The sequence below is a fragment of the Hemibagrus wyckioides genome, linkage group LG13, assembly GCF_019097595.1.
Source record: "Hemibagrus wyckioides isolate EC202008001 linkage group LG13, SWU_Hwy_1.0, whole genome shotgun sequence".
NCBI classification, from domain to species: domain Eukaryota; kingdom Metazoa; phylum Chordata; class Actinopteri; order Siluriformes; family Bagridae; genus Hemibagrus; species Hemibagrus wyckioides.
This window is the reverse complement of record NC_080722.1, coordinates 4,987,128-5,058,772: the sequence shown is the minus strand read 5'-3', so window position 1 is coordinate 5,058,772 and position 71,645 is coordinate 4,987,128. Positions and strand designations below refer to the sequence as shown.

Below are 71,645 nucleotides of genomic sequence, written 5' to 3'. Positions count from 1 at the left end.
CCTGGGCCTCCTGAAGTCCACCACCATCTCCCTTGTCTTTGTGGTGTTTAGGTGCAGATGGTTAACATCACACCATACAACGAAGTCCTGTATCAGTTTTCTGTACTCCTCCTCCTGTCCCTTCCTGATACAGCCAATGATAGCAGTATTGTCTGCAAACTTTTGCATGTAGCAGAGCTCTTGGTTATACTGAAAGTCCGAGGTGTACATGGTGAAGAGGACCGGAGAGAGAACAGTCCCTTGTGGTGCCCCCATACTGTTGACCACAGTGTCAGACCTGCAATCCCCCAGTCTCACATACAAAGGTCTGCCAGTCAGGTAGTCTGTGATCCACGCGATCAGGTGTGAGCTTACTCCCATCTCTGTTAGTTTGTCTCTGAGGAGCAGTGGCTGGATGGTGCTGAATACACTGGAGAAGTCCAGAAATGTTATTCTCACAGCCCCGCTGCTGCTGTCCAGGTGAGAGAGGGATCTGTGTAGCATGTAGGTAATGGCATCTTCCACTCCCACCTTCTCCTGGTATACAAACTGCAGAGGGTCGAGGGCGTGGCGGACCTGTGGCCTAATCTGGTGTAGCAGCAACCACTCCATGGTCTTCATTATGTGAGACGTCAGGGTGACTGACCTGAAGTCATTCAGCTCTCCAGGGCATGGTTTCTTTGGGACTGGGATGATGCAGAATGTTTTCCACTGCCGAGGTACTCTTTCCTGCTCCAGGCTCAGGTTAAAGATACGCTTTAGAGGGTCTCCCAGCTCCATTGCGCAGGCCTTCAGTAGTCGTGGAGATACTCCATCTGGACCTGCAGCTTTGCTGGGACGGAGCCTCCTCAGCTGTCCGCACATCTGGGCTGCTGTGATCATGGGAGGAGGGATATTCCAGAAGTGGGGGTGGGGGGTGCAGTGTACTCAGTGCTTAATTTGTAAATGAGTAATTTCCAGAACAAAACCAGCAGTTTCTCGCCGCTGTGACCGACACCAACCACACAACTTCAGTTTTCCCGGAACATGACATCACTAAACGGTGGTAGTGCAATTATAAACGTGCCAAGTCAAAGCCATTTAACTCTTGCCAAGCTACTGTATTTCGTGCTTGAATCCATGGGCAGGTCTATTGCATTTTGCCTCTTTGTAAGCTGTTCGAAATACTGTAGAAGTCATTTTACAGAAGTCATCTGTTCAGCCTGTACATTAACAACAATATAATTGTGCACTGACTGGCTCTTCTGGCTTTCTGCTACCCAAGGGCGATTCTAGGATTTTCATTTAAGGGGGGCTCAGCCCCTAATGAGGGTATAATAGTAAAAATAAATAAATAAATAAAATAAAATAAAGGTTTGACTAACAGGGTAGGATGGTAAACTTATTGCAACATTCCACTGTATTGCACAGATATGTATAACATTTGAGTACTGCAAGCCAAATATGAGTCTTCCTGATCTCACACACACACACACACACACACACACTTGTCATCTGATCCTCGCTCTGTGGCACCGCGGTCTGCTGATTGAAGAACATGCGTTTTCATATGAAATTTAAAGGGGACTGAGGAGATCACCAATTTGTGTACAGTTTATGGAGAATGTGTAGAAATGTTTGGGGTGCTAGCCCCACTAAAAATGGCCTAGCGATGCCCATGCTGCTACCATATGCGATTTAGTACAACTGTGCTCAATATCATTTAACTGATCAATGAAAGTTTCAGTCACCGTGGTTGCATCCTCCATTATTTCTGACTGGTGTAACTGGTGTTTCACTCACTCATTCACACACATACACACACACATATGCTGTCAGGTCACCAGGCACAAGATAATGCCGGTTCGATTAAAATAAATACCGGAACGCAAAACACGATCCAGGATCCGGCAGGATCCGGCTCAAATTAGGCACTGAGTGTACTGAGGTGTATATGTGTATATGTGTATATGGTTCACTGCCTCTGACTACTCCAATTATCCAATCAAAGGACAGGAAATTGTTGATGTAATCATATTTCTGCTAGATGGCCACAGTGATGCCAACTCGAAATCTGGCTGGTTAATGTAACAATTTCATTGCCACTTATTTTAAGCTATGGGTGGCTGCACTATTGATTCTAAAGGCCTTAAGGCAGATTTCTTTCACCCTGGCAACACATGATGTCAGCCACTGGCTGAAATATGATTGGATAAATACTCTTATCATAAACATAGATAATACACATTCATGGAAAAATATATTAAATATATTAAAATGCAAGTCAGTGATTCAGATCACTGCTGTTTAGACCAGCAGAGAAGGCCTTGCCTGCCCTGACAGTCTGCCACTGAGTAAAGCACAACTTTAGAAATCCATATTAAGTCAAATGTTTGTTTTTTCTATACCATAAAAAGTCATTGTACATTTGAGGATGTGATGTTTAAACATATGATAGTGAGTAAAATATGTCATTACTTTATGTATTATGTGGTCTTTGCTTTTTCTTATTAATCAATCCATCCAGCATTTCAGAGTTTTTATGAATCAGGTTCTCTGAGCTAATAAATAGAAACATTTGAGAAATTTAGATTTACAAACTTATGCTTTACTTTTGCTTTTTGTCTTGTAAGATCTAATATTGAAGCTTTACATTAAAATTAATACCTTGTATAGGGTAAAGAGTGCTGGAGTGAGTGAGTGAGTGAACAATTGAGTAGATCTACTTTATTTAAAAATTCAGTGTAAATTGTAATGTTTCAAAAACATTGTTTGTACAGACACAGACACAGACCAACACACTCACACCCACACACTTTCACACATACAAGTGCTTTCTCAGCTTTCACAACTTCTAAACAGTGAGTCAAAATTTGAAGGACAGCTCATCTGCACAAAAGCTTTAATAGTAGATTTCACAAGACAAAATGCAAAAGTAAAGCATAACTTTCAGAAATCCAAATTTTTTAAATGTTTCTTTTTTATCAGCTCAAAGATCATATTATGTGGTCTAGGCTTTTTCTTACTAATCAATCCCTCCAGGATTTCAGAGTTTTTATGACTCATGATCTCTTCTCTAATAAATAGAAACATTTTACAAATTTTGATTTCCAAAGTTATGCTTTACTTTTTCTTGTAAGATTTAATACTGAAGCTTTACATTAAGATTGAGATCTAGTATGGGGCAAAGAATGCTGGAGTAAATGAGTGAGTGAGAGAAAGTGTGAGTGAGTGAGTGAGTGAGTGAGCGAGTGAGCGAACGAGTGAGTGAGCAAGCGAGTGAGTGAGTGAGCGAGTGAGCGAGCGAGTGAGCTACTGAGTGAGTGAGTGAGTGAGCGAGCTACTGAGTGAGTGAGTGAGTGAGCAAGCGAGTGAGTGAGTGAGTGAGCGAGTGAGCGAGCGAGCGAGCTACTGAGTGAGTGAGTGAGTGAGTGAGCGAGCGAGTGAGCTACTGAGTGAGTGAGTGAGCAAGCGAGTGAGTGAGTGAGCGAGTGAGCGAGCGAGTGAGTGAGTGAGCAAGCGAGTGAGTGAGTGAGCGAGTGAGTGAGCGAGTGAGTGAGTGAGCAAGCGAGTGAGTGAGTGAGTGAGTGAGCAAGCGAGTGAGTGAGTGAGTGAGTGAGCGAGCGAGCTACTGAGTGAGTGAGTGAGTGAGTGAGTGAGCAAGCGTGTGAGTGAGTGAGTGAGCTACTGAGTGAGTGAATGAGTGAGTGAGTGAGTAATGGAGTGAGTGAGTGAGTAATGGAGTGAGTGAGCTAGTGAGTGAGTGAGTGAGCTAGTGAGTGAGTGAGCTAGTGAGTAATTGAGTGAGTGAGCGAGCTAGTGAGAGAGTAATGGAGTGAGTGAGTGAGTGAGTAATGGAGTGAGTGAGTGAGTGAGCTAGTGAGTGAGTGCATGAGATAGTGAGTGAGAGTGAGTGGGTGAGTGAGCTAGTGAGTAATTGAGTGAGTGAGCGAGCTAGTGAGTGAGTAATGGAGTGAGTGAGTGAGTGAGTGAGTAATGGAGTGAGTGAGTGAGCTAGTGAGTGAGTGAGGTAGTGAGTGTGTGCATGAGATAGTGAGTGAGAGTGAGTGGGTGAGTGAGCTAGTGAGTAATTGAGTGAGTGAGCGAGCTAGTGAGTGAGTGAGTGAGTGAGTAATGGAGTGAGTGAGTGAGCTAGTGAGTGAGTGAGTGAGTGAGCTAGTGAGTGTGTGCATGAGATAGTGAGTGAGAGTGAGTGGGTGAGTGAGCTAGTGAGTAATTGAGTGAGTGAGCGAGCTAGTGAGTGAGTGAGTGAGTGAGTAATGGAGTGAGTGAGTGAGTGAGTGAGTGAGCTAGTGAGTGTGTGCATGAGATAGTGAGTGAGAGTGAGTGGGTGAGTGAGCTAGTGAGTGAGTGAGTTAGAGAGAGTGAGTGAGTAAGTAATAGAGTGAGTCAGTGAGTGAGTAAGAGAGAGAGAGTGAATGAGTGAGTGAGTGAGTGAGTGAGTGAGTGAGTGAGTGAGTTAGAGAGAGTGAGTGAGTGAGTTAGAGAGTGAGTGAGTGAGTTAGAGAGTGAGTGAGTTAGAGAGAGTGAGTGAGTAAAAGAGTGAGTGAGTTAGAGAGAGTGAGTGAGTGAGTGAGTGAGTTAGAGAGAGTGAGTGAGTGAGTGAGTGAGTGAGTGAGCTAGTGAGTGAGTGAGTGAGTGAGTGAGTGAGTGAGCTAGTGAGTGTGTGCATGAGATAGTGAGTGAGAGTGAGTGGGTGAGTGAGCTAGTGAGTGAGTGAGTTAGAGAGAGTGAGTGAGTGAGCTAGTGAGTGAGTGAGTTAGAGAGTGAGTGAGTAAGTAATAGAGTGAGTCAGTGAGTGAGTAAGAGAGAGAGTGAATGAGTGAGTGAGTGAGTGAGTGAGTGAGTTAGAGAGAGTGAGTGAGTGAGTTAGAGAGTGAGTGAGTTAGAGAGAGAGAGTGAGTGAGTGAGTAAAAGAGTGAGTGAGTTAGAGAGAGTGAGTGAGTGAGTGAGTGAGTGAGTTAGAGAGTGAGTGAGTGAGTAAGAGAGTGAATGAGTGAGTTAGAGAGAGAGTAAGTGAGTGAGTTAGAGAGTGAATGAGTGAGTGAGTAAGTGAGTGAGTGAGTGAGTTAGAGAGTGAGTGAGTGAGTGAGAGAGAGAGAGAGAGAGAGTGAATGAGTGAGTGAGTGAGTTAGAGAGAGTGAGTGAGTGAGTTAGAGAGTGAGTTAGAGAGTGAGTGAGTGAGTAAGAGAGTGAGTGAGTGAGTGAGTGAGTGAGTTAGAGAGAGAGTGAGTGAGTGAGTTAGAGAGTGAGTGAGTGAGTTAGAGAGAGAGTGAGTGAGTGAATGAGTGAGTGAGTGAGTTAGAGAGAGTGAGTGAGTGAGTTAGAGAGAGAGTAAGTGAGTGAGTTAGAGAGTGAGTGAGTGAGTGAATGAGTGAGTGAGTGAGTTAGAGAGAGTGAGTGAGTGAGTTAGAGAGTGAGTTAGAGAGTGAGTGAGTGAGTAAGAGAGTGAGTGAGTGAGTGAGTGAGTTAGAGAGTGAGTGAGTGAGTGAGTGAGTGAGTAAGTAATAGAGTGAGTCAGTGAGTGAGTGAGTGAGTTAGAGAGTGAGTGAGTGAGTTAGAGAGTGAGTGAGTGAGTGAGTTAGAGAGTGAGTGAGTGAGTGAGTGAGTTAGAGAGTGAGTGAGTGAGTGAGTTAGAGAGTGAGTGAGTGAGTGAGTTAGAGAGTGAGTGAGTGAGTTAGAGAGTGAGTGAGTGAGTTAGAGAGTGAGTGAGTGAGTGAGTTAGAGAGTGAGTGAGTGAGTGAGTTAGAGAGTGAGTGAGTGAGTGAGTGAGTTAGAGAGTGAGTGAGTGAGTGAGTTAGAGAGTGAGTAAGTAATAGAGTGAGTGAGTGAGTGAGTTAGAGAGTGAGTGAGTTAGAGAGTGAGTGAGTTAGAGAGTGAGTGAGTGAGTTAGAGAGTGAGTGAGTGAGTGAGTGAGTTAGAGAGTGAGTGAGTGAGTGAGTGAGTTAGAGAGTGAGTGAGTGAGTGAGTAAGTAATAGAGTGAGTGAGTGAGTGAGTTAGAGAGTGAGTGAGTGAGTGAGTGAGTGAGTTAGAGAGTGAGTGAGTTAGAGAGTGAGTGAGTGAGTAAGAGAGAGAGTGAGTGAGTGAGTTAGAGAGTGAGTGAGTGAGTGAGTGAGTGAGTTAGAGAGTGAGTAAGTAATAGAGTGAGTGAGTGAGTTAGAGAGTGAGTGAGTGAGTGAGATAGAGAGTGAATGAGTAAGTAATAGAGTGAGTGAGTGAGTTAGAGAGTGAGTGAGTAAGTGAGTTAGAGAGTGAGTGAGTGAGTTAGAGAGTGAGTGAGTGAGTGAGTGAGTGAGTGAGTGAGTTAGAGAGTGAGTGAGTGAGTGAGTTAGAGAGTGAGTGAGTGAGTGAGTTAGAGAGTGAGTGAGTGAGTTAGAGAGTGAGTGAGTGAGTGAGTTAGAGAGTGAGTGAGTGAGTGAGTTAGAGAGTGAGTGAGTGAGTGAGTGAGTGAGTGAGTGAGTGAGTGAGTGAGTGAGTTAGAGAGTGAGTGAGTGAGTGAGTTAGAGAGTGAGTGAGTGAGTAAGTAATAGAGTGAGTGAGTGAGTGAGTTAGAGAGTGAGTGAGTGAGTGAGTGAGTGAGTGAGTTAGAGAGTGAGTGAGTGAGTGAGTAAGTAATAGAGTGAGTGAGTGAGTTAGAGAGTGAGTGAGTGAGTGAGTGAGTTAGAGAGTGAGTGAGTGAGTTAGAGAGTGAGTGAGTGAGTTAGAGAGTGAGTGAGTGAGTGAGTGAGTTAGAGAGTGAGTGAGTGAGTGAGTGAGTTAGAGAGTGAGTAAGTAATAGAGTGAGTGAGTGAGTGAGTTAGAGAGTGAGTGAGTGAGTTAGAGAGTGAGTGAGTGAGTTAGAGAGTGAGTGAGTGAGTGAGTGAGTGAGTTAGAGAGTGAGTGAGTGAGTGAGTGAGTTAGAGAGTGAGTAAGTAATAGAGTGAGTGAGTGAGTTAGAGAGTGAGTGAGTGAGTGAGTGAGTGAGTTAGAGAGTGAGTGAGTGAGTGAGTGAGTTAGAGAGTGAGTGAGTGAGTGAGTTAGAGAGTGAGTGAGTGAGTTAGAGAGTGAGTGAGTGAGTTAGAGAGTGAGTGAGTGAGTGAGTGAGTGAGTGAGTGAGTGAGTGAGTGAGTTAGAGAGTGAGTGAGTGAGTGAGTTAGAGAGTGAGTGAGTAAGAGAGAGAGTAAATGAGTGAGTAAGAGAGAGAGTGAGTGAGTGAGTGAGTTAGAGAGTGAGTGAGTGAGTTAGAGAGTGAGTGAGTGAGTGAGTGAGTTAGAGAGTGAGTGAGTGAGTGAGTTAGAGAGTGAGTTAGAGAGTGAGTGAGTGAGTTAGTGAGTGAGTGAGTGAGTGAGTGAGTTAGAGAGTGAGTGAGTGAGTGAGTGAGTGAGTTAGAGAGTGAGTGAGTGAGTGAGTGAGTGAGTGAGTTAGAGAGTGAGTGAGTGAGTGAGTTAGAGAGTGAGTGAGTGAGTGAGTGAGTTAGAGAGTGAGTGAGTGAGTTAGAGAGTGAGTGAGTGAGTTAGTGAGTGAGTGAGTGAGTGAGTGAGTGAGTGAGTTAGAGAGTGAGTGAGTTAGAGAGTGAGTGAGTGAGTTAGAGAGTGAGTGAGTTAGAGAGTGAGTGAGTGAGTTAGAGAGTGAGTGAGTGAGTGAGTGAGTGAGTGAGTGAGTGAGTGAGTGAGTTAGTGAGTGAGTGAGTGAGTTAGAGAGTGAGTGAGTTAGAGAGTGAGTGAGTGAGTTAGAGAGTGAGTGAGTGAGTGAGTGAGTGAGAGAGTGAGTGAGTGAGTTAGAGAGTGAGTGAGTTAGAGAGAGAGTGAGTGAGTGAGTGAGTGAGTGAGAGAGTGAGTGAGTGAGTGAGTGAGTTAGAGAGTGAGTGAGTGAGTGAGTGAGAGAGTGAGTGAGTGAGTTAGAGAGTGAGTGAGTTAGAGAGTGAGTGAGTGAGTTAGAGAGTGAGTGAGTGAGTGAGTGAGTTAGAGAGTGAGTGAGTGAGTGAGTTAGAGAGTGAGTGAGTGAGTGAGTTAGAGAGTGAGTGAGTGAGTTAGTGAGTGAGTGAGTGAGTGAGTTAGAGAGTGAGTGAGTTAGAGAGTGATTGAGTGAGTTAGAGAGTGAGTGAGTGAGTGAGTGAGTGAGTGAGAGAGTGAGTGAGTGAGTTAGAGTGAGTGAGTTAGAGAGAGAGTGAGTGAGTGAGTGAGTGAGTGAGCGAGTGAGAGAGTGAGTGAGTTAGAGAGAGAGTGAGTGAGTGAGTGAGTGAGAGAGTGAGTGAGTTAGAGAGTGAGTGAGTGAGTTAGAGAGTGAGTGAGTGAGTAAGAGAGAGAGTGAGTGAGTGAGTGAGTGAGTGAGTGAGAGAGTGAGTGAGTGAGTTAGAGAGTGAGTGAGTGAGTTAGAGAGTGAGTGAGTGAGTTAGAGAGTGAGTGAGTGAGTGAGTGAGTGAGTTAGAGAGTGAGTGAGTGAGTGAGTTAGAGAGTAAGTGAGTGAGTGAGTGAGTGAGTGAGTTAGAGAGTGAGTGAGTGAGTGAGTTAGAGAGTGAGTGAGTGAGTGAGTTAGAGAGTGAGTGAGTGAGTGAGTTAGAGAGTGAGTGAGTGAGTGAGTTAGAGAGTGAGTGAGTGAGTTAGAGAGTGAGTGAGTGAGTGAGTGAGTGAGTTAGAGAGTGAGTGAGTGAGTTAGAGAGTGAGTGAGTGAGTGAGTTAGAGAGTGAGTGAGTGAGTGAGTGAGTTAGAGAGTGAGTGAGTGAGTGAGTGAGTTAGAGAGTGAGTGAGTGAGTGAGTGAGTTAGAGAGTGAGTGAGTGAGTGAGTGAGTGAGTTAGAGAGTGAGTGAGTGAGTGAGTGAGTGAGTGAGTGAGTGAGTTAGAGAGTGAGTGAGTGAGTGAGTTAGAGAGTGAGTGAGTGAGTGAGTGAGTGAGTTAGAGAGTGAGTGAGTGAGTGAGTGAGTTAGAGAGTGAGTGAGTGAGTGAGTGAGTGAGTGAGTGAGTGAGTGAGTGAGTGAGTGAGTGAGTGAGTGAGTGAGTGAGTGAGTTAGAGAGTGAGTGAGTGAGTGAGTTAGAGAGTGAGTGAGTGAGTGAGTGAGTGAGTTAGAGAGTGAGTGAGTGAGTGAGTGAGTGAGTTAGAGAGTGAGTGAGTGAGTGAGTGAGTGAGTAATAGAGTGAGTGAGTGAGTGAGTTAGAGAGTGAGTGAGTGAGTGAGTGAGTTAGAGAGTGAGTGAGTGAGTGAGTTAGAGAGTGAGTGAGTGAGTGAGTTAGAGAGTGAGTGAGTGAGTGAGTTAGAGAGTGAGTGAGTGAGTGAGTGAGTGAGTGAGTTAGAGAGTGAGTGAGTGAGTGAGTTAGAGAGTGAGTAAGTAATAGAGTGAGTGAGTGAGTGAGTGAGTTAGAGAGTGAGTGAGTGAGTTAGAGAGTGAGTGAGTGAGTGAGTGAGTGAGTTAGAGAGTGAGTGAGTGAGTGTTAGAGAGTGAGTGAGTGAGTGAGTGAGTTAGAGAGTGAGTTAGAGAGTGAGTGAGTGAGTGAGTTAGAGAGTGAGTGAGTGAGTGAGTGAGTGAGTGAGTGAGTTAGAGAGTGAGTTAGAGAGTGAGTGAGTGAGTGAGTTAGAGAGTGAGTTAGAGAGTGAGTGAGTGAGTGAGTTAGAGAGTGAGTGAGTGAGTGAGTGAGTGAGTGAGTTAGAGAGTGAGTGAGTGAGTGAGTGAGTGAGTTAGAGAGTGAGTGAGTGAGTTAGAGAGTGAGTGAGTGAGTGAGTGAGTGAGTTAGAGAGTGAGTGAGTGAGTGAGTGAGTGAGTTAGAGAGTGAGTGAGTGAGTTAGAGAGTGAGTGAGTGAGTGAGTTAGAGAGTGAGTGAGTGAGTTAGAGAGTGAGTGAGTGAGTGAGTGAGTGAGTTAGAGAGTGAGTGAGTGAGTTAGAGAGTGAGTGAGTGAGTTAGAGAGTGAGTGAGTGAGTGAGTTAGAGAGTGAGTGAGTGAGTGAGTGAGTTAGAGAGTGAGTGAGTAAGAGAGAGACTGAGTGAGTGAGTGAGTTAGAGAGTGAGTGAGTGAGTGAGTGAGTTAGAGAGTGAGTGAGTGAGTGAGTGAGTTAGAGAGTGAGTGAGTAAGAGAGTGAGTGAGTGAGTGAGTGAGTTAGAGAGTGAGTGAGTTAGAGAGTGAGTGAGTAAGAGAGAGAGTGAATGAGTGAGTAAGTGTTAGAGTGAGTGCCTTCCTGCTCACTAAATGAATTAACCCCTGCCCTCCAACCTCTTTTGGCAGGTATAAAACACTCTGGAGTAACCAGTGAAGTCTGTCCCAGAAGAAATCTAAAATAATACTCTGTAACTTTGGTAGAAGACCTACTGGGGGTTTTAGAACAGCTAGACGATGCCATAAAACTGATGCTACCAAGTTATTAATAATAATTGTTCGCCCTCTATAAGACATTTGTGGTAAAAGCCATTTCCTTAAAGTTCCCTCAATTTTTTCCACTATACCTTCCGAATTTTTGTTAACAGTCAAGTTGTTCCCTAGGAAAACTCCTAGATACTTAATGCCATCTTTAGACCATTTAAGACCTCCAGGTAAACTCGGTTCTCCTCCATCCCATTTGCCTACCAACAATGCAGTGCTTTTTGCCCAGTTTACTTTTGATGAGGAAATTTTTCCAAAGCCATCTACAATATTCCTAAGCTTTTGTACATCACTATTTCCATCGACTCCCACCATGATGTCATCTGCATAAGATGAGAGGTGTAAGGGTAAAAAAATCCTCAGCTAGCTTAACATCTGTCAACTGCTTTCTTAGTTGGCATAGCATGGGTTCAACTGCCAGAGAGTACAGCATTCCAGACATTGCACAGCCCTGCCTTATTCCACGTTTTACAGCTTAAACCACCGTTGATTTTCAGTACACTCTCAATATTAGAATAAAGCACCCTGATCATGGCAATATAACCAGGGGAGAAACCAAATGCCTGAAGAACATTCCACAGGTATTGGTGCTCCACCCGATCAAATGCCTTTTCTTGGTCTAGAGAAATCAGACCATACTTTGTAGCCAATGAACCAGAGATGTCCAAATAGTCTCGAATCAATGAAATATTATGTATAATTGATCTGCCAGGAATACAATATGATTGATCACAATGTACCACTTTGTCAATCCCTTTTCTCAATCTGTTTGCCAGTGTCTTTGACAAGAGTTTATAATCAGTACACAGCAGACTTACTGGTCTCCAGTTCCTTACTTCGCACAGGTCCCCATTTTTTGGTAGCAGAGTCAGCACCGCCCTCCTGCAGCTTACAGGCAACGTCCCTCTGGCCATACTGTCGGTGATCACCATTAGGAGATCCTCTCCTAGAATGGACCAGAATGCCCTGTAGAACTCCACTGGAAGACCATCAATGCCTGGAGACTTGCCATTTGCCATCTCCTGCAGTGCTGCCTCCAGCTCCTGTAACATCAGTTGGCGTTCCAGTTCCTCATTTAACTCCTGAGGAACCTGTGTTAATCCACTGACTGATGGGTCACTGCTGTATTTTGACACATAGAGTTCCGAAAAGAAGTCCACTGCTCTTTATCTGCAGCAGATCAGTCAATACCTGTCCATCAGCGCTGCGAAGACAGTGGATGAGCTTGCTCTGACCGTTCCTCTTTTCCAAGCTGAAAAAGAACTTGGAGGGTGCGTCCATTTCTGATGTGCACTGAAACCTTGATCTAATCAAAGCCCCCTGTACCCTAATGCCCAGCAGATCAACTAATGGACCTTTTTTGTCTTTGAGTGCCTGAATGTGGCCTTGATCTCCTGTGGAATCACACAAAGCCTGGAGTTCCACAATACCTATCTCTAGATCCGTGATTGATCGATTGATGTCTTTAGTCACATTAAGAGTGTACTGATTACAGAATTGCTGGATTTGAATTTTTCCTACATCCCACCATTGTTGCAACCAGGTGAAATGTTCTTTCTCCACCTGCCAGGTTTTCCAAAAAAAACTAAAACAGTTTTTAAAATGCTCATTATTCAACAAAGTTGTATTAAAATGCCAATATGCGCATTGTGTCTTACCCCTTATCCCCCTGTAATGTAGTCACCTTCTCCGGGCAGCTGCATGCAATATGTCCCTCCTGTCCACACTGAAAGCATTTCATCGACTCTGATGTTGCAAAGATTGTGTATTTGAAGTTATCTATTTTAAACCTTATAGCGATGTTTAAATCTTCCTCACTGTTTTTCAGAATCATGTATACTTGCCTTCTGAACGAGACTACATGTTTCAGCTTTGGGGATTTACACCCTGAAGGGATCATTTTAATAGTCGACACTATCTTACCATGTCTGGACAGTTCTCTCTCCAACACTTCATCACTAATGAATGGGGGTAGATTGGACAATGTTACTCTTTTTGCCAGACTAACTAAGGGGAAAACAACTGTGCGCGCATTTCTAAGCACGATTCCACGTTCAACAACAAGATTAACTTTATCAGTTGAATCCAGAAACATCACAACTGCACTCTTCATTCTCGATGCCACTTTTATACATTCATAGCCAACCACTTCACCAACCGCAAGACTACACTCCTCTACCGAATAATCCACACCGACCGGCATTTTAACACCATGCCGGCGGGAAAGATTTTTAAATGCTGTGCTCATATTTTTGGCAAAAACAACCAGCCTAGGCTGGTTGTCGCTGTCCCACTTAATCCCAACCCTCCCCTAGAAACGACACCAAAAGTGCTCAAGGAATAAAAAGTATTAACCACCAGTGATATTTACAACTAAATTGCCTTTTAGTGAGAGAGAGAGAGAGAGAGAGAGAGAGAGTAAGTGAGAGAGAGAGAGAGAGAGAGAGAGAGAGTGAGATCTACTTTATTTAATAATCAGTATAAATTGTATTTGTACAAAAACATTGTTTTAAGCATAAACATTAAATATACAGTGACCAAAAAGTAGCAATATCAAGTAATAATCCACATCCTTATGTATTAATATATTGAGACCACAGCTGTAAATGAACCCATGGTGCTGGCACATGTACAAATCAGTGATAAAGTGAGGGAGTGACGCCTCTTTAAGTACTGCTGCTGGCTGAGCTGGAGGGTCTGCACATTACATTGTATGCTCTGTACCTGATCTAGCACCTCCAAAAGTGGGAGCTCCAGCACCTGCACTGTTACAATGAGTACCTGTCTCTCAGTACAGTGATTTCTCACTGGTAGTTTTTTTACTCCTTCCCATTAAATCACCCAGCTCCAAACTTTAAACCTCAAGAATAGAATTTTTACCCAGTTTTTTTGTCAGGTAATTTACATGGGGGATGTGGTAGCTGAGAGGTTAAGGTGTTGGACTGTTCAGAAGGTTGTGAGTTTGAATCCCAGATCCACTGAACTGCCACTGCTGGGCCCCTGAGCAAGGCCCTTAACCCTCAATAGCTCAGTTGTAAAAAAAAAAAAAATGAGATGGATTTTAAGTCGCTCTGGATAAGAGCATCTGCCAAATGCCATAAATGTTTCTTTGTTGACTACCTAGATAGCTTTTTAAAATAAAACACTCCCCCCATTCTCCTAAACAGTAGAAATAGTTACAAATCACCATAAAATCTCACAGACCTCAAATTGGACAGAAAGATCATTTTTTGTCTTTAATGTTTTTATTTTATTTAAAAGTACAGATTTTTGTTATGTATAACATTTGGAAAGTTTCTGTTATCAAGGATAGTAACATGTTTTTTCCACTGTGTCTCTGACACATGGTATTTTCCCTCCACCATGTCTTGTGCACTCTCAGTAGTTCTCACAATACCACAGGTATATTTATGTTAGGTTAAGGCCCTAAAGCAGAGGGATGATCTTGAAGATTATAAAACTGATTGTTACAATAATCTCAATATTAACCAAAGCAGATGAATGTATTTTTATGTTTTTTTTATACAGCTAAAACAGCCTGGGTTCAAATTAACCCCAGAAAACACACAATGATGCCACAAAATGTATACAGGGCACTGAAAACATATTATCATGATTATTTTATGTTTACCTGGTTGTCCTCATTATATTAGAAAAAGTCATTAAATATGATGAAAAAATGTCAACAAAACACCAACAATGGGCATGTGAGCATCAGAACTGGACCACAGAGTGATGGAAGAAGGTCGAGCCGGGTGCGTCGCTTACCTGGGGAACACATGGCATTTGGATGCACTATGGGAAGAAGGCAAGCTGGCAGAGGCAGTGTCAGTGCTTTGGGCAATGTTCTGCTGGGAAAAGTTGGGTTCTGCCATCCATGTGGATGTTACTTTGACATGTACCACCTACCTAAGCATTGTTGCAGGCCATGTATATACTTTCATGGAAACTGTATTCCCTGATGTCTGTGGCCTGTTTCAGCAGGATAGTGTGTGTGCCACAAAGCAGAAATGGTTCAGGAATGGTTTGATGAGCACTATAATGAGTTTGAGGTGTTGACATGACCTCCAAATTTCCCAGATCTCAATCCAGTTGAGCATCTGTGGGATGTGCTGAAAAAACAAGCCCGATCCATGGAGGCCCCACGTCGCAACTTACAGGACTTAAAGGATCTGCTGCTAAGATCTTGATGCCAGATACCACAGCACACCTTCAAGGATCCTGTGGACACCATGCCTCAATGGGTCAGGGCTGTTTAGGCAGCGAAAGGGGGAACAACACAATATTACTGTAGGCAGGTGGTCATAATGTTATACCTGATCAATGTATATTTAGAGACATTTAAATATTGAATGGACCCAAAGGATAATAGGAGGGTTAAAAAGTGCATTTAAACATTTGCAACATTCTGAGAAAGATTATGTTCGTATTAGGACTAGAATTTTTACTGAACATAAAATCACACCTCAAAACTGTCAGCCTCGCACTTTGAGGAGAAAACAACTCCATTTATGGTGATTGAAAAGGGAAGTAGATGTGTATAAGAAGGGATGAGTTGAAGTTCTGAAACACTGAGCAGCTTCTCAAAAACCCCAGTGTCTTTTGCTTACTGTTTAAGAAGTCTTGAGACCATCAGAGCTGTGAGTATTATTATTGCACCGTTTGTTCAGAATTTTATTATCTAATCTTCAAGCAAACTGTACATTTATTTCAGACATAATACTGTATTATTTATGATATTATGAGAACATTATTCACTGTGCCACTGGAATAATTCATGCTAGAAAATGTGTTATCAATGCATATCAGGTGTCTGCGAAGTTTTCAATATTTTTCACGTTGATATCACTTACTTACTTGATATTACTTACTTAAACCAGTTGAACTGCTTGTACTTCATTCCCCAATAAATTATCAAAGAACAGAAAGAAAGGCAGGAATTCAGATTAACAATGAGGAAAGCTGTTTTCATCAACACCACTGCCATCATCATCATCAACACTTTAGCAGTTGTTTGCACATGGGTGAGTTTCTCTTTCAAGTTCTGCTCTGAGTAGACATTTTATTATCAGTAATTTTGTAATAATGTTTTTTGGCAAATGTTTTCACTCTAATTTTATAGAAAAAAGACATTGTCTTTGACCTGGACATGGCCCCTAAATCTGTTGATGACCAATACATGGGCTGCGGCAATAAAATGTACAACGAGGTTAAAAGCAAGATCCTACAGGAAGAGTTTAAAAAAAATGAGTTGTTTGAAAAAATTTGGAACAAGCACAATGTTACTGATGATTTTACGAGAATAATAAAGGTCTACACCGACCATACTCCACTTTATTCACAACTCAATGATGCTGTCGGCTCAGGAAGAAAAAAGTACCTTACTCAATTTAACTACAAAGCCTTTCATTTCTTGCTAACATACGCCATACAAACGTATAAAGTACAGACATGTGTTAATGTTTTCCGCAGAACCAAGGCTAGTTTTAAGAGAAGTTTTTTTAGCAGTGTAATGCGATTTGGCAGGTTTACTTCAACTTCACTTAGAAATAACATGACTGACTTTGGCAATATTACCTGTTTTAAAATTGGAACATGCTACGGTGCAAACATCTCCGCCATTTCTGTGTACCCTAATGAGGAAGAGGTGCTAATCCCACCTTTTGAAAAATTCAAAATCACAAACACTGAAAACAACAAGATGAACTGCGGTGTCCTTTACACTCTACAGAGCGCGGGAACTTGTAGCAATATGAACTGTGAGCTGTTTAAAATGAAATCAACGGTAAAGTGTTGATATCAATGTGTTGATGTTATTATAACACCACTGCTAACATGACTGGATAATTTTAGACATGATGTAACGTGTTCTAAGCATGTGTTGATGTCAGTGAGATACATTTTGTTTTTACATTATAAAATTGCAAAATAATAATTACATGATTGTAATTTCAACAATTTTATCTGAGCTTTTGCTTGAAGAGGATCTAGCAAGGTTTTGTAGCACAGCACCAACTTAATGTCTGAAAAAAATGTTGATGACTGTTTATTATTGGCAACATGTATAGACTGTTTGTAACCTGCTTTTCTCATTAAAAGAAATCTGGACCACATGGCTGAGGTTCACAAATTATTTTTAATGACAGTAAGTAAGTAAGTAAGTAAATAAATAAATAAATGTATGTTGTTTACTTATGGACCAGATGAACTGTTTGTCTTTGTTGCAGTGAAATGGTTCTGACTCCTGTACAGTGGGGTGTCACGTTTCAGGGGGATGCAGCCAGTCAGACCAAAGTGCAGGATTAAGACAGTCCTTGTGTTTATTAACTAAAAATAACACAAACCACACGACATAACAAACATAACATGAAATAAACAAAACACAAATACCTGAAGGCCTCACTGAAAACAAGGACTCAACGTAGAAAAACCTGAATAAAAACCCAAGAAACCAAACACAGGTATAAATAGGGCAAGACATTAGGAGCAAATTGGAAAGAGGTGAAAGGACACATGTCATAACCACATAACATTCAACAAGGTATGATCATTTACCTTCCAGCACCCCCTCTGGTGGTCAGGCAGGGAATTGTCCCAGTAGTTCCTGACATGGTTTCACTATCCTGGAGCACTCTGAAAACACTCTGAAAGCACTGAAAGCCGATGTTCAGTGAGGAAATGTGGGGTTTAGAGAAAAACAGCAGGGAATACCACATTGATTAAAGACATGCACGGAACACACACACACACACCCACACACTATATAATTAATATTACTTAATACTTAATTATTAAAATATTTTTGCCTTGTTATGAAGTCTGAAAGTAAAAATGTTTTACGACACTAGTATTAGAGTTCATAAATTATGTTACAGTGCCCCCTGCTGAACACTTCGTTGGTGAATAGATAAAATAAATAAATAAAATAAATAAAAACGAGTAAACCAAATAATAAACAAATTACAACAATTACCAGAAAATATATTTAATTAGTTCACTAATAAAATATAAAAACAAAACAAACAACAACATAAGAAACAAACAAACATCTTAAGTTCTGACTTAATTTTGCCCCCTGATAACCAGATTATTGATTTTAAAAACAAATTAAATCAAAATTAATTAAATAACAAAACATAAATTCTAGCAACTGATAAAATGCACACAGCATTATATAACATTTAAATAGACAGATAAATATAGTGAGTTAGTTTGGGGGGGGGGGACTTATTTGCAATTTAATTCTCCAAATAAGACTTAATAAATTATATTTATATGACCCCTGCTGGCCACATTGAATATTTATTTATTTATCTGGTTTATCTGCTTTATATGTTATTGTTTATGTAATATATAGAGATCTGGGCAGCTTAATAAGCATCATTTCTATAAGATATACTTTGGTTACTAGGCTATTTTTTACATTTAACTCTTCTATTTATTAGCTCAAAGATCACGAGTCTTGCTTGAGGAATATGAATAGCAGTTTCCTCATTTGCTTCATAATCAGAATAATCAGACTCAGATTTGACCTCAAGATGGTCTGGATATTCTCCTTTATTCAACACTCATGACCAAAATGAGTTCCAGAGCATCCAGGGCTGTCAACCTTCTGCTGCTCATTTTGTGAAACTCTGACAGCAAGTACATCATATGTAGCTGCAGAGTTGTAAAGAGACTCCAGGAACGGTAGGAATGGGATCCATGTGCGGAATTATTAAACACAAGCAAACTAATCCATATCGGCAGGCAGAAGATTAAATGGTTTGACAGACAGCAGAGGTCAAAAAACCTGTAAACAATAAGAACTAGAAAACAAAATGGAAACACAAAGCAAAAGGGTCATGTAAATAAATCACAATACTTCGTGCAGATCGTGGTGTGCACGTCATATTTATTTCCAGGATGGTGCGTACCAGATAGGCAGGGGGATCGTCGATACCTAGAGGTGATGGGGGTTTGTGAATAGAGGAAGTGTGTATGAAGCATGGGTGTGCAGGTTTCAGGAGGGAGACATAAAAGTTGTGATATGGTGTGGCATGATATGGAGTAGGAAGACTACTCAGAGACTACTGGTGTCCTTCTACCAGTGCTCCATAGAGAGCATCCTAACCTACTGCATCAGCATATGGTTCACCAGCTGCACAGTGGCTCAGAGGAAAGTGCTCCAGAGGGTCATAAACATGGCCCAGAAGATTGTCGGCTGCCCTCTCCCAACACTGGAAGAACTACACAGTTCACACTGTATTAACAAAGCCCAAAGCATCCTTAAGGACACACCCCAGACGCGATCTGTTTGAACTGTTACCATCAGGATGGCGATACAGAACAATCAGAGCCAGGAAAAACAGAATAAAAAACAGCATTTATCCAAAAGCCATAACTGCAATCAACAATCTAAAACACTGTTAACATGGGAATGTGCTATAGGGGATGAATGTATGATTGTATGTGGGACAGGTGACTTTAACTTATTTTAGTTAGTTTTTTTATACCATTTCCTTTATTCTTTATACTAATTAGTATTTTTATATTGTTGAAGGTTGAATGTATGTATGACTGCAGTTGCAGTATGACTGAAGTTGCAAACGGTAGGTGACTGGGTTGATCTGTCGAATAATACGGAAGGGGCCAATGAAGTGTGGACTGAGCTTACGGCAGGGGACTCTCAATTTTAAATTCTGGGTGGAGAGCCACACCCATTGACCCACACAGTACCTGGGATGGGGTGCCGGAGGCGGCTTGCCTGAATCCTTTGTCTGTGTATGTCCCTCTGCAGGCATAAGTGGGCAGACTCGTTGGCTTTGTTGAATCCAGTTGTGGTTGAATAAACCACAGGGATGTCGGCTAGTTCTCTGGACCACGGAAACAGTGGGGTTGGTATCCTAGGACACACTGGAAGGGAGTTAGGCCGGTGGAGGAGTGAGTGAGGGAGTTCTGGGCGTACTCAGCCCATGGGAGAAATTCACTCCAGCGGTGCTATTCTCAGCCACAGTAAGTTGTTAGACATTGACCGATCTCGTTCAGACCGATCTTGTTCAGACCGATCTCATTCAGACGTTCTGTCTGCCCATTTGATGTTATGCTGCATGTTATGCTGATATTTATATTCAGCTGACTGCGAAAAGCCCTCCAAACCCGGGAGGTAAACTGTGTTCCCTGATTAGATACAATGGCATCTGGGAGGCCATATATTTGAAAAACTTGATTAAACAGGGTCATGGTAGTTTCCACAGCTGTAGGCAGTCCTTTAAGGGGAATCAGTCTGCAGGCCTTAGAGAATCTGTCTACTGCCACTAGAATGGTATTACAGTAATACCTTGCAGATCTGCGTCTCACAATTCGTGGCTTCACTGATCCGCGAAATTTTCTTTGGAAACTAACTAAGTTGCAGCCGTGAATTTTTCGCAGACCTGCCAAATCCTTGCAAAAGTTTTTACGGCAATTTATACATTTTCATGCTTTTTAATGTGAAATTATTAAGAAAAGTTTAGTTTATTAATTAAGTAATATAAATATAAAAGTAAAATCAACAAAATATCAATATAAATAAAATATAAGTGTTAATTTAATTATATTGAATGTCGCCGATATTGTGTACATACAGTACAGCCATTACGACACACTATTGGCTAGAAGGGTTGGAAGTAGCCAATCACAGAGCATTAACAGTTTTACCTAACTGCTGATTGGCTGGTAGCTCTAATGCTTTGTATGCGTGATGTCACGGTTCATCTCCCTGCACCTTGTGCTCGGTTCAACACGTACGTATATTAAGTGAATAAATGATGTCAGTGATTTTTCCCTTGGTTTTTATACAGGCTGTAATGAGGCAAGTAGAACCTGTACACCAGAGGGAGCCCTCGCCTGAGTATTAACATCTGGGACTTATTTCCGGGTTTTTAGGCTATTTAAACAGCCGGCTTTCCTTTGTTTTTGCAAAGCATCGTTTCTGTTGAGTACGTGCCAAGCCTTTGATTGTTCAAGTCTGGATTGCTACTGTGTATGATCTCTGCCTGTTATTGTTCTACTATGATTTTCGGATTTCGGTTTTGGTTTCTTTTGAAAGTATATTTGTTTTCTCGGTTTCTGACTTTTCCGCCTGCCTTATCGTTTTTGATTATTACCTGCCATTTCTATTTATAAATAAAGATCTGCATCATAGATTCTGCTGCATAAGCCTCGAGTGATATGTCACACAGGCAGTACTGTACTCTATTTTTACGTCAAACATTTATTTATTTATTTTTTAATAAATTTTATGAATTTATTTATTTTTTAAGGGTAATGTATTAAGCTGACTTTTAAATGAAATTAAAGTGTTTTGGGAGCATGACTGGGGTCATATTTAGGGTTTAAACTCTAAAAATAAGCATTTAGAGTACAGTATTAGCATTTTTAGTGACTCCACCGAACATCCGCGAATCCTCGTCATTCACGATGGGTCCAGGAACGTAACCTCGCGGATGTGTGATGTATTACTGTATATCCATTAGAACATGGGAAATCCGTGACAAAGTCCACCCCTAGGTGCGACTAGGGTCGCTCGGGTATAGACAGATGTTCCAGAAGTCCTGTTGGGAGCTGGTGACTTGGGTTGGTCTGTGCAGAGACAGGACAGGCATTGACATGATCCTCAAAATCCCAGGCTGAGTGCCTGATGGACAGCAGTTCTCAATTTCCCACATCATAATTTGTCTCTGCCAGGGTTAGATTACAGGAGAAATAGGCACAGGGGAACAGTTTCCCCCGGGTCTCCATAAAGTTGTGATAACACCGCCCTTACACCACAGCTGGAGGCATCCACTACCACAGACAACAAGTCGATGGTGCAGTCCCAGTTGTAGTAAGGGGGAAATGAGGCTTTCTTCTTACTGAAGTCTTCTTGGAAGTCAAGATATTCCAGGGGCACAGTCCTGGACTGCTGAATGTGAGGGCTTTCAACAGTGATTGTTAAGCAGTCGCAAGTCACAGAGTTCAACAGAAAATTTATTTTGCAGTAAGGAGACCATTTCATCAGTTCCTTGTTGACCCAGGACAGGCAGGGGCTGTGAATGCGTAGTGAAGGAAAACTCAGGATTGTGAGAATTTTTGGGTTCACTCGGAGAATACTGAGTCATGCTTCTGCCGCTGCCTCTACTGATATCAGAGAAGCTTTTTGCCAAAGAACCACACAGAGACAGTGATTGAATAGCAAAACACCACAAATTTACTGAGATGAACAGGAAGTATTTATACAGACGAAAGTTGTACTATTCAGTATTATCTATAGGTAAACAAAAGATGACAGCAGAAACAGACATGGCGGTTGACATTCACTGGTGGTTTAGCGAGTTTATTATGAAAATGGTTATCTAAATTCAGTGGCGGGCCATGCATTTCACACCTAGGCCTTCACTGGTGTCCTTCCTGAATTAATCCACCTCTATACCATCATTATGATGCCACAGCAATAGATACTAATCAACTGTTAAATAGCAAGTAAAAAAGAAATTTGGCTACAGTATTTCACACCTCACAAGATATAGTCAATTTTATCACATTCCGCCGTGAAAATGCAGTTGTAAGGATGTCTGCGACCAAATCGCTTTCCTATCCTCTATCAGCCATTGTGAGTTAAAATATATAAATTTTATTTAGTTTGTGCAGTGCACTGCCTCTGACTACTCCAATTATCCAGTCAAAGGACGGGATATTGCTAAAATAATCGTATGCCTGCTAGATGGCCCCAGTAATGCCAACTCAAAATCTGATTGGTTAATGTAACAATTTCATTGCCACTTATTTTAGGCTACAGGCGCCTGCACTATTGATTATGAAGGCCTTAGGGCAGATTTCTTTCACCCTGGCAACACATGATGTCAGCCACTGGCTGAAATATGATTGGATAAATAAATATAGACTACTGGAAGCAGCAAAACAATCTAGCCATGGGGTCACAGTCCAGTGACTTCTGTGCCGGTCCCAAGCCTGGATAAATATCCCTTTACTGCATGGCGTTGCCATATGGCAACTATTAATTTATCTCCGATTATTTTGATAGATTATAACTCAAAACTACTTTTTTCTGTGTAACTGGAAAAAGGTGGTTTTAACTTAACCCATGGCATGGCATGGTGAAGGTCATCATCAGAGGGCTCAGATGATCTGAGGTTAGTTTCCATTTGTGTTTTGTCAATTAAACTAGTTTATATATTTTGAATATTCTGATAAATGCTAAAATGTAATCGTTGCCATATGGCAACAACATGCGATAACTGAACTGGAGTGCAATTCATTAAATGAAAATAGCCTACACAGGAAAGGCATGGAAAGGCATGATGATCCCCTTCAAAGGCAAGAACCAGCTGAAGCAGTATGTCCCAATGAAGCCGAAACGCTGGGGGAACAAGGCATTGTATATAACTTTGATGCCTACACAGGGCCAGTTCAGCCACCTAATGGATACCCTGACATTGGTGCAAGTGGTAACATTGTGTTGAAGCTGGCCTCTATTGTACCCTGCAACATGCCATACAAGATCATCTATGACAACTGATTCTGCAACGTGGATCTTCAAGTACTTCTTGAAAAAAGAAGATCCACAGCATAGGAACAGTCAGACAAAACTGTCTTGCAGGAGGTACATTCATGAATGACCAAAACATGAAGAAGAAAGGACAAGGCACACATCAGGAGAAGATTACCACTCATGATGGTGTGAACCTGAGGGCTGTCACATGGTTCAACAACCACTTTGTCACACTTCTGAGCACCTTTGTTGGAGCAAATTCTGTGACACATGCAGAGACAAAAAAAAAGCATGGGAGGAGTGGATCTTCTTGATTCTCTAATTGCTAACTACCACACCAAGATCCACTCCAAGATGTGGTACCATCGGATCGTGTTCCAGCAACACTGACCACAGGCCCTTACAAGGAATTGAGAAAGGATGATGTAAGGTGCTTGGATGCAAAGGCATTGCGAGGACCAAGTGCTCAAAGTGTTCTGTCCACCTCTGCATCACAAGTGAGCAGAACTACTTCTTGGAATATCACAAGGGCTGAAATAGAATTAAATTAGGAAATAGCATGGAGAGTTAGAATGACAGTAGGATTAAAATGTAGGACATAAAAAGATCCACAATGAAAATACAAATTGGTTATACTTGTCCAATGTCTTTTAGAATTGTGACAAATTTCACCATCTTTCTGGGTGGACATACCTGTGTTATAATCATATTATAAATACCATACATTATGATTAACAGTTGAAACAACACTAATTTTTGTTGATCTAAAATTGAGTCATGAATTTCATTAAATAAAATAAAGATATGTATAATCTTTTGTCTATAAAAGGTGTGTTTTCTAAGAAAAACAAGACATTATGATACTTTCCACCACTGCACACTGTTGCCATATGGCAACAACTTATAAACTGGCCCCCTAAAAAATTTTTTTGTATATTTTTATTTCTTTAACTAATTTAAACAATAAAAATCAAAAAAAAATTTTTTTCATGTAAGTAAAATAATTCATGCAGTAGAGGGATAGAGAGGGTTGTGTCAGGAAGGGCATCCGGCTTAAAACATTGCCAAATTTAATCATGCGAATCGTCAGTACTCTAAATTTCATACCGGATCGGTCGAGGCCCGGGTTAACAGCGACCGCCATCGGCGCCGTTGACCTACAGGATGCTGGAGGACATTGGGCTACTGTTGGTCGAAGAGGTAGAGGAGGAAGGAGAGTGCATAGACAGATAGAGAAGAGGAAAGGTAAGAGTGTAGGACTGTGAATAGGAACTCTGAATGTTGGTACTATGACAGGGAAAGGCAGAGAGCTGGCTGATATGATGGAGAGAAGGAAGGTGGATATACTGTGTGTACAGGAGACCAGGTGGAAGGGTAGCAAGGCTCATAGTATAGGAGCAGGATTCAAGCTGTTTCATTATGGTGTGGATAGTAAGAGAAATGGGGTAGGTGTGGTCCTGAAGGAGGAGTTTGTGAGGAATGTTCTGGAGGTGATGAGAGTGTCAGACAGAAGTCTGAGGATGTGAGTCTGAAGTTAGAGGTTGAAGGGGTAATTTTGAATGTTGTTAGTGCTTATGCCCCACAGGTAGGTTGTGAGTTAGAGGAGAAAGAGAGATTCTGGAGTGAATTAGATGAGGTGATAAAGAGTATTCCCATAGGTGAGAGAGTGGTGATAGGAGCAGATTTTAATGGACATGATGGTGAGGGGAACACAGGTGATGAGGAGGTGATGGGCAAGTTTGGAGTTAAGGAAAGGAACCTTGAAGGACAGATGGTAGTGGACTTTGCTAGGAGGATGGACATGGCTGTGGTTAACACTTATTTTCAGAAGAGGGCACACAGGTACACTACATCCTATGTAGAAGAGACAATCTGAAAGAGATTAGTGACTGTAAAGTGGTAGTGGGAGAGAGTGTAGCCAGACAGCATAGGATGGTGGTGTGTAGGATGAATTTGATGGTCTGTAAGCAGAGGTCAAAGATAGAGATGGAGAAGAAAACCAAGTAGTGGAAGCTGAAAAAGGAGGAATGTTGTGAGGAATTTAGACAGAAGTTGAGGCAGGCTCTGGGTGGTCAGGTAGTGCTGCCAGATGACTGGGAAACTACAGCAGAAGTGACCAGGGAGACAGGAAGAAAGGTCCTGGGTGTGTCATCTGGAAGGAGGAAAGAAGATAAGGAGACTTGGTGGTGGAATGAGGAAGTTCAGGATAGTATTCAGAGGAAGAGGTTAGCCAAGAAGAAGTGGGACATGGACAGGACTGAAGAGAATAGACAGGAATACAAGGAGTCACAGCACAGAGTGAAGAGGGAGGTGTCTAAGGCCAAGCAGAAGGCGTATGGTGAGTTGTACACTAGGTTAGACACTAGAGAAGGAGAGAAGGACTTGTACAGTTAGCTAGGCAGAGGGATCAAGATGGGAAGGATGTGCGGCAAGTTAGAGTTATTAAGGATAGAGATGGAAAGGTGCTCACAAGTGAGGAGAGGGTACAGAGGAGATGGAAGAAGTACTTTGAAGAGCTGATGAATGAGGAAAATGAGAGGGAAGAAAGAGTAGAAGGGGTGAACTCTGTGGAACAGAAAGTAGATAAGATTAGAAAGGATGAAGTCAGGAAGGCTTTGAAGAGGATGAAAAGTGGAAAGGCAGTTGGTCCTGATGACATCCCAGTGGAGGTCTGGAAGTGTCTAGGAGAGGCAACAGTGGAATTTTTAACTAGTCTGTTTAACAGGGTTTTAGAGAGTGAGAAGATGCCTGAGGAATGGAGAAGAAGTGTATTAGTGCCGATCTTTAAGAATAAGGGTGACGTGCAGGGTTGCAGCAACTATAGGGGGATAAAGTTGATGAGCCATACAATGAAGCTATGGGAAAGAGTAGTGGAAGCTAGGTTAAGGAAGGTCGTGAAAATTTGTGAGCAGAAGTATGGCTTCATGCCCAGAAAGAGCACAACAGATGCAATTTTTGCTATAGGGATGGTCAGAGAGAGTTGCACTGTGTGTTTGTAGACTTGGAGAAAGCGTATGACAGGGTGCCAAGAGAAGAGCTGTGGTACTGTATGAGGAAGTCAGGAGTAGCAGAGAAGTATGTCAGTGTGGTGCAGGACATGTATGAGAGGAGCAGGACAGTGGTGAGGTGTGCTGTAGGGCAGACAGAGGAGTTCAAAGTGGAGGTGGGACTGCATCAGGGATTGGTTCTGAGCCCCTTCCTGTTTGATATGGTGATGGACCAGTTGTCAGAGGAGGTCAGACAGGAGTCTCCTTGGACAATAATGTTTGCAGATGACATTGTGATCTGTAGTGAGAGCAGGGAGCAGGTGGAGGGAAACCTGGAGAGGTGGAGATTTGTGCTGGAGAGAAGAGGAATGAAAGTCAGTCGTAGTAAGACTGAGTACATGTGTGTGAATGAAAGGGAGGGAAGTGGAACAGTAAGATTACAGGGTGAAGAGGTGAAGAAGGTACAGGAGTTTAAGTACTTGGGGTCAACAGTCCAGAGTAATGGAGAGTGTGGGAAAGAGGTAAAGAAGCGAGTGCAGGCAGGTTGGAATGGGTGGAGAAAGGTATTAGGAGTTCTGTGGGATAGAAAAATTTCAGCAAGAATCAAGGGGAAGGTGATACAGGACAGTGGTGAGACCAGCCATGCTGTATGGTTTGGAGACAGTGTCACTGAGGAAGAGACAGGAGTCAGAGCTGGAGGTAGCAGAGCTGAAGATGTTGAGGTTCTCTTTGGGAGTGACACGGTTGGACAGGATTAGGAACAAGTACATCAGAGGGACAGCTCATGTTGGATGTTAGTTGGACAAAGTTAGGGACGCCAGATTAAGATGGTTTGGACATGTCCAGAGGAGGGAGAGTGAGTATATTGGTAGGAGAATGTTGGACATGGAGCTGCCAGGCAGGACGCAAAGAGGAAGGCCAAAGAGGAGGTATATGGATGTAATAAATGAGGATATGAAGCTAGTGGGTGTAAGTGTTGATGTGACACCCACAAATGTATTGTCACAATTATGTTTATATATTATTTTATTTCTTTGTACAGAAAGGCCAGTTTTATGTGTTTTAATAATGGCAATTCTAGTGCTATGTTTTTTAGTGTAGTTACTAAATTACACCGCCAAAGTGAGCGTTGGAGTGTAGCCGCCAGGCCTCCGTTTCTCAGACAGAGAACAGCCTGTGGAACGAACACAACTCACGTCTCATGTCTCTGCTTCTTACTGTCTTAAAAAGGTTAGCAGCATATGTAATCCCAATATAACTTATTGTAAAGGACTTAACAAACCCTTTTTATGTTGTTTTATAAAGTTTTAAGTGATAGAGTGTTTTTGACAAGGTATAAAGATGTAGACTATGTGAAGTGGATTTTTGTTAGCATCTGTGAGTGAGTAAGATGACAAAATGGCGGTTTTAGTTTTGTATACCTTCTTTTTCTATTAGTACCACAGCTCCTAAACATTTGTAACCTTCAAGTTTATATTTTGTTAATGTTCATATGAGATACAGAGTGCACAATTTCCATTATATGTTTATGTTCTATAGTAGCCTTGTATTTTCTAGTGTTTAAGGCCAGTAATTAATATGTTGTGTGGAGAATGTTGTGTAAACTGAAAATATTAAAAGTTTGTCAATAGGCTGAATTAACCAGTACGAGAGTAACTGAAGCAATGTATTTCTAATGCTAGTGTAGCAGATATTAAATGTGAATTTAAATGCACATACCTTTCCACAAAAGCTAGTGAATTGTTGTTACTGAAAAGTAATTAATTTACAGAGACTGTATACTTGTTAGCTACAGTACATTCATATGTGAAATTGAGTTAATTATGTGAATTGTTTTGAGTATGTAACTGAGTAGACTGTAAGAGAGAAAAATGTTAATATTGAAGGAAAATTACAAGAAAATGAGAAATCTCTGTTTAATAAAGACAGAGAACAGCCTGCGGAACGAACACAACTAACGTCTCATGTCTCTGCTTCTTACTGTCTTAAACAGAACATTATAACTGTGAACAGGTCGCTCATGCCTGAGGCCTGTAACATTGAGGATGCAGAAGATGGGGATAGGTGGAGAGAGATGATTCGCTGTGGCAACCCTGAAGGGAAAAGCCAAAAGAAGAAGAAGAAGAAGAAGATGAAGAAGAAGCAGCGAAACCAAGAGAAAAGCTATGAAATGTGGAGAAAAGACTATTGGGAATAATTTAAAACACATTAATGAAAAGATATATTAAATATATTAAAATGCAAGTAAGTGATTCAGATCACTGCTGTTTAGGCCAGCAGAGAAGGCCTTGCTGGCCCTGACAGCCCACCACTGTCTAAATTACAGAAAAAGAAACTCAGCGAATGTCTGTGTTTGGCAGTAATTTGGAATAATAGTATTTGGCACTTCTGACCCCATTTAGCTTCCACTTTGAGGGCAGTGTCATAATGACCAGAACAGTATCTATGTAACAGAAACATGGAGGAGGGGGGTTGCAAAAATGTGAAATGAACATAACACAAGGGTTAAATGGAAAATGTTTCGAATTGAAGAACGTGTCCTCTACAAAATTGGCAAGTGAATTCACAGCACACACAAACAATCTTGCGAGACATGAAGCAAAAGTAGAGCACAGGGCTGACATAGGGCCTATGCCTCTTACCAGCACTTTATAGAGCTCTTTGGCCATGCTTTTAACAACTTGCTAACTGTGAAAGGTTTTCAGTTCTGTAACTTATGGCTGCTTTTTTTTTTTAAATTAAGTTTACACTCTATAACTGAACATTTTTATTAACAATTGTCACTCACTCTGTGTGCCATGTTCTCTGCTCTCACTTTACACACCCATTTCTTGCACTCTCACACAGATGCAGACACACAGACACAAACACATTCACACAACACAAACACATTCACACTCACACACATATATACAAGTGTTTTCTCAGTTTTCACACCTTCTAAACACTGAGACAAAATTTTAAGACCATCTCTTCTGCTCAGATGTAAAGCTTCAATAGTAAATTTTATGAGACAAAAAGCAAAAAATAAAGCATAACTTTGGAAATCCAAATTTGTCAAATGCTTCTTTTTTTATCAGCTCAAAGATCATGAGTCAAAGTGAAGTAAAAACGATCAGTCATTTTACATTTATGGGTGTAATGTTTAAACATATGATAATGAGAAAAATATATAATTACTTTATGTATTACAGAAACAGAAACCTTTGAGAAATTTGGATTTTCAAAATTATGCTTTACGTTTGCTTTTTGTCTTGTAAGACATAATATTGAAGCTTTACATTAAGATCTACTACGGGGTAAAGAGTGCTGGAGTGAGTGAGAGAGTGAGTGAGTAGATTAAATGTAATGTGTACTTGATGTGTGTGTACTTAAATTAAAGTAGATCCATTTAATTAAATATATGAATTAAATATATTAATTTACTATGATTAGAATTAACTGAATTAACTATTCAGTGTCAAAAGTCAAACATATATTTATAGACAGTGAACATTAAATGGACTCCAAGGATAACAGGAGGGTTAAAAAGTATGTGTAACCAATTGCTGACAATTGCTATTAGGACTATCCATTCATCCATTGTCTATACCCGTTTTATTCCTTAGAATATTTGTTTTCAATTTACATTTGTGTATTTCATATTTAAATATTTACTGCAGTCTATACTGAACATAAAAATCACACCCCAAAACTGTCAGCATCACACTTTGGAGAGAAAACAACTCCATAAATGGTGATTGAAAGGAGAAGTAGATGTGTATAAGAAGTGATGAGTTGAAGCTCTGACACATTGAGCAGCTCCTCGTTATACACAATTGCTTATTGAAAAAAAAACAGTGTCATTGCTTACTGTTGAAGAAACTTGAGCTGTGAGTATTATAATTATTATTTGTTTAGAGAGAATTTTACGATCTTCAAGCATACTGTACATTTATTTAAGACATAATACTGTATTGTTTATGATATTATGAGAACATTATTCACTGTGCTACTGGAATAATTCATGCTAGAAAAGTGACTCTTTTTTTCTTTCTTTCTTTCTTTCTTTCTTTCTTTCTTTCTTTCTTTCTTTCTTGCTTTCTTGCTTTCTTGCTTTCTTGCTTCCTTCCTTCCTTCCTTCCTTCCTTCCTCCCTTTCTGCCGGTTCAACTGCTTGTACTCTTTCCCATGAAATCATCAAAGATCAGAAATAAAGCCAGGAATCCTTTCCCATTCAGTTAGTTGTGTTGCATGCTCATTATGAGGCATTGTTTATACCAAATTTTCACACAATGGTTTTCACAACTCAGATGCAATCTGTATACATTCTGTAAATATGCTCTTAATTTCAGATTAACAATGAGGAAAGCTGTGTTCATCAACACCACTGCCATCATCATCACCATCACCATCATCATCATCAACACTTTAGCAGTTGTTTGCACATGGGTGAGTTTCTCTTTCAAGTTCAAGGTCTTTATTATCATTATTTTTGTAATAATGTATTTTTTATGCTATAATTTTTATAGAAAAAAGACATTGTCTATGAACTGGACATGGCCCTGGATTCTGTTGATGACCAGTACATAGGCTGCTTCTATGAAATGTTCAACCGGATTAAAACCAAGATCCTACAGGAAGAGTTAAAAAAAAATCAGAAATTTGAAAGAGCTTGGAATAAGTATTCAAACATTACTGATAATTTTACAAGAATAATAAAGGTCTACACTGAACCTGGTAAACTTTATAAACAATTCAATGATGCTGTCGGCTCAGGAATAAAAAATTACCACACTCAATTTAACTACAAAGCCTTTCATTTCTTGCTAACACGCGCCGTACAAATGCATAAAGTACAGAAATGTGTTGATGTTTTCCGCAGAACCGATGTTTATTTTAAGAGTAACGTTTCTAATCCTGTAATGCGATTTGGCAGGTTTACTTCGACTTCATTTAGAAATAACATGACTAAGTTTGGCAATATTTCCTGTTTTAAGATTAAAACATGCTACGGTGCAAACATATCCGCCATTTCTGTGTACCCTAATGAGGAAGAGGTGCTAATCCCACCTTTTGAAAAATTCAAAATCACAAACACTGAAAACAACAAGATGAACTGCGGTGTCCTTTACACTCTACAGAGCGCGGGAACTTGTAGCAATATGAACTGTGAGCTGTTTAAAATGAAATCAACGGTAAAGTGTTGATATCAATGTGTTGATGTTATTATAACACCACTGCTAACATGACTGGATAACTTCATACATGATGTAACATGTTCTAAGCATGTGTTGATGTCAGCGAGATATCTTATTTGTTATTACATTATAAAATTGCAATATAATTACATGATTGTAATTTTAACAATTTTACCTGAGCTTTTGTCTGAACAGAATCTAGCAACGTTTTGTAGCACAGCACCAATTTAAAGTCTGAAAAAAAAATTGTGAAGACTGTTTATTATTAAAATGTGACAACATGTATAGACTGTTTGTTATATGCTTTTCTCAATTTTTTTTAATGACAGTCCCAGGAATCTTAAATAAATAAAAGAATTTTTTTTGTTTGATGAACTTCCTTCCTTCCTTCCTTCCTTCCTTCCTTCCTTCCTTCCTTCCTTCCTTCGACTTGACAAAGACAGACACAAGTGGGCAGGTATAAATAGGGCAAATTGGAAACAGGTGAAAGGACACATGTCATAACCACATAACATTCAACAAGGTATGATCATTTACCTTCCCCTCTGGTGGTCAGGCAGGGAATTGTCCCAGTAGTTCCTGACATGGTGTCACTATTCTAAACCACCTAAAGGACTCTGAAAGCACTGAAAGCTGATGTTCAGTGAGGAAATGTGGGGTTTAGAGAAAAACAGCAGGGAATACCACATTGATTAAAGACACACACACACACACACAGCAATCGCACTGCAATCTCATATCAGCTGAACACTGACACTGATGTGGTGGTTGTTCTTCAATAAATACTCATTTTGCCCCTGTTGAACTGACCCTTTGTGACGTCAGTCCATGCCAGAGCAGATTGTTGGGGGGGTTGGGTTAGAAAGATATCTTAAGAGCTGACTTATTTTTGGATGCCCCTGATGAAATTATGTAACAAATGTGTAGAATCAATTAGACATTTTTTACTTTACAATTCAGTATGATTTGCTTTCATTGTTTAAAGTTTTTAGTTAGTTTAGGGGGAAAAACCAACTTATTTCCAATTTAAATTCTCAAATAAGACTTAATAAATTGTATTTATACGACCCCTGCTGGCCACTTTATTTATTTATTTATTTATTTATTTATTTATTTATTTATTTATTTATTTATTTAATACCTTCCTAGCAGCAAACAGAACTGACTGAATCTATCATTTTAATTAGACTGATACATGTTCAACACACACATTTATATGAAGTTTATCTGCTTTATGTTCCTGGAATATTTAGAGATCTGGGTTGTTACAGCTTTATAAACATTTTTATAAGATATACTTTGGTCACTGGGCTATTTTTACATTGAACTCTATTTATTAGCTCAAAGATCATGAGTCAAACTGAATCAGCAATTCTGTATACATGGCATTTAAACATACTGTATATTTGCTTAAAAAAGTATATCACTGCTGTATATCATATTATTTGTTCTGCAGGTGGTTTTGCCTGACGTATTTGGGGATGAAGACCACTGTATTTCACCATTTTTTGATGTGAATATCTTGCTTTGAGGAATATGAATAGCAGTTTCCTTATTTGCTTCATAATCAGAATCATCAGACTCAGATTTGACCTCAAGATGGTCTGGACATTTCTTCTATTCAACAGTCACGACCAAAAATGAGCGCCAGAGCATCCAGGGCTGTCAGCTTTTTACTTCTGCTGCTCATTTTGTAAAGGTCTGACAGCAGGTATATTATATGTAGCTGCAGAGTTGTAAAGAGACTCCAGGAACGGTAGGAATGGGATCCATGTGCGGATTTATTAAACATAAGGAAACTAATCCAACTCGGCAGGCAGAAGAGCAAACAGTTAGACAGGTGGCAGAAATAAATAAAAAAAAAAACAGAAAACAATCAGAGCTAGAAAACAAAACGTAAACACAAACAAAGTATATTTATATTTATATATTTTTTTGCTTGCGAGATCTTGTGAGGCATGAAGCAAAAGTAGTGCATAAGGCTGACATAGGGCCTGTGCCTCTTACCAGCACTTTATAGAGCTCTTTGGCCATGCTTTTAACAACTTGCCAAATGTAAAAGAGGCTTCGAGTTATGTAATTTGTAGCTGTTTTTTTTACGTTTACGCTCTATAATTGAACATTTTTAACAATTATTTGTTACTCACTCACTCACTCACTCTTTGTCCTTCTACTCAAAAGCTTCAATAGTAAATTTAATGGGACAAAAAGCAAAAGTAAAGCATAAATTTGGAAATCCAAATTTGTCAAATGTTCAGCTCAAAGATCATGAGTCAAAATGAAGTAAAAACAGTCATTGTACGTTTATGGATGTGACGTTTAAACATATGACAGTGAGGAAAATATATCATTACTTTATGTATTATGTGGCTTTTTCTTACTAATCAATCCTTCCAGTTTTTATGAATCATGATCTCTGAGCTAATAAAAAGAAACATTTGGCAAATTTGGATTTTCAAAGTGATGCTTTACTTTTGCTTTTTGTCTTGTAAGATCTAATGTTGAAGCTTTACATTAAGATCTACTATGGGGCAAAGAGTGCTGGAGTGAGTGAGAGAGTGAGTGGATCTACTTAAATTAAAGTAGATCCATTTAATTAAATGTGTTTATTAAATATTCAGGGTAAATTGTATTGGTACAAAAAGATTGTTTATCATAAACATTAAATGTACGGTGACAAAAAGTAGGAACATCGAGTAATAAACTACATTTTAATTCACTTTCTCACACTAGAAGCACCAGACATGAACTGTATCTACAGTCTGATGCAGTGTCTAAATATTTTCCTATTTATCTAATTACTTAGTAAGTACATGTGAGTGTTATTTTATTAACAATTCTTATAAATATCTTCAGTGCAGCTTGTGAAGTTTATGTGCTATTTTGTGTCCTCTACAAAATTGGCAAGTGGTTTCACACACACACACACACAGTTTTGCGGATGTGACATTTGAACATACTGCACGATGGTTGAGAAAATATATTGTTGCTGTACATCTTTATGTATTGATGTATTGAGACCCCCAGCTGTAAATGAACCCATGCTGCTAGGACGTGTACAGATCAGTGAGAGAGTGAGGGAGAGACACTGCAAGCTGAGTTGGAGGGGTTCTCCATCACATTGTATGCTCTGTACCTGATCTAGCACCTCCAAAAGTGGGAGCTCCAGCACCTGCACTGTCACAGTGAGTACCTGTCTCTCAGTACAGTGATTTCTCACTGGTACTTTTAATATAGCTCTTTTTTTACTCCTTCCCATTAAATCACCCAGCTCCAAACTTTAGACCTCAAGACCTTTTTGTCAGGCAATTTATGTAGTGGGTGTGGTAGCTTAGTGTTTAAGGTGTTGGACTGATCGGACGGTTGTGAGTTTGAATCCCAGATCCACCAAACAGCCACTGCTGTATCCCTGAGCAGGGTCCTTAACCCCCAAATGAGAAAAAAAATGAGATAAAGTTATAGAGAGAGTTGCTCTGGATAAGAGCATCTGCCAAATGTTGTAATTGTTTCTTTGTTGACTTCCTAAATAGCTTTTTAAATAAAACATAACCCCAACCCACCCCACCACCCCCATTCTCCTAAACACCCAGAATTCCTATAGAAATATTTTTAAATCACCATAAAATCTCACTGACCTTAGATTGGACAGAAAGATCTTTTTATTTAATGGTTTAATTTTATTTCTCAGTACAGATTTTTGTTATTTATAACATTTGGAATGTAAGTACAGTTTCTGTTATCAAGGATAGTAACATGTCTTTTCCTTTGGGTCTCTGAGAAATGATCTTTTCCCCTCCACCATGAGTGTGAACTCCAGAGGTGGACAGTAACGAAGTACATTTGCTTGAGCACTGTACTTCAGTACACTTTTTGAGTATTTGTACTTTACTTGAGTATTATTTTTTTTTCTGGAAACTTGTTACTTCAACTTCACCCCATTTGAAAGACTTTCTACTATTCCACCTTTTACTCCACTATATTTCTGTCCAGGTCATTGCGTAGAAAATAGTTAGTGTCAATCAGAGGATTTTTTTTCACTCTTGTAGCATCAAGTGTCGTGAAATACAGAAGTTTTCCGTCGTTTTTTGAACTCAATTGGTGGCAAAACGGATGACGGATCATCAGCACATCCATGGGCATACTTAGACAGTATGTTCCAGTTTTTAGAATAGAGTAAAGATTCTTATTGTTTTAAATGTTTGCTTTGTTTACTGAAAACAAACCACATCGCAGCCTACAAAAAACTCTCCCTCCAACCTGCGGAAGCATTTTCAGGTATGTATACTTTTAATTTCTGCTAAAAGCTTGGATGTTGCGTGTGCCATGAAGTATGTATGGTAAGGCAAATGTTTTTTTTATGTATTTGTTTGCCTAGTTGCCATAGCTTTGCATGCACACCACCAACACATTGGTAATGATGTTAGTTAACACGCAAAAACGTATGCTGCGTCCAAATTCTCATACTATCTGTCCTAAATAGTATTCAAAAATAGAATTAGTGTGCCCCAAATTGTAGTATGCTGAAAAGAGTATTCCAAAAATTTCCAGATGGTCTATTATTTCCGGTAGAAATTCGAAGTACAGAACGATGCACACTCTAATGGGTAATATTGCCCACAATGCATTGCACGCAGGAGGGAGGAGCCTTGAGAACGGTGTAAATGCATATTAAAACGGTGTAAATGAAATGTGGAAATATATATAACTTATATAAAATGTGAATAGTAAATTATATTGGATAAATAAGAATGAATAAAATGTTAAATGCTTTGTTTATGATGAGTGTGTGTAGCTATATTTACTTTTGATACTTAAGTACTTCTGTACTTTTACTTAAGTAAAAATCTGTCTTTACAACTTTTACTTGTAATGGAGTAATGTTTGTATCTGTACTTTCACTCAAGTAAGGAGGTTGTGTACTTTGTCCACCTCTGGTGAACTCTCAGTAGTTTATGATAGATTTGGGCCCTAAAGCAGAGGGATGTTCTTGAAGATTATAAAATTGATTGTTATAGTGATCTCAATATTATCCAAAACAACCAAAGCAGATGAATGTATTTTTATGTGTTTTAATACAGCTAAATCACCCTGGGGTCAAATTATCCCCAAGGAACACTGATGCCACAAAATGTGATGCTAATTTTATGTTTACCTGTTTGTCCCTATTAAATTAGGAAAAAATGTCAAACATATATTTACAGACATAAGACATTGAATGGACCCAAAGGATAATAGGAGGGTAAAAAAGTATGTGTAAACAACAGTACGACAATTTGGGGGAAAAAAAAACAAGTTACCTTGTGTTGCTATTAGGACTAGATTTTTTTTGGAATTCACATCTATATATTTTATATTTAAAACTTTACAGTATTTACTAAACATAAAATCACACCTTAAAACTGTCAGCCTTGTACTTTAGGGAGAAAACAACTCTGAAAAGGGAAGTAGTTGTGTATAAATAGCAATGAGTTCAAGCTCTGAAACACTGAGCACCTCCTTGTTATACATGATTGCTTATTGAAAAAAAAAACAAAAAACAGTGTTTCAGTGAAAAATGTGTCAATCCATGTCCGGTTTTCGGAAAGTTTTCGATTTTAATTCATGTTGATAACATACACTGTGTTATATCATTGTATCAGTGAAGATCGGAAAGAACGGCAGAAATTTTTCTTTCTTTCTTTCTTTCTTTCTTTCTTTCTTTCTTTCTTTCTTTCTTTCTTTCTTTCTTTCTTTCTTTCTTTCTTTCTTTCTTTCCTTCCTTCTTTCTTTCTTTCTTTCTTTCTTTCTTTCTTTCTTTCTACCACATTGAACAATAAAAAGGCTCTGACTACTGTATGGTGGTGGACTTGAGGAAGGAGAAAGGTGACACACATGCACCCATTCATATCAATGGAGAGGTGGTGGACCGTGTCACTGGCTTCAAATTCCTGGGTATCCACATCTCCGAGGATCTCTTCCGGACTACCAACAGCTCCAGTCTGGTCAAGAAGGCTCACCAGCGCCTCTTCTTCCTGAGGGCTCTGAGGAAGAACCATCTCTCTTTAGACATCCTGGTGAACTTCTACTGTTGCACCATCGAGAGCATCCTGACCGGCTGTATCACTGTCTGGTATGGGAACTGCACTGTGTCAGCCCGGAAAGCGCTGCAGAGGGTGGTGAAAACTGCCCAACGCATCGTAGGAGTTCCACTTCCTAAGATCGAGGACATTTACAGGAAGCGTTGTCTCAGCAGAGCACGCAAAATCATAAAGGACTTCTCTCACCCTGCCAATAGACTCTTTGCCCTCCTGCCTTCTGGGAGGCGCTACAGGAGCCTCCAGACCAAGACAAGCAGGTTTAGGAACAGCTTTTTCCTCACAGCTGTTTCTTTGCTGAAGTCTGCCTCCACCCGATCACACACACATTGACTGAACACATTATTACCAGTGTATATAACCTTTTTCTGTATATAACCCTTTCTGTGTACAGTTTACATATGCAAATATTTATCATGGTATACAATATCTTCCTCATTGCATACATCTAAATCATTGCACTCATTGTACATAACTCCTTCTCTGTATACTGTTTACATATTGAATTATTTTCATGGTATACAATACCTTCTTTATTGCACCACCTATAATCATTTGCTCATTTGCACTCATTCTATTTACCTCCCTCTGTACACTGTTTATATACTGTTAATATATGCAAATTATTTATATATTTTTCTATATTGTTTATATATGCAAATTATTTATTTGTTTATATACTGATTATATATGCTAATTATTTGCACTGTGGAAATGCCCTTCCGGTTAGATGCTAACTGTATTTCGTTGCCTTGTACCCACATGTGCAGTGACAATAAAGTTGAATCTAATGTAATCTAATCTATTCTGGACCACCTAAAGCACCCCGAAAGCACAGAAAGCTGACGTTTAGTGAGGAAATGTGGGATTTAGAGAAAAACAGCAGGGAACACAATGTTTTTAACTATCTTTGAGGCTCATAAATAATCCCCAGGGATCAGTGAGGTGACCTTCTGAAATGTCACTACCTACCTACCTACCTACCTACCTATCTAACCGCAATCAAAAAGATACCCTGTTTGAGAATTCCTATTTAAGTAGCCTGTATTTGTCACATATACATTACAGCACAGTGAAATTCTTTCTTCGCAGAAATGATGTTTTTCCTCCACCATTAGTATGAACACTTGAAAGGTTCTCACAATACCACAGGTATGTTTGTGTTATTTTAGGGCCCTAAAGCAGAGGGATGTTGATGAAGATTATAAAATTGATTGTTATATTACCCCCCCCCCAAAAAACAAAACAAAAACAAAGCAGGAGAATGTATCTTAATGCGTTTCATACAGCTAAAACAGCCTGGGGTCAAACTTACCCTAAGGAACACAGAATGAGGCCACAAAATGTGATGATAATTTTATGTTTACCCGGTTGTCCCTATTAAAGTAGGAAAAGTTAAAAGACGGTTAAAAAGTTACAGTTACATTGTGTTGCTATTAGGACTAGAATTTTGTATATTTCATATTTAAAACTTTGCAGTCTTTACTGAACATAAAAATCACACCCCAAAACCACCAACATTTCACTTTGGGGAGAAAACAACTCCATTTATGATTATTAAAAAGGGAAGTAGATGTGTATAAATAGCGATGAGTTGACGCTCTGAAACGTTGAGCTCCTCCTTGTTATACTTGATTGCTTATTGGAAAAACAGTGTCTTTTGCTTACTGTTGAAGAAGTCTTGAGACCGTCAGAGCTGTGAGTATTATAATCGCACTATAAATCTTACATATGTTCAGATGGAATTATCTTATTATCTAATCTTCAAGCATACTGTACATTTACTTAAGACATAATAATATATTATTTATTTTGAGAACATTGTTCACTGTGCTACTGGAATGATTCATGCTAGAAAATGTGTTATCAAACCTTTCTTTCTTTCTTTCTTTCTTTCTTTCTTTCTTTCTTTCTTTCTTTCTTTCTTTCTTTCTTTCTTTCTTTCTTTCTTTCTTTCTTTCTTTCTTTCTTTCTTTCTTTCTTTCTTTCTTTCTTTCTTTCTTTCTTTAACCAGTTCAACTGCTTGTACTCTTTCCTATTAAATCATCAAAGATCAGAAAGAAAGGCAGGAATCCTTTTCTCTTTGTGTTGCGTGCTCATTGTGAGGCATTGTTTATACCAAAATTTTACACAATGGTTTTCACAACTGCAGAATTGTGCACTATTCAGACTGTGGTGATAAAACAGAGACATGGCTCTTTTTCATAAGTTCAGTGCCGAAGAATTTAGCTGAATGTGAAACAGTATATCCATGCTGTAATGCCAGGAACTCCAGTGTTACTCCAAGACATCAATAATCTCCACACTAACAAATTCAGCTGATGTTTTACTCATTTGTAGAATAGTGATTTGTACACATATATACATACTGTATATATATTTTTAATTTCAGATTAACAATGAGGAAAGCTGTTTTCATCAACACCACTGCCATCATTACCATCATCATCAACAACATAGCAGTTTATTGCACATGGGTGAGTTTCTCTATCATGTTCTGCACTGAGTAGACATTTTATTATGAGTAATTTTGTAATAATGTTTTTTTCGGCTTTAATTTGATAGAATGATGACAATGTCTATGAACTGGACACGGCCCTGGATTCCGTTGATGACCAATACATAGGCTGCGTCAATGAATCATACAACCTGATTAAAACCAAGATCCTACAGGAAGAGTTTGAAACAAATCAAGAGTTTGAAAATGCTTGGAATAAGTACTCAAACATTACTGATGATTTTACAAGAATAATAAAGGTCTACACCACACATAATCAACTTTATAAACAATTCAATGATGCTGTCGGCTCAGGAAGAATAAATTACCGCACTCAATTTAAATACAAAGCCTTTCATTTCTTGCTAACACGCGCCGTACAAATGCATAAAGTACAGAAATGTGTCGATGTTTTCCGCAGAACCGATGTTTATTTTAAGAGTAATGATTCTAATCCTGTAATGCGATTTGACAGGTTTGCTTCGACTTCACTTAGAAATAACATTATTGATTTTGGTGAAATTTCCTGTTTTAAGATTAACACATGCTTTGGTGCAAACATCTCCGCCATTTCTGAGTTCCCTGATGAGGAAGAGGTGCTAGTTCCACCTTTCGAAAAATTCAATATCACAGACATTACAACTATACAAAACGAGATGAACTGCAGTGTCCTTTACACTCTACAGAGCGTGGGGAATTTTAGCAATATGAACTGTGAGCTGCTTAAAAAGAAAGCAAGGGGAACTGTAAGGAGGGGACGGTAATGTGTTGATATCAATGTGTTGATATTATAGCATCATTGCTAACATTACTGGATAACTTTATACTGTACACAGTGTAATGTGTATTTATGTAAGCGAGATACATTATTTGATACGACATTATAAAATTGCAAAATTATAATTACATCATTGTAATTTTAACAATTTTATCTGAGCTTTTGTCTGAACAGAATCTAGCAACGCTTTGTAGAACAGCACTTAATGTCTGAAAAAAATGTTGATGACTGTTTATTATTCAAATGTGGCAACATGTATAGACTGTTTGTAACCTGCTTTTCTCATTAAAAGAAATCTGGACCACATGGCTGAGGTTCACAAATAATTTTTTAAATGATAAATAAATAAATGTTGTTTACTTACTGACCAGATGAACTGCAGGATTAAAACAGTCCTTGTGTTTATTAACTAAAAATATCACAAACCACACGACGTAACAACCATAACACGAAACAAACAAAACACAAATACCCGAAGGCCTCACTGAAAACAAAGACTCAACTTAGAAAAACTGAATAAAAACCCAAGAAACCAAACACAACAACAAACAATGACTTGACAAAGACAGACACGAGTGGGCAGGTATAAATAGGGCAAGACATTAGGAGCAAATTGGACACATGACATAACCACATAACATTCAACAAGGTATGATCATTTACTGTACCTTCCAGCACCCCCTCTGGTGGTCAGGCCGGGAATTGTCCCAGTAGTTCCAGACATGGTGTCACTATCCTGTGTATTAATTAATTAATTAATTAATTTATTTATTTATTTAATTATTTAATACCTTCCTAGCAGCAAACAGAACTGACTGAATCTATCATTTTAATTAGACTGATACATGTTCAATACACACATTTATATGAGGTTTATCTTGTTTCAATAGTCTGGAATATTCATCATGTTTATAAGATTTACTTTGGTTTTGGACACACTCTACTACCTGTATTAATTCTTCTTTCTTAGTTAATCTAGGCTATTTTTACATTTTACTCTTCTATTTATTAGCTCAAAAGTGATGAGTCAAACTGAATCAGCAATTTTGTAGATGTGACATTTAAACATACTGTATATTGGCTAATGATTATGTATTAATCTATACTAGTATAAACTTTTTCTTACTGGTCATTAGGTCCAGGACTTATTTCTGTCATGTTGTGGCCAAGAAAGGCATTTTTCCAAACGTGGAAAACGATTTGAACTGTGGAAAATATCCTCAACAAAATTGGCACACACACACACACACACACACACACAGTCTTGCAATATCTTGTGTGACATGAAGCATATAGCTGACACAGGGCCTGTGCCTCTTACCAGCACTTTATAGAGCTCTTTGTCACTCACTATTTATCACGTTTTCTTTGCTCTCACTTTACACACTCATTTCTTGCACGCTCACACAGATGTAGACACATGGACACCCACACACACATGCACACAAACACACAAACAGATACACATGTAGACACACACACACACACACACACACACACACACAATTTCACTGCTGCTGCTTTCTCGGCTTTCAGACCTTCTAAACACTAAGAACAATTTTAAGACCATCTCTTCTGCTCAAATACTTTAATAGTAGATCCTACGAGACAAAAAGCAAAAGTAAAGCATAAGTTTGGAAATCCAAATTTCAAGTCAAACTGAAGTAAAACACAAGTGCGGCTTTTTAGTGCGGCTTTAGTCCCCCTAACCCCTAAGAGCCCCCCTAAAAATTCTGTGATTCTCCATAAACTCTACACAAATTGGTGATCGCCTCAGTCCCCTTTAAATTTCATATGAAAAAACGGTGGCAGACATTGGCTCCTCCCCGTCTTTCAGCGCCTTCTTCAATCCGCAGACCGCGGCACCACAGAGCGAGGATCAGAGGACAAGTGTGTGTGTGTGTGAGTGTGTGTGTGTGTTTGTGTGTGTGTGTGTCCCCTTAAATAAAAATCCTAGAATCGCCCCAATGTTTGTACATTTGAGGATGTGACGTTTAAACATAAGATAGTGAGGAAAATATATCATTACTTTATGTATTATGTGGTCTAGGATTTCAGAGTTTTTTTTTTTTTTATTAATCTCTGAGCTAATAAATAGAAAAATTCGACAAATTTGGATTTTCAAAAAGTAGGAACATCAAGTAATAATCCACATTTTAATTCACTTTCTCACACTAGACGCACCAGACATGAACTGTATCTACAGTCTGATTCAGTGTCTAAATATTTTCCCTATTTTACCTGATTACTTAGTAAATACATCTGAGTGTAATTGTATTAACAAATAAAACAATCATATAAAAATCTTCAGTGCAGCTTGTGAAGTTTATGTGCTATTTTGTGTCATCTACAAAATTGGCAAGTGGTTTCACACACACACACACAGTTTTGCGGATGTGACATTTGAACATACTGCACGATGGTTGAGAAAATATATTGTTGCTGTACATCTTTATGTATTGATGTATTGAGACCCCCAGCTGTAAATGAACCCATGCTGCTAGGACGTGTACAGATCAGTGAGAGAGTGAGGGAGAGACACTGCAAGCTGAGTTGGAGGGGTTCTCCATCACATTGTATGCTCTGTACCTGATCTAGCACCTCCAAAAGTGGGAGCTCCAGCACCCGCACTGTCACAGTGAGTACCTGTCTCTCAGTACAGTGATTTCTCACTGGTACTTTTAATATAGCTCTTTTTTTTTTACTGCTTTGCATTAAATCACCCAGCTCCAAACTTTAGACCTCAATCGAAAAACCTCAGAATATTTTTTGCCAGGCAATTTATGCGGGGGATGTGGTAGGTTAGTGGTTGTGGTGTTGGACTGCTTGGAAGGTTGTGAGTTTGAATCCCAGATCCACCAAACAGCCACTGCTGTATCCCTGAGCAAGGCCCTTAACCCCCAAATGAGAAAAAAAAAATGAGATAAAGTTATAGAGAGAGTTGCTCTGGATAAGAGCATCTGCCAAATGTTGTAATTGTTTCTTTGTTGACTTCCTAAACAGATTTTTAAATACCACCACCCCATTCTCCTAAACACCCAGAATTTCTATAGAAATATTTTTAAATCACCATAAAATCTCACTGACCTCAAATTGGACAGAAAGAGCTTTTTTTTGTTTTTAATGGTTTTTATTTTATTTCTAAGTACAGATTTTTGTTATTTATAACATTTGGAATGTAAGTACAGTTTCTGTTATCAAGGATAGTAACATTTCCATTGCATTTCAAAGTCTCTTCCTTTGGGTCTCTCAGAAATGATCTTTTCCCCTCCACCAGGAGTGTGAACTCTCAGTAGTTTATGATAGATTTGGGCCCTAAAGCAGAAGGATGTTCTTGAAGATCATAAAATTGATTGTTATAGTGATCTCAATATTATCCAAACCAATCAAAGCAGATGAATGTATTTTTATGTGTTTTAATACAGCTAAATCACCCTGGGGTCAAATTATCCCCAAAGAAACCATGAAAAGTGATGGTAATTCTATGTTCACCTGTTTGTCCCTATTAAATTATGAAAAGTCAAACATATATTTAGAGACATTATACATTGAAAAGACCCCAAGGATAACAGGAGAATTAAAAGTATGTTTAAAGAACACAGTGCGACAATTTTAGTAAAAAAAAAAAAAGTTTCATTGTGTTGCTATTAGGACTGGAATTTTTTTCTATTCACATTTGTATATTTTAGATTTAAAACTTTACAGTCTTTACTGAACATCAAATCACACCTCAAAACTGTTAATCTTGTACAGTGGGGAGAAAACAACTCCATTTATGGTGATTGAAAAGGGCAGTAGATGTGTATAAATAGCTGAAGTTGAAGCTCTGACACATTGAGCACTACCTCATTATACATTTGGTTTGCTTACTGGTGAAGTTTTGAGACCGTCTGTGAGTATTATAATCGCACTAGAAATCTTACGTTTGTTTAGAGAGAATTTTATTATCTAATCTTCAAGCATACTGTACATTTACTTAAGACATAGTACTGTATTGTTTATGATATTATGAGAACGATATTCACTGTGCTACTGGAATAATTCATGCTAGAAAATGTGTTATCAATGCATATCAGGTTGTCAATATTTTTCATGTTGATATCATACACTGTTATTCAACTGTATTGGCGAAGATCAGAAAGAAAGGCAGAAATCCTTCTTTTTTTATTTTAGATTAACAATGAGGAAAGCTGTTTTCATCAACACCACTGCCATCATCATCATCAACACTTTAGCAGTTGTTTGCACATGGGTGAGTTTCTCTTTCAAGTTCTGCTCTGAGTAGACATTTTATTATCAGTAATTATGTAATAAAGTTGTTTTTTTTTTTTTTTTTGCTCTATTTTTTATAGAAAAAAGACATAAAACTGGACATGGCCCCGACTGCTGTTGATGACCAATACATAGGCTGCGTCAATGAAACGTACAACCTGGTTAAAAGCAAGATCCTACAGGAAGATTTTACAAAAGATAGAGCATTTGAAAGAGCTTGGAATAAGTATTCAAACATTACTGATGATTTTACAAGAATAATAAAGGTCTACACGGCAACTGGTCATCTTTATTCACAATTCAATGATGCTGTCGGCTCAGGAAGAAAACAATACCGCACTCAATTTAACTACAAAGCCTTTCATTTCTTGCTAACACGCGCCGTACAAATGCATAAGGTACAGACATGTGTTAATGTTTTCCGCAGAACCAACGTTCATTTTAAGAAAAGTCTTTTTAGCAATAAAATGAGATTTGGCAGGTTTACTTCGACTTCACTTAGAAACAACATGACTCAGTTTGGCAATATTTCCTGTTTTAAGATTGAAACATGCTACGGCGCAAACATATCCGCCATTTCTGAGTTGCCTAAAGAGGAAGAGGTGCTAATCCCACCTTTTGAAAAATTCAAAATCACAAACACTGACAAAAACAAGATGAACTGCGGTGTTCTTTACACTCTACAGAGCGCGGGGAATTTTAGCAAAATGAACTGCGAGCTGTTTAAAAAGAAAACATTCTTGATGCAAATGAGGGGACGGTAATGTGTTGATATCAATGTGCTGATGTTATTATAGCACTATCGCTGGGCCATCGCAACATAACTGGATAATTTTATACATGATGTAACGTGTTCTAAGCATGTGTTGATGTCAGTGAGACATGTTATTTGTGATTACATTATAAAATTGCATAATTGTAAATTTAATGATTTTATCTGAGCTTTTGCCTGAACAGAATCTAGCAACGCTTTGTAGCACAGCACCAACTTAATGTCTGAAAATAATGTTTATGACTGTTTATTAATTAAATGTGGCAACATGTATAGACTGTTTGTTATATGCTCTTTTCATTAAAAGAAATCTGGACCACATGGTTGAGGTTCACAATTTTTTTAAATGATAGACTGAAGCGGGAATCAAACCCGAATCTCTGTGATAGTCGCAAGCTCCCATGCACAGTGTAGCAGACCCACATGCAGGAAAAAAAATAAAATGGTGCTTTATTAACATAACTCAAAACTCTATCTGTCTATCACCTCAGTTAGAGAAAGACTTTAGGACCCAGGGGTCAAACTCAGAATGACAAATATTTGGTACAAGCGGGGATACATATGTTTGAAAAGTCCTGCTCAAGATGATGTAAAGCTTGTGGATGTTTGTTTATTGATTAATGTGTGGATGGATGGAGAGATTGATGGATGGATGGATAAATGGATGGATGAATGGATGCATTTCACGGTCGATACCTTAATGTTTATGCATCATGTGTTACAACAACAGTACCTCTTTTAGTCAGCATTTATTCCTCTCTTGCACCCAAAATATTTTAAAAATATTTTCTCAGTTTCCTAATTTAGATGAATCCCATGACACGCAAACTAAAGTAAAAAAGATACCACATGTTATGGTTTATGTATAATATAAAGGTTTTGGATGATTGTTCATAATGGATGGATGGATGGATGGATGGATGGACAGATATGATGGTCCTCACCCTGAAAGGACCCTGAGAAACACAACTTTAAACACAGGTTAAGCACTTAGTTTTATAAAAGTGTGTCTCTTCTTCTTCTACTAACTTAAAGAAAGTATTTTTATGTGGATGATTAATGAAAACAAGCTCTAGGTTATTAATTTAAATAAAAAAAATGGAAAAATTATTCCTGAGCATTATAAAATGATAGGGCTTTTAGGAATTGCAGTGAAATGTTAATCATTTGAAATACTTTTTCTTTTTTTAAAGAAAGCAAATAATAGTCATTTGGTAATTGTTTTAATGAGGGAATAATTTTATTTGACTACAGAATCGTCCACGTCAGTGTCTCTTCCACCTCAGACACCTGAGAGACTTTAGACTGCTCGCTAAGGTGCTTAAGAACTTTTACTCCTGCACCATAAAGAGCATCCTGACAGGAAACATTGCAACCTGCTTCAGGAACAGCACCATGCAGGACAGACCAGCTCTTCAGAGGGTGGTGTGATCAGCTGAGTGCATCATCCGTACCAAGCTCCCTGACCTGCACTCAATCTACAACAAACAGTGCTGGACCAAGCCCAGGAAGATCGTGAAGGACCTCAGCCACCCCAACAATGGACTTTTCTCTCTCTACGGTCTTTTAACCAGAACTCCACATAGGACTCAACTGATTGGACTTGTGATGCTTCCTTTACACACGTTTTGGAACACACCACAACGTAAGGTTATTTGTGTAACCCCGATTCTCTGAAAACAGAGTGAGGTATCTCACTATGGGAAACGCCTCAGGTGTGATAGACTATGGAAGCACCAATTACACCACGTCTGTCCGCAGGGCAGACCAAACACAGCTCACCACCCAGGACCTATATACACTACCAGTCAAAAGTTTGGACACACCTTCTAATTCCATGGTCTTTCCTGATGTTTATTTCTTTCTACATTGTAAAACAATGCTGAAGGAGGCCGAAATACACAATAATCTCCTCTGAACAGTTGATATTGAGATATGTCTGCTACTGATGCTCTGTAAAGCCTTCATAACAGCTCTGAGGTGTTAGATGCTCTGAGATCTGAGGTGCTGTTAATTGGTGATTTCTGAGGCTGGTAACTCTAAATGAACTTCTCCTCTGGAGCAGAGGTAAGTTTTGGTCTTGCTTTCCTGGGATGGTCTTCATGTGAGCCAGTTTCATCATGGTGCTTGATGGGTTTTGCAAATGCACTTGACAATACTGTTCTTACAAGAACTATTCCAGAACACCTGACCTTCATGACTTAAAATAACAAATGACTGGTGTTTTTTGTTGTCGTTACATGTGTACATAAATCCATGTGTGTTATTTCATAGTTTTGAAATCTCCAGTATTTTTCTAGAATGTAGAAAATAAATCCCTAAACAAAAAACATTGAATTAAAAGGTGTGTCCAAACTTTTGACTGGTAGTGTATATATAGCTGTGATCCCTGAAATGGCATTCTAAGCTTGCTCTTCCCCCTCACTCAAGAAACCTTACGTTCTCTTTCAAACATATAACATAACATATACTGTATAGCCCACTCCCGTAGCGCATGCTTTCCGAAGCCGCCGGACAGACCTGGAGAAAACGAAAGATAACCTTTCATTACACTCATGGGCCGACATGGAGAACTATATGAGCCATAGAAGGCACAGTGACATCCAGACGGTAAAATCTGATGAATGTGTGCGGGGAAGCCCAGCTGGCTGCCGCGCAAATATCCCTTACTGAAACTCCCTTGAACATGGCCTAAGACGTAGCTATAGCTCATGTCAAGTGAGCCCTTAAGCCCATAGGGGACTCGAGATCCATAGCTGTATGGGCTGACTCAATCGCCTTCACCATCCAGTGGGAAAGGCGCTGTGAAGAGATCGGCTTACCTTTACTTTGCGCAGCCCATGAAACAAATAGTTGATCGCTCCTTCTGAACGATCGAGTCCTGTCAACATACTGACTTAATAACAGGACACAGCGTGTGCAATTCACACTCCCCTTCCGAAGCAAACGGATGGGCATAAAAAGCACTCAGTTCTAAGGCGGTGCTGAATCAATGACCTTGGGAACAAAAGCTGGATTAGGCAGCAGTGTAACCTTTCTGCCATCCAGACTAAAATGTAGACATGCCTGATGAACAGACGAAGCATGTAATTCACCCACTCGGCTTAGCCGAAACTAAAGCGAGAAGCAGAACTGTTTTTAAAGATAAAAACCTGATATGAACAGTATCTATAGCTTCAAATGGAGCCCGAGTTAAAGCACCCAGAACCTTAGATAAATCCCATGACAGAATGAGCTGTTTCAATACCGGTCTCAGACGTCTCACTCCCTTCATAAAACGGCACATGAGGGGATGCAGCCTAACGGAAGCTCCTTCAAAGACCACGTGGCAAGCCGAAATGACAGCCAGGTAAACTTTAATAGTGGAAAATGCCCTACCAGTGTCCATTAAACTCTGTAAAAAACAGAGAATGTCGATCACAGAGTACTGAAAAGGAATAACTCCTCTGCGCGTCTTCAAAAACACGCAAATTGCAATCATATAAAGAGCACATTGCCGGCGCTCTAGCTGTGGATAGTGCCAATAACATCCTGTGGGAGCCCGAGTGCATTCAAATTCAGCCTCTCACGGGCCAGACCCAGAGGTTGAGCCACTCCGGATGGGGGTGAAATATTTGGGTGCCCGCTTGTGACAACAGGTCCCGGTGCAATGGGAGTGGCCAGGGTTCTCCCTGTATTAGCTGAACAATTTCGGCCAGCCACAACATCCCTTGCCAACACGGGGCTATTAGGAGGAGAGATAACCCGTTTTCTCTTATTATTTGCAGGGTGGGAGAGATTAGACTCAGCAAGCTATACACGTTGGATGGGGATCTCTACCAGAAATCATGAACCCTCATGCTGCGGGACAAGACCGGGAAGGGGTGACTTTCCCAGTCTCCGGCGCCATATTGGACCCTGACATGGTATGCTGAATAGCTCACCCTGACGCGTTAGCTATCCTAAACTACTAAAAGTGGGACAGCTCAGTAACAAGCAGCGCGAAGAAAATAGCAACTGCACTACATTCGGCAACGCTCACCTTAACGGTGCGTTTGTGAACTGGAGCAGTGCAGCTGTGGTGCTGAGGAAAATGTCTTCACAGGGAAGAGAACAAGAATGCTGTTTCAGGGATCACAGCTATATATATATAGCTATATATATATATATATATATATATATATATATATATATATATATATATATATATATATACAGACGTGGTGTAATTGGTGCTTCCATAGTCTATCACGCCTGAGGCGTTTCCCATAGCGAGATACCGAGCGAATGTTTGAAAGAGAACCAACCACACCGCACATTTGCACATTGCAGGACTGAAGTACACAACACATAAAACATAAAAAACATCAAAACATAAAACATATATGTTGTACATTTCAGCTCCTGTTTACTCAAAGAGGACTTGTGCACCTGCACTTCTGCTGCTCATCATCTTATTTCACTCCATGGCCACCCGTACTGCAGCCATCTACACAGTGCACACACTTTACATAGTTTTGTTATTTATTACAGTTATTTATACAGTTGTTCACATTTGACATTTTTATACATATTCTATATTCTATATACATATTATATATACATATTCTATATACATATATTAACAGATAGATATATAACAGATTCAGCAAACGTGCCATAAAGTAATATTTAACACAAATCATACAAAAGAACCAAAGCAAAAGCATTAAGAGCAACAAAATGAAACAATGCAGAAATAACAAATCACAGAAGAATAAAAAAAAGAAAAACAAATAAGACAAGGTAAGTAGAAGTGAGGTGAGGACTAAATATAAATCAATTATTAAACAATGCTGACTGAAAATGTAATGGGTGACAAAATAAAATGCCCCAAAACACAAGGTGAATTCAGATATTTTAGAATCCATATACTTAGTCATAAATGTTCATCACTCATTGTATTTATTATTATTATTATTATTATTATTATTATTATTATTATTATTATTATTATTATTATTATTATATCTATTTATTTTTCCTCTTTTTTTTTTACAGCCAATTCCATTATTTTATTTTATTTTATTTTATTTTATTTTATTTTATTTTATTTTATTTTATTTTATTTTATTTTATTATTCTTTACAAAAATCCATTGTTGACTCTATTTTTATTTTGACTCTATTTTTCTGTAAGTGTATTTGTCACAACTGTTGTACAACTCTACTGCATGTCTGCAAAACTCACCCAAAATATTGAATTCTTAATGCAAAATAAAGTGTAAGGTGTGTAAGATGTTTTTTTTTTTTTTTAACCATAGCAGTCAACTCTGAAAATGTTTCTTATGTACTAATTTCATTTGTGTCATTCATTCGTTCATTTTTTTTTTTTGAACCTGACAGCTCAGTTTATTATACGATCATGTCAGGTTTGTCAAGCTGAATTTTGTTACAGATTTTAAGAACAGACACAAGTTTACTGTGAGAAGTCAGTACTGTAGTACACGGAAAATGCATTTGTTTTAAAGCCATATGTTAAATGTAAACCAAAAATTTTGTTTGTCTGTTTTTATACAAGTCTTATATAGTGAACAGAACATTGCCACAAGGTCATTTGCCAATATAGCAGATATCCCATATTTATGGAATATTCATGTAGATTTTAATAACTAAACAGATCAATTTGCATATAATGGATTATGAAGTTATGAAGAGAGTGACAATTTTTTAAATAAATAAATGCAATTTTTTTAAATAAATAAATGCAAACAATTGCACTTACTCTTATGCATACACTTGCCAAAACAAGGTTAAATTAATACAACATAAATAAAATCTGGTGTGAAAAAGAAACAAATTGTTCAGACATATTGTTTTGAGAAAAAAAAAAAAATCAATAATTGAGCCAAAGCCTTTGAGACAAACTGTTATGTTGAGGAACATCTGATAGAAAAGATCCTCCTGTTCCTGTTATATTTTACAGTATACCATAGCAGCACTTCCCTATTGAACCACCGGGTGGCGCTAAAGCACTGCACTGTGCAGAAATCTTCATTTTCTTGCTCTGTGTCCTGAAGAAATTTTACTGAATAAATAATTATGTAGACATATTTTTGTAATTCCTCCAAATGCATTCTCAAAAAGACTTTGGGTCTTTGTTGGTGTCTATAGATAATTAATTGTTGTTTATAGATAAGGATTTGTTGTCTAAAGGTTAAATTACTGATAATACTGTTAATAAATCGTTGCTTATGAATAATGAATTGTTGCTTACAGAATACGAATTGTTCTTGTTTATAGGTAAGGAATTGTTGTTTATTAATAAGGAATTGATGTTTATAGAAAACTAATTGTTGTCTAAAGAACACCAACAGTTGTTTATAGGTAACAAATTGTTGTTTAGAGATAATGATGTTTTTTTTTTCTATAGATAACAAATTGCTGTTGTTTTTAGATAAGGAATTGTAGTTTATAGATAAAAAAAAATGTTTATAGATAAGGAATAGTAGTTTATAGTTAACAAACTGTTGTTTAGTGGTAATGAACTGTTGCTTATAGAATATGAACTGTTGTTTATAGATAATGAATTGTTGTCTATAAGGAATTGTTTGTAAATAAGGAATAAGTTGTTTATACATAAGGATTTGTTGTTTATAGATATGGAATAGATGCTTATAGATAATGCATTGTTGTTTATAGATAAGGAATTGTTGCTTATAGATAATGAATTGTTGTTTATATGTAAGAATTGTTGTTTATAGATAAGGAGTAGATAACAAACTGTTGTGTACAGGTAACAAATTGGTGTTTGTAAATAAGGAATAGTTGTTTACACATAATGAATCGTTGTTTACAGATTATGAATTGTAGTATACAGATAATAAATTGTTGTTGTCTTTAGATAATGAATATGAGATTGATTTCATGTTGGTCTGGTTTAATCCGCTACACTGATTCTACACTTATTATGTAGACGTTCTTGTTCTACACGCTTTCAGTACAGAATTCAATCTGAGACCATCTTCAAGAAGCCTACAACTTTACAGTACCTCCACACCTTCAGCAGGGGTTTGTGAAATCGGGTGTCTTGTGAGCCACCTGAGTGACCACACGAACCACATCGAATCAGTGTTTACAACGGCTGATTCAGGGGATTTCCTCTGATGAATGTGACAACAAAGCCGTTTTGGCAAGATTATAAGCAGGCACATAGAGGCAATATGTCTGAGCCTGAATGAAGTCAGTGGATATTTGCTGCAGCAAACAGGATTATGGATCATTTATGGTGGCACAGATGTCTGTCAACATACTAGAAAAGCAAGCGAGTGTGACACGAGGACTGAAATTTGGCTTCACACGTCGATAGAAGTAACAAAGCAAGTGGATCCAGCTGAAGCAAAGCTGAAGCACGTCTAATCTCAAAGCTGAAGCTAGTCAAAGATTTTCAATTGGGAATTAAGTGAGTATCTTGACAGTTAGCTATCTAAGCTTACTAACAACATCTTTAGCTAGGTGGTTTAGTGCTGAGAAGTACCTCAAAGTGTTTTTTAAGCTTTCCAGTTATTTAGCCATGTGATTTATTATAATTATTCCACAGAGTGCTGAATTCTCAATTCTGATTGGTCAGAAGATGTTGATTGATATTCTACTGTGTAACATCAGCTCTGACAATTGTGCAGTTCCAAATCATTTTCATTTTAAAGTGTTCCTGCAAATTTTGAAATATATAGAAAATCTGAATATTTACAATAAAATGAAATGATAATCACTGCCATCACAAGATTGCAACTTCATATGCAAATACTGAAATCCTACCCAGGTTTCTTTAAAAGCATCAACTTTGTAATGATTTTATTTGGAAACATCGATTAAGGAAAATTAAGGGAAGGAAGATTGGTTGAGAAAGAACAGAGGCAGAGACAGAGCGAGAGAGAGAGAGAGAGAGAGAGAGAGACAAAGACAGATAGAGAAAGAGAGACAGACAGACAGACAGACAGAGAGACACAAAAAGAAATTTGGAAATAGGCAGAAGGGGAGGGGGGAGAGACACAGAAAACGAGAGAGAGATAGATAGATAGATAGATAGATAGATAGATAGATAGATAGATAGATAGATAGATAGATAGTGGAAGAGAGAGAGAGAGAGAGAGACAGACAGACAGACAGACAGACAGACAGAGTGAGAGTGGTGTAGAGAGAGAGAGAGAGAGAGAGAGAGAGAGACAGACAGACAGAGTGAGAGTGGTGTAGAGAGAGAGAGAGAGAGAGAGAGAGAGAGACAAACAAACAGACAGAGTGAGAGTGGTGTAGAGAGAGAGAGAGAGAGAGCGAGACAGACAGACAGAGTGAGAGTGGTGTAGAGAGAGAGAGAGAGACAGAGAGAGAGACAAACAGACAGACAGAGTGAGAGTGGTGTAGAGAGAGAGAGAGAGACAGAGAGAGAGACAAACAGACAGACAGAGTGAGAGTGGTGTAGAGAGAGAGAGAGAGAGAGAGAGAGAGAGACAAACAGACAGACAGAGTGAGAGTGGTGTAGAGAGAGAGAGAGAGAGAGAGAGACAAACAGACAGACAGAGTGAGAGTGGTGTAGAGAGAGAGAGAGAGAGAGAGAGAGAGAGAGAGAAATAAAGGATATTAAAGCAAATTGCTGCATTTCTGATTTGTTTCTGTTACAATCCCTATACTTTAGTACAATAAAGTAAAGCTTGTTCTTACACTATAATGAAATCCTGATTTATGTGAAAAATCATTCTAACTTCAAAGAAATCAAAGATTCATCATTTACCTCTTTATTGTTGTAAGATCAGTATATAATGTAGTAATTGGTGCTGTAAGAGTGAGAGTCGTTGCAGTGTTTTTGTCGAACATGCATTTTTGTGACATTTATGAAGCGTTTTGGTGGTTTCATCAGATTTTGGAGATGGATTTAATTGTTTGGTAAAAAATCATGTTGGTAACACAGACTGTATGCAGAATTTTGATGGCTTCACTGTTGAACGATCCATTGAAAAGAAAACAGTAAATTAACACCATAAACAGGGCTAGACTGAGATTTTGAGATTTTTCAGTATTATTTTTCTCTATTAAACGTATATGAGAACGGATTAATGGATTTGGGACTTCCATCCGCAGCCTCCCCAGCAACCTCCCCATAAGTTACACTTATGTTTTATTTTTTCTCACCTCCAGTCTGCTTTCCATCGCTGAAATTCTTTGCTATGCACACCAGCACAACAGAAGGCTCGGCGCAGTGGCGTAATCATTGCAAAAGCCACATTAAAAACATCTAATTGAAGCAGATCTGATCTGTTAAGTGCACCCAAATCCTCATATCGGGCGGTAAGTACTCCCGCGTTATGGGATGATGGACTGCACTCGGATTAAGTCCTTCAATTTTAATGCATATTGCCTCCTTTTAAACAGAAAACACCATCATAACATGAGCAGGAGTTACATCATAGTCATATTAAAACATCTGTTCGGGGATATAACGAGTGTTTCTCGTTAAAGGAGACGTGTTTGCGTTTGGCACACCGTGCTCACGACTTACATTTTTAATTTTGTACATTTTTAATGCGTTTTTATTATCATGGCTTTTTGTAGGGATACACTGACCGAATGTTTGAACAGGTCTAGATGACTTAAAAGACTTTTTTGATTGATTGCTTGATCGATTTGTTTAATTTTCCAGTGCTATAGACTCTACAGATGCACCAGAGATTCAGTTTCCAGTCTGCTGTGATTTTATTTTTGACCTTTGTGTCTTCTCAAGCACACAGTGCAATTAAAATCCATATGCAAAAACACTCGAGTGCTTATGAGTTAATGAAATAATTAGGCAGGTTGCAGCTTTAAGTCTCATTACCTTTAAGTCGGAGCCAAAGGATGAGCTAAATTGCTTCCTGTTAAATTATTCCACACAAAGTCTAGAGTCGAGCGCAAAAGTTTTAAACCGAGGAACCGTGACCTTAAAGCAAGATGTTGTTTAGTTGGTTGGTTTCTGCAGATTATTAAAAAATATCACAAATTGATAAACGGTATATATGTTCGACAATTATAATAAATAAAGAAATTATAATGATGAGGATGATGGTGATGTCTGGAGCAAGACTTCGCAAGGTGTATGTGAGAATCTGGGCTGTGTGTAGGAGTGTGTGTGATTGTGTGTAATAATCAGGAGTCTGGTGACCTCATATATGGAAATGAACCTGATGGATGGGAAAGGAAGCCAGTTTTCTTTGCCGTGTTGTGAAGCCCCGCTGAATTCTGGGAAATGTTACACCAGCCAGATGAATCCACATTACATTCTGAACATATTAACATATTGGTTAAAAACAATATTAAAACACTTTCTATTTCCACCCATAAACCAGAGATGATGAAAAAGATCTTTATACTGCTGTCTAATATTCAATAAACTGCAAACCAAACTTTTTTTTTCTTGTTTGTTTTATTACAGCTACAAGAGTGAGATATAAATAAGAGAGCCTGGTCAGGGAATGACTTTTTATATCTGCTATAACGAAACAGGGCTGAACAAATTGTTAAATGGAACACCAAATGGATGAAAAGTATTGTTTTGAATAAACTGTAAGAATTGGGAGATTGCTGTGGGAAACTTTAAGATCATTTAAAAGACTTCAGGTTGTGCTTTTATAAGAAAAAACTTTAGGCTTGTAAGAGTGAGTTTATCAGATGCATCACGGATTATCGTCCTATACGGGCTCACAGCCGAGTGTTTTATTCCTTATATAAGATAAAGATAAGATCTTAAAGATAAGATCTTAAAGATAAGATAAGATGAGATGAGATGAGATGAGATGAGATGAGATGAGATGAGATGAGATAAGATAAGATAAGATAAGATTTATTAATCCCGAAGGAAATTATTTTGCCAGAGATTGCTTCAGATTACACAAGATATACAATATAATAATAATACAACAAACAAATCAGGTTGAGATCACAGCAACTCTTGGCTCTGAGCGTATTCTGTAAGAGTCGACTTTTTCCTATAGGCCAATCCTTTTGTCCTGTACTCACACATCCATCGACAGTCATGGAAATTTCTTTTTCCATTCGGGTCCAAATGATTGAGTTATTTACTTCTTTGCAGGTGAAAAGATGCGTCCAACTGTCTCAAGGACTGCTCCTCATCCAGTTGCTTACCAATAAAAAAAATGACTTTCATATATTTGGTTCTTGCTAGTTTGAATCGCCATGTATGAGTTATGTACCATGAACACACATATATAAAACTAAGCAAGTATCAAGGACGTAATAACAAGCCAAGAGCCAATCAGAGTACACGTTATAGGAGAAACGTGACAACATATTTGAGCATACAGAGACCTTATTTAGATGTCTGCTTGGTGTTATAAATTTAAGAAGAGGTTGAATATGATGATTTTTTATGTTATCATGCTGTCAGAAGAAAAAACACGGCAATAAACGCAGGTACAAGTGAGTCAGCGACAATGAAAGCTCGGCAAAACCATGTTAAACGAATTCGATATCAGGAAGCAGGCTGAGGTCAAAAGATCTACAAACTGTACACAGGACTAAGCAAAAACACAAATAACCGGACAAACAAACTAGGTTAAAACCGGGCAAGCATAAACAGATCAAAAGGTGTGGTGTTATCGGAACAGAGCGTCAATGAGCGTATACTTCACAGTCTATTAATGTCCCGTGACTGTGAACAAGGAACAGATTGTGCGTTTCCAGTCCAGTTTATTGACCATGGCACATGTTGGTAATTCGATTTCAAAGTTTCAGTAGATTTGACACAGACTTCAGAAATATTTAACAGTCTAAACACAATATTTAACAGAAAGGCTGGTGTGGTTTGTGGGTGGAAAAAGGAAAGTGTTATCATAGTTTAGCTTAATTTATTGTTTTCTATATTTATGGTTTTCTTCATTCTTATTAGTCTTATATTTTTGTGGGCCTCGTGGGTTCGAGTCTCGCGCCTGCTCACTGTGTGTGTGGAATTTGCATGTTCCTCCAGTGCTTGGCGAGTTTCCTCCCACAGTCCAAAGACATGCTTCTAGGCTGATTGGAGTCTCTAAATTGCCTGTAGTGTGTGATTGAATGTGTGTGCGCCCTGTGATAGGTTGGCACTCCATCCAGGGTATGTTGTATCTTGTAACTGACAAAGCTGCTGTGATACAAGAATTTTCCACATGGGATCAATAAAGTCTATCTATCTATCTATCTATCTATCTATCTATCTATCTATCTATCTATCTATCTATCTATCTATCTATCTATCTATCTATCTATCTATCTATCTATCTATCGCAAACCATAAACTCATTTGTCTATAAATTTCCAGCTTTATCCCTGATTGGTATAAATATAAAGAGCTGACACTGGAGACTCCTTCCACAAATATTAAATAAACATCTCCTTACAGAAAACTCCTTCACTTCTTCACTAAATTGACGATTAAACATGATCTTCGGTGGTGTATGACTTGTTACTATAGGAACATCACATCAATATAAACTGCAGCTGAATCAATGTGTATACGAATCAACCAGCTTCAAGAATTATACAGTGCTCTGGTATAATGTAAGGATTCTCTAACATTTCCCACTTTGCAGTAGTAATTTTTATCTGCCCTCTGTTTTTATAATCCTGGTTCTAGTTCTGCCAGATGTTCACTGAAGTCTGGAGACCAAGTGGGTCATGGCGGAACATCTGTCGTTCCTAGGTCTAATTTTACAAACATATAGGCTCTGTAAATAGACTATATATCAAAGAGTGTAATTTTTTTTTTTGTATTGAACACTACAGTCTACAATATTTATTTATTACGTTTTTTTTTTTTTCTATTTAAGCATTTGTTTCGGTTGTATTTTTAAATTCTCGGAGGTAATTTGCTCCCGGCGATGGAGCATGTTAGTACAGTAAATATTTAATAACACAATTTAATACACTTCTGATTAAACCGAATGAAACTAAAACGATGCTGCTGGAAAATAGGCTTAAAAAAAAACAAAACAAAAAGCAGGGCCAGATCAACACATAAACCTGTGGTAATGATTTTTCTTTCTTTCTTTTTTTTTTTTTTTGTAAATCAACATTTATTTTAGACATTTCTTTATTTATGTTCTGAATTTTAAACCCTGCATTCAGCACTCTCCAATTTTTAATTATAGTGTAACTGCTTGATTTCACCCCTAATTGATTCCAGTCTTGTTTCACTGGGGGGCAAAACACACACACACACGTCTATCCTTGTAAGGACATTCCATTTGACATAATTGTTAACTAAAAGCAAAGTATTTATTTATTTATTTATTTATTTATTTATTTATTTATTTATTTATTTATTTATTAATTAATTAATTAAATCTTTTACCATTTTTTAATGTAATTTTTGTATTAAAAAATCCTTATAGGGACCAGCCAAATGTCCCCACAAGATCAAACTGCTCAGATATTCCTGTAGAACGAACACACACACACCCACACAGACACACACACACACAGCAGATGGATAGTGGCTCCAGCAGAAGTTCCTCTGTTCAGCTGAGAGCACTTGCGCCGGTGATGGATTCTCTCACTGATGCTCTCTTGGATGGATGAATTCTGTAGGACTGTAAATGTGGAGCAGCATATGGACGCTCATTCCATCCCATTTCCATAGAAATGGAGACAGAAACTGGATTTTCACTCGCACTTATGTTTTTATTTCCATTATCACACCGGATCGTTATACCCAGGACGATCGTTGACGTTGGCTCAAGTCATAAACCGTGTTTAAGTTTCATGGTGTAGTTATCAGTTTGTCATTTTCAGCTCTCTGTGAGCTCTGCCTTTTATGGAGCTTTGTGGGCATGGCTAAATGTACATCAGCTGTCCCATGAACATGCTTGATCAATTAGGGCTAATTAGCTTATTTATTTAAATCAACATAGACACATGAGTACACAAAGAAAATAGGCATTACTTAATGTTTGTAAATATGACAGATTTTTTTTTATTTCAGTTTGGCTATGAAAACTTTCAGGCACAACTAAAGAAATCATTTGGGAGAAAGATCCATTACAAGCAAAACTTCTGCTGTCTCACTTTATTCTCTCTCTTTTCCATTTGCTAGAAGGCCAGGTTTAAGAAATGATTGGCATTGCTATGTTTTATTTTATTTTATTTTATTTTATTTTATTTTATTTTATTTTATTTTATTTTATTTTATTTTATTTTATTTTATTTTATTTATGTTTACATTTACAGAATTTCGCTGATGCTCTTCTACAGAGTGACATCCATTTTATCTAACTTTATTCTCTCATTTTTCCATTTGCTAGAAGGCCAGGTTTTAGAAATGATTGTCACTGTTGTATTATGTTTTATTTTATTTTACTTTATTTAACTTTATTTTATATATTTATTTTAACATTTACAGGATTTGGCTGATGCTCTTATCCAGAGCGACATACATTTTATCTCACTTTTTTATCTAAGCAATTTTTTTCAGTTTAATTGTATAGGGCTTTAAACAATGGACATTGTCTCAAAGCAGCTTTACAGAAGTATAGAAACATAGAAAAAATGATAAAGTTTAAAGTTAAGTTACTCTTTATCTCTAACATTTATCCATGATGAGAAGCCTGAGGCGACGGTGGCAAGGAAGAACTCCCTGAGAGGAAGAAACCTTGAGAGGAACCAGGCTCAGAAAGGAAACTTAAATTTAGTTTGTTAGTTATTTTATGAATTCATTTTCAGTCAGTGAAAGCTGTTTCGAAAGAGTCAACCCACAATACCAGTGATGCTTTCAGCATGCGTTCAAAGGCTACATAATTTTTGGCACCTTTTTTTGTTGATAGATTGGTGGCGTGGGTGGTCTGTTCTGTTTTTAGCCTAAGCTTGGTGGCACGTCTACCTGTGAGGACCCTTGACCCTTGGAAATTGGTAATATGGGTAATATTTTTGGGTGGCTGGAACAGATTGTCTGCATTATTTCTTGTGGGTAAATTTGTTTCGCAATACAAATTTTCCCTTTAAGAACTCACCTCCAGAACAAATTAAATTTGTATCCTGAAGTTCCATTGTATTGGTTTTGTTCACCATGTTGTCTGTGTTTTCAGGTTTTTTTTTTTAAATCTCTAGCTAATTTTTGCATTGCTGTTTTGGATTTGTTTGCCTTGGACTCTGGTTATTGTCATTAAAGCCCTTTTGCACCACACAAGGATCCTGCTAATCAATCCTTCCAACTATACACTACACAATATATGCAAAATATCAGAATATCAACTATAAGTAACAAATGTCTCTGGATCTGGAAAGATGGCAAGACTTCGCATAATTTAACTGAAAACTAGAGTTTTTTAGCATCTCTGAAACAGGACATAATGTGTGATGAGGATCTCTGGTGGTGTAGGGCTAGCATTTACACACACACACACACACACACACAACAAAGTAAGTGGCAATGTTACTTTGTTAATGGAACCCATGTGAACCACTTTTTTGGTATTTAGCAATACAAGCGCTATAAATAAAAATATATATTGGAATTAAATTACTGATAGCAATCATCTTCAGTAATATATGAACAGAAGCTCAAAGCAGATGATCAAATTACAGTATGCCTTCATTATAATTTATTATTCATACACTTCACCTCAGCCTGACCCTGTACAGGTAATACGAGGATCAGCATTAAGGGTGAGTGTTTTCATTTACCCCTGGAGTTGAGCTGCTATCTGACCCGACACTGACTGGATGATATTGCGGAGGGGAGGGATGACGGATCATGTTCTGTCAAAACTGAGAAAGCAGCAACATCTCTTTGATATTTTCATAACTTTGTGAAGGAGTAGCTCAATTGTCATGACCTGACAGTTATCAATGCTTCTAATCGTCTGGACACTTCATCATCCGTGACCCAGGCCCTGTGGGAAATGGATTTTGTGTGTGTGTGTGTGTGTGGACTGAAATAACAGTGCTAAGTCATGCAGTGAAGTTGTCAGACATTGCTGTTTCAAGGAAACGCAATATATATTATAAAAAAAATCTTCTTGTTTATGGTACATCAGTAAAATGTGTGATTTGTTTAATATTCTTTATGTTAAAAATCTAAGTTTCTTTTGGTCTTGAATAATACAAGATTTAACAACCTGGTGGTAAGAGATTTATGTTTATGTAATAAATTACATTTTATATCCTAATATAATGGCTCACTCTCTGAGTTACTCATCAGAAGGTCAGGGGTCCAAACAGCAGCACGGCTAAGCTGCCAATGCTGGGGCTTTGAGCAAGGTCTTGAACCCTCTTTGCCCCAGGGGTGGTGTATCGTGACTGACTTTGTGCACTGATCACAGCTTTCTAACAAGCAGGGATATGCGGAGTAAAGAGTTTTAATGTATATGTGATAAAGATTTAAATAAGACTTATGCAGATAATAGAAAAAAATACTTTTTTAACTTTATTTATTTAACTACTTTTATTTCTTACCAGATTTCAGTGAAAGTCTATGAGCCTGGATGATTGGTTTGCCCTTTTTTTTTTTTTTTTTCAAATCCCAGTGTTAAAGAAAGAAAACAGGGTCATTGGGCATGCATGATTTGCCAAGGACAGTCAAGGTCTCGGGTAATATAATATAACATTAACCTCCCTTCACCCACATCTTCTTTCCCTGGACCTATGCCTTTGTCTTCATTAGAGCCTCTGACAAGTTTCCTCAGCAGCTCAGCTATTAGCACAGACAGAGCTCAGAGGGCTCGGTGGAGCGCCATCAGACTCGAGTCAGAGGGGCTCGGATGTAAAAACACTGAATTTTAATTCATCTTAGTCGTAGTTGCTCGCAGAGGTCGGTGCAAAACCGAGACGGATATCGCACTCAAATCCATAATCAAGGTCAAAAACAAGACAAGACGAGAGAGAGAGAGCAGATAAAAGATAAAAGGAAGCAGTATGCGAGGGATAAGATAACAGAGCTTTATTTTACACATGCATGATTTTGAACATTCAGGACAAACAATAGGATGTTTATACTGTCAGCTACAGGATTATTGAGGGTCTTCAGGAGAAAGGACAAAAATCATATAGAATTACAAATCGTTTTTCTTTGCACCCTTTTATTAGCTGGAAGACATGCGACAAAATGAATGACAGGAATGAAAACAAATAGACATTTGTGAAAAGGGTATGTATATGTACAGTGGAACCTCAGCATACAAATTGAATTTATTCCGGAGGCGAGTTCTTAAGGTGAAAATTTGTATTGCGAAACGAATTTTCCCATAAGAAAAAAAGTAAATGCAGATAATCCGTTTCAGCCATCCAAAAATATTAGCAATATTACCAATAGGAAGCGTATGTAAACTGTATGGCTGCATACAAAGAAGTGACCCAAGCCAAGCATTATATGTGAAGGGGAATTATCTTCACAGGAAGTCCTGCCACCAAGCTTGGGCTAAAAAAAGAACAGACCACCCATCTGTCAACAAAAACGTGCGGAAAATCACTTATCATCTTAAATTGACTCTTTAGAAACAGTTTTTGCTGACTTGGAAAATTGAAAAATTTGTGAACTTGCATTGGTTGGCTTCGCTTGGCTTTCCAAGTTTTGAATGGCTTCCGGACGTAGGCGCAACTTAGCTGGTACTCAGTTAAGTTTGCTCGTATGCCAAAAATGCTTCATATACCGATGCAAATTTCTTGCAAAATTTCAATTCTTAAGGCGAAAATTAGTAAGGGAGGGCATTCGTATGCTGAGGTTCCACTGTATATGCATACAGTAATACCTCGCAGATACGCGTCTCACGATTCGTGGCTTCACTGATCCGCAAAATTTTCTTTGGAACCTAACTAATCTGCATCCGCAAATTTTTTGCATACCCCACGAAATCCTGCAAAAGTTTTTACGGCTAATTCATGGCAATTTATACATTTTCATGCTTTTTAATGCGAACTTATTGAGAAAAGTTTAGTTTATTAATTAAGTAATATAAATATAAAAGTAAAATCAACAAAATATCAATATAAATAAAATAAAAATGTTATTTTAATGATATTGAACGTCGCCGATATCATGTACGTACAGTACAGTACCATTACGACACGCTATTGCCTGGAAGGGCTGGAAATAGCCAATCACAAAGCATTAACAGTTTTACCTAGCTGCTGATTGTAATGTATTAAGCTAACTTTTAAACGAAATTAAAGTGTTTTGGGAGCATGATTGGGGTCAAATTTAGGGTATTACTAAATATGTATTAGGTATTACTGTATACAGTATATCTATTTATTAAATCACTTTCATGGCCAGCTGCATGTACACAAACGTGTGGCTTAATTACGTCTCAAAAAACCGACGCCAACATCTTCACACATCTGGCTCTCAGTCACTATAAACTCTTGCAAATATCAGATTAATCTCACACATTAATCTCAGACCCAGAGGATAGATATCTTTTCTACAGTTTAAGTCTGCAATAGGATTAAGCTTCATTTATAATCACTTTAGTATGCCGGTTTTAAGTCGGAGGGAAAAAAAAACACAGCTTAACAAGCTTTTTGGAGCAGGATGTATTGACTGGATTAAAGAAGTTCACAAATTCCTGTCTTTAAAGGTTATTCCAGAGTGTTGTGTGACACACTTAGCGGTGAGCAAATGAGATAATAAAGTCTGGAACAGGCAGGAAGACACAAGACAAATGAAGATAATGATCCCTCCACAACCTTGTTAGTCATTAGGAAAAAAAAAAAAAAGACTCTGCCATTTTCTTTTTATCCTCCAGTCAGAGAATTACGACCTGATAGCAATTATAGAGGTGAGAGGAATTCTAAAACCAGGGTTTATATGGAATTTTCTATCATGTTTCATACTTTATTCATGTTCTGGTGAATCAGCTGTTGCTATAGAAACAATAATGATGACATATTACAACAGGTGGAGCTGCTGTTAGAGAAACAGCTCAACACCTTCTGACCAATCAGATTAGAGAATTTTTTAAACAGCGCTATGCTTTTAAAAGTAATTAGTAAATGTAAATAATTATAATATCTGCTTTTCATTTTAAACTTTCACATAGATTATGAGGTAAATGCTTTAATGTCTGCCTCGAATCTCCGAGGTTAAGGGTTTTATTCCTGCCTCTGTCCAGTGTCTAGTGTTTGTATATTCTGGTGCTTCTAAATTGTCATAGTTTGTGAATTGTAAGTGTGATTGTGCCTTGTGATGGATCAGCAACCATCCAGGGTGTCCTCCACCTTGTACCCCAAGTCCTCTGAGATAGACTCCAGTTTCCCCACAACCTTGCATTGGATAAGTGGCACAGAAAATAGTTAGATGTAATTTAGCGTGATATACACCGATCAGGTATAACATTATGGGCACTAACAGGTGAAGTGAATAAGACTGATGATCTCCTCATCATGGCACCTGTTATTGGGTGGGATATATTAGACAGCAAGTCAACAGTTTGTCTTCAAAGTTGATGTGTTAGAAGCAGGAAAAATGGACAAGTGTAAGGAGCAAATTTGAGATGGGCCAAATTGTGAAGGCTAGACCACTGGATCAGGACATCTCCAAAACTGCAGCTCTTGTGGGGTGTCAAAAGTGGTCCAAGAAAGGAACAGTGGTGAACCGGTGACAGTGTCATGAGCCACGTCATGGATGTGGGGAGTGATCGGCTCAAATGTTGCTCAAATTCCTGAAGTTAATGCTGGTTCTGATTAAAATAAGGTGTCAGAATACACACTGCATTGCAGTTTGCCACGTATGGGGCTGCATAGCCACAGACCAGTCAGGGTGCCCAGGTGGTTATAATGTTATGCCTGGTCAGGGTATTTAACCACTCTGTCTTTTCCTCCCTTTATCTCATCTCGTATTAGTAGAGTTAACTAACTCATGTTACTAAAGACTAAAGAGACTAAAATGAAAGAGCAAAGAAACAAATACTAACTCAGCTCTGGACTCGAACTTTTATAACTTTTCATACTCGAGTTATGAGAATTGTTATGAATTTACATGTGACCAAGTTGTGACACAAAATGCACTAACAAAATGCAAACTCTACTAAAAAAAATGTTATAATTCTTGAAATTTTGCTAACTGATAACTTGACAAAAGACTGAAAAACTACAGCTTTTTATTCCTTTTTGATAGTTATACACCATGTCCAATCAGCACTGAGCATGCGTTTTTTAGGTAAGGACCCTTTTCGTTTGAAGTCAATGTTAAAGTGATTCTGTTTTTTTGCACGAGTCTCATGCCACTGTACCATACATCAAACCTCACTCTAAATTTTTGCTCAAAATTGTTTCAAAATACACACTTTTCACACACATCCCTGCTGTGAAACATGAGACATTTTTTGTTCAACAGTGTTTGAGCTCACGGTTTTTCCCCAGTCCCAAGATTTGGATTAGTGAGTCACAGTGCAAACCTCTGGCACGGACTGTAGCTGTTCTTTCATGTCATTGTGAGAACGGACTGTAGTGTGATGAAAAAGACAGCAGACAGGAGTGAGACAGAGATCTCACAAGAAACAGGCGAGCTGTCAGAAATTCTGAGCCTCGCCACATGAATGAGACTTCCTAATGTCGGTAGCCTTGAGGTTGTCGGGCTTTTCGTTCCATCGCAGGCCGCCCGAGCTTTTGTTCCGTCGTCTTTGCTGTCTCCTGTAGCGCAAGGCTATCTGGGGGGGCCAAAGTGCCATGTTTACTGACAGACCCTGCCTGTACCATTTCAGCAAATAGGGTGTGGACGAGAGAGAATAGGGAATTGCATGTGGCTGGGAGGAGAGCATCTGTATGGTGTGTGTGTGACTGAGTTTGATACGGCAGCTCCACGAAACTGCTATTATAGTGTTTTCGAGGTGTAAAGCACTCTAACACTCTGCTTGGTATTCTCTTCACTGCTGTCCTTGTAACTGTGGAATTCAGGCCTTATCTCATAGGAATATCTCATTCATTATTAAAAACTCGGGTCTTTAATAATTCCTCAAGGATGTTTTGCTTGCTTTTGCGGGTTTTATTCCCCAGCTGTTGCTAATCAGCAACCCAATGTGCCTTTGATGACATAGCATGGATTTGGCAACCCCGTGTCCCTGACTCCTTCTGCAATATCATCCCTGTCTACACAGATGAGCTATGGTCTTAAAAAAGCTTCTGTTTTTAATACGTTACGATTACTACATGCATGAGGTTCTGATGTTTCATTGCGATTTTAGATAACATGCTCTTCTAATATATGAATAAATAAAAGAACCTGATTTTGCCCTTCCTCAGAGATGAGATGATGGTGTTTTAGCTGATGTGCTGTCCTAAATGATCAAATAATTTACACATTGGGGATAGTAGATTTCAGAGACATTTTTTTGTAAACACCAACAGAGGGCATTGTGGTGTAATACAGTAGTTTTGTTTTCTCTGCTTTGTTCGGAGAGCAAAAGATTTCCAGCAAAGTCATTCTCGAGCTTTGATATGCTTTCATACACATTTGCACTTTCTATAGGTAGCCTTCAATTTGAAGCATGACTCAACAAAACTCGACAAAAATCAACTACCAGAGTGTACATAATACATCTTATTTATCTTATTCCAATTTTAGTATAATATAGCAACCAACATGAGTAGAAATGTTTTAGTGCAAAAAAAAAAAGAAAGAAAAGAAAATGCTATAACCTACTTATATAAGCATGCATACTCTTAATAATGGGTCATGTGAATGTGCTCTGATTGAACCAATCACATTCAAACTGGTGCTCAAAGGGAATGATCATACATTTGCATCAACAATGAAGTGATTCTGATAAATGTGAAATGAACATCAGCTGCTTCTGTAGGATTTTCTTGGTTTCATCCGACTGCTGAAGCCGTGGTCCGCAAAGATATTACAAAGCATGTCCAGGATCTCGTTCTTTAAAGGTATCAATCGATAGATATACCAATATACCAATATTGATATACCATGGAACACCATAAAGGCCATGATGAAAGAGTGAAAAATAACACAGCACCACAGTAACCTCACCAAGAATATAGAAGCCTTTACATTTCTGGCATTTGGCAGACACCCTTATCTAGAGCAGCTTACATTTGTAATAGAGCACTTCAGGGTTAAGGTTCTTGCACAGGGGCAGCTTGGTAGACTGGGATTTGAGCTCGTATCCTTCCGATCAGAAGTCCAACGCTTATAGAAATAGCCTTTATTTGTCACATATACATCACAGCACAGAGAAAGTCTTTCTTCGCATATCCCATCCTTGGAGGTTGGGGTCAGAGCGCAGGGTCAGTCATGATACAGCACCCCTGGAGCAGAGAGGGTTAAGGGCCTTGCTCAAGGGCCCAACAGTGGCAACTTGGCGGTGCTGGGGCTTGAACTCCCGATCAATGACCCAGAGCCTTAACCACTTGAGCCACCACTGCCCCTTAAACTTAAACCACTACGCTTCCACATAGCCCCATTATTTGATACATGTACATTATAGCACACAGCTCTGAAGCTCGTCTACACATATCGCAGCTTTGGAGGTGTGTTCAGAGCACAGGGTCAACCATGATTCAGTGACCTGGAGCAGAGAGGGTTAAGGGCCTTGCTCAAGGGTCCAACAGTGCCAGTTTGGCAGTGCTGGGGGGGTTCAAGAACCCTGATCCTCCAATCAACAACCCAGAGACTTAACCGCTTGATCCAACACTGCCCTACAAGAACAGGACATCCCTCCAAAAAGTGACAAAAGAACAAGACAAGAACGTACCAGGGAGTCTGCCAAGAGAGCTACAGCAACATTCAAGAAACTGCAGGAATATCTGGCACAAGTACTGGTCACTCTCTGCATGAGACAACATTCTTCACTTGCCTATGTGACTCTGGGGTTGGGTTGCTAGTTGGAAGTCTCAGATATCATCCAAGGACATAATCACAGGGCATCAAAGGTCATCATTCTTAAAAAAAAACATATGATGTGTTTGCCACAAAAACATGAACACCGAAGAACACCATACCCATGGTGAAGCATGGTGGTGGCTATCAAGCTGTGAGAATGCTTCTCTTCAGCTGGGATTGAAGCTCTAGTCAAGATAAAGGGATCATGGGTGGCAGGATTTACCTTCCAGCATGTCAGTAACAAACTGCAAGTCAACAAAAGAATGAAAAAAAAAAAGATCAACATTTTGGAAAGGCACAGTCAGAGCCAAGATCGAAGTTCTATTGAAAACCTGTGGAATGACTTAAAGAGGGCTGTGCACAGGAGATTCACTCGCAGGCTGACGGATCTGGAGCATTTTTGCGAAGAAGAGTGGAATAAAAACTCTTTTCCAAAACAGTGAGCGCTGTATTACAAGCATAAGCATGCTTTAACAAAGTATTACTTGAGGAGTGTGTACATGTGCAATCTTTTTTTTCTTTTTCATTCTCCAAAGGGGTGTAAAAACTTTTATATCCATTTCTACTTGTCGTGTATGGACAACAGAGACACCAAAACTGGAAACCAGAGTACTGGAGGAAAAATTGAAGCACGAGGAGAAAACGCTCCAAACTCTATGCAGACCGGGCGGATGTAAGAATCAACCCCCTGACCCACCAGAGGTTAGAGGCAAACGTGCAAACTTATTACTACGCTGTTAGAGGTAACAGTTTACTTGTAACATGAGGACAGATATGCAGCAGGATATAAGTGTGTAAAATCAGTAGCAAGAATAAGCCTTAATTATTGCCACACGTACATTAAGGCACAGAGAAATTCTTTTCTTCACATATCCCAGCTGAGGAAGTTGGGGTCAGAGCACAGGAGCAGCTATGATACAGCTCCTCTGGAGCAGGGAGGCTTAAGGGTCTTGCTCAATTGCCTAATAGGGGCAGTTTGATAAAGCTGAAGTGTGAACCCAGAACTTCCAATCACCAACCCAGACTCTTGAGCCACAACTGCCCAACACTGCCCACATCAGGTTGGCCTATCAGAAGAAGACTAATACTTCTAACCAGGAAGACCAAGAACAGATCAAATCTTGGAATACTAAAACTAGGGGAAAATTGAGAGTTTTCCATGTGAGAAATGCACATATACTACATGGATGAGATTTCATCCCAAAATGAAGCCACAGAAGGAGTTAAACCGGGAGTCACCAACACATCGCCACTTCTGAGAAGCATGCCTAAAGGTTTATAGAATATGTACAAATTGATAAAGTCATATTAACTCAATAACCCCCCGCCCCATACTGAAATCTGACTCTCTGGACAAATCATACTCCACAGCTGTTCATCACACACATGTATATGGCAGCATTATACAAACTTAAATCTATCTTCTATCTATAAGCACAAATTGAAGTAGTTTGGATAAAGGTTAAAGAAAACACATGGCAGATCCTTTCAACTTGGAAGCTGCTGTGGATTCGACAGCATTAGGAATAAAGCTACGATTTTTTCCAAAGCAAAACCAGTGAATGAATGTATCCTGCTGCAGTAAGATGCAGGATGAGTGAGTTGTAAACATTTCTTATTAGTGCAGCTGGTGGGACTTGTATGTAACAATTTGTTGATAAATAACAGAATGGATGTAAATGAACGAAATCTGACAATAATAAGTAATTTCTCACACAAAAAGTTCACACAAAAATAGCTTATTCAGCTGGTTTGATTTATGGTAATATGCTATGTAAATAAATATCACTAATAATAGAACACAAGCAGCCCTTGTCCTCCTTAATTTTCTCAGAGTAGCTCCAAAAAAACTTGGAGACCCCTGCTTTAAATTCTACAGGTACTAAATCAAAACAATTGAGATAAAGACCAATCACATGATACATACAGAGACATTTGAGAGTGTAAGCAAACACAAGAGACCAAAAAAACATTCCGTAGTGGCCCAGATGGACATTGTGAGTAAACTGGAGGAAGCCCTAGAGGAAACCATGCTGGACATAGGTATACCACAAACACTAGGATAGAACCACAGACCTTATTAACTACCCAAAACAATCCCAAGAGTGTAGACAGTAAATTTGCAATTATAACCAAAACACATACAACAGTGAGAAATTACAAATTCATCAGTTTATATCCGGCAATTTAGTCTAATCTTAATTTAGTTTAAAATCTACCATTAAAGTACTCCAGGAGCACTCTGTCTGGGTGTTTATAGTCTTTCCAACTAGAAAGCAATTACACAGACCACCCTTAATGCTGTCTTCATGAATATTGGGGTAATAAAATAAACAAATACCACAGCACTGAGTCCCCGAACACAACCTCATTCAGATAAACATAGTAATGCGTTTTGATTCATTTTAAAATAACTGTATAGTATATTAATCTAAATCCAAGTAGATACCAATGTAGCACCTATAACTACACGGGAAAACGTGACACATCGAATTTCACTAAACGGTCGACACGCTGAAGCATGGCTTCCCCGCAGATAAAAGTTAGAAGCAGAAAGTTTAAAAGCAGCTTAACTTTTTAAAATTGGACGTTGTCCCTGTGGCGGTTGTTTTGTTGCAGGTCGGTGACACTGCAATTTGTCATAGAGTGGTGAAGAAGGGTTTTGTTTTTTATGCACCAAAGATCTGAAACACATTACCTATAATCACTCACCAGGCTCCATCTATCACTGGAAAGAAAAGAAAAGGAAAAAAAAAAAACACTTGAAGTTTTATCTAGCCTTTTTTTGTCTAACTTTATTTATTTATTTATTTATTTATTTATTTATTTATGTTTATTCACTGTATTTATTTTTAAGTTTACATTACACAATTAAATTTTACAAAAATTATTCATTTTTATATTTATTTGTTGGTTTGTTTGTTTTATTATTTAAATTATTGGATTCTTCTATTCATTCATTCATTCATTCATTCATTCACTGTTATTTTTTGTAGTTAAAATTTTACAATTAAATTTTTAAATGTGTATTATTTATTTATTTATAATTTATACATATACTTTTATTAACTGTAAAAAAATGGCTTTTTCACTTTACGAGACATATCACTGCTATATATATATATATATATATATATATATATTGCATTTTGCTTATTTATTTATGAATTTATTCTACAACAAACTGTCCTCCATGTGTAGATTAGACCATAGTTCCTATATTAATATATAAAATTAGGATATTTTAATAATATAGAATCTTTTAATTCATTATTATGCTTTGTTTGCATTTCATTCCACTGCTCCGGTTTAGTGTTTGCTAGTGACCTTTATTACATTATACAGTATATATTACAGTCCTGGCAACTTCTGGGTGACAGTCATGAGTGACAGACAGAAAGATGTCCAAATGATATGACGTAGTTGAGAAAAGGCAAACTTTTTGCAACTCCAGAGCAACTCTC

The 71,645-nt window shown here is 38.5% G+C and overlaps 4 protein-coding genes across 8 annotated transcripts; all 4 read left to right on the top strand.

The window, feature by feature from the left end:
• The first annotated feature begins 14,859 nt into the window (after positions 1–14,859).
• Positions 14,860–16,411, top strand: LOC131363937 (erythroblast NAD(P)(+)--arginine ADP-ribosyltransferase-like). 2 transcript variants are annotated; one of them, XM_058406936.1, is made up of 3 exons: positions 14,860–14,945; positions 15,226–15,329; positions 15,428–16,411. In XM_058406936.1, the coding sequence occupies exons 2-3, from the start codon at positions 15,258–15,260 to the stop codon at positions 16,100–16,102; spliced, it is 747 nt and encodes a 248-aa protein (XP_058262919.1). In that variant the 5' UTR covers positions 14,860–14,945; positions 15,226–15,257; the 3' UTR covers positions 16,103–16,411. The 2 variants fall into 2 exon arrangements, with proteins under 2 accessions (XP_058262919.1, XP_058262920.1); XM_058406937.1 differs by having other exon boundaries at positions 14,889–14,945; positions 15,231–15,329.
• Positions 16,412–29,570: 13,159 nt separating this feature from the next.
• On the top strand, positions 29,571–31,312 carry LOC131363953 (erythroblast NAD(P)(+)--arginine ADP-ribosyltransferase-like). The gene is made up of 3 exons (XM_058406955.1): positions 29,571–29,675; positions 30,137–30,233; positions 30,314–31,312. Exons 2-3 carry the CDS (start codon positions 30,144–30,146, stop codon positions 30,989–30,991), a joined length of 768 nt encoding a protein of 255 aa, XP_058262938.1. The 5' UTR covers positions 29,571–29,675; positions 30,137–30,143; the 3' UTR covers positions 30,992–31,312.
• Positions 31,313–34,020: 2,708 nt separating this feature from the next.
• Positions 34,021–40,647, top strand: LOC131363320 (erythroblast NAD(P)(+)--arginine ADP-ribosyltransferase-like). Of its 3 annotated transcripts, none has more exons than XM_058405720.1 (3): positions 34,049–34,167; positions 39,449–39,533; positions 39,622–40,647. In XM_058405720.1, exons 2-3 carry the CDS (start codon positions 39,456–39,458, stop codon positions 40,315–40,317), a joined length of 774 nt encoding a protein of 257 aa, XP_058261703.1. In that variant the 5' UTR covers positions 34,049–34,167; positions 39,449–39,455; the 3' UTR covers positions 40,318–40,647. The 3 variants fall into 3 exon arrangements, with proteins under 3 accessions (XP_058261704.1, XP_058261703.1, XP_058261702.1); XM_058405719.1 differs by lacking the exon at positions 34,049–34,167 and adding an exon at positions 38,628–38,754; XM_058405721.1 differs by lacking the exons at positions 39,449–39,533; positions 39,622–40,647 and adding an exon at positions 36,803–37,908 and having other exon boundaries at positions 34,021–34,167.
• Positions 40,648–42,818: 2,171 nt separating this feature from the next.
• Positions 42,819–45,684, top strand: LOC131363993 (erythroblast NAD(P)(+)--arginine ADP-ribosyltransferase-like). 2 transcript variants are annotated; one of them, XM_058407020.1, is made up of 3 exons: positions 42,819–42,969; positions 44,505–44,583; positions 44,684–45,684. In XM_058407020.1, exons 2-3 carry the CDS (start codon positions 44,512–44,514, stop codon positions 45,365–45,367), a joined length of 756 nt encoding a protein of 251 aa, XP_058263003.1. In that variant the 5' UTR covers positions 42,819–42,969; positions 44,505–44,511; the 3' UTR covers positions 45,368–45,684. The 2 variants fall into 2 exon arrangements, with proteins under 2 accessions (XP_058263003.1, XP_058263002.1); XM_058407019.1 differs by lacking the exon at positions 42,819–42,969 and adding an exon at positions 44,173–44,223.
• Positions 45,685–71,645: the final 25,961 nt, after the last annotated feature.

Bases quoted from the DNA above. Each gene is read 5' to 3' on its own strand.
- LOC131363953 (XM_058406955.1), top strand. From the start codon at position 30,144: ATGAGGAAAGCTGTGTTCATCAACACCACTGCCATCATCATCACCATC. The intron at 30,234-30,313 runs GTGAGTTTCTCT...TAATTTTTATAG, and splicing joins TAGCAGTTGTTTGCACATGG to AAAAAAGACATTGTCTATGA.
- LOC131363993 (XM_058407020.1), top strand. From the start codon at position 44,512: ATGAGGAAAGCTGTTTTCATCAACACCACTGCCATCATCATCATCAAC. The intron at 44,584-44,683 runs GTGAGTTTCTCT...TATTTTTTATAG, and splicing joins TAGCAGTTGTTTGCACATGG to AAAAAAGACATAAAACTGGA.
- LOC131363937 (XM_058406936.1), top strand. From the start codon at position 15,258: ATGAGGAAAGCTGTTTTCATCAACACCACTGCCATCATCATCATCAAC. The intron at 15,330-15,427 runs GTGAGTTTCTCT...CTAATTTTATAG, and splicing joins TAGCAGTTGTTTGCACATGG to AAAAAAGACATTGTCTTTGA.
- LOC131363320 (XM_058405720.1), top strand. From the start codon at position 39,456: ATGAGGAAAGCTGTTTTCATCAACACCACTGCCATCATTACCATCATC. The intron at 39,534-39,621 runs GTGAGTTTCTCT...TTAATTTGATAG, and splicing joins TAGCAGTTTATTGCACATGG to AATGATGACAATGTCTATGA.